General features: G+C 39.2%; 4 protein-coding genes across 9 annotated transcripts in view; 2 read left to right on the forward strand and 2 right to left on the reverse strand.

The window, feature by feature from the left end:
* Positions 1-1,531: 1,531 nt before the first annotated feature.
* On the reverse strand, positions 1,532-15,518 carry tbc1d8b (TBC1 domain family member 8B). Of its 2 annotated transcripts, XM_026328145.1 has the most exons (21): positions 15,392-15,518; positions 13,076-13,186; positions 12,836-12,954; positions 11,866-12,091; positions 11,169-11,409; positions 10,491-10,698; positions 10,203-10,370; positions 9,949-10,110; positions 9,542-9,692; positions 9,221-9,435; positions 8,620-8,737; positions 8,223-8,508; positions 7,999-8,128; positions 7,818-7,916; positions 7,666-7,734; positions 7,320-7,560; positions 7,166-7,231; positions 5,304-5,396; positions 5,093-5,140; positions 4,909-5,006; positions 1,532-4,765 (listed from the first exon to the last, which is right to left on the reverse strand). In XM_026328145.1, the coding sequence occupies exons 1-21, from the start codon at positions 15,516-15,518 to the stop codon at positions 4,337-4,339; spliced, it is 3,405 nt and encodes a 1,134-aa protein (XP_026183930.1). In that variant the 3' UTR covers positions 1,532-4,336. The 2 variants fall into 2 exon arrangements, with proteins under 2 accessions (XP_026183930.1, XP_026183931.1); XM_026328146.2 differs by lacking the exon at positions 5,304-5,396 and having other exon boundaries at positions 1,533-4,765.
* Positions 15,519-17,506: 1,988 nt separating this feature from the next.
* Positions 17,507-23,959, forward strand: radx (RPA1 related single stranded DNA binding protein). 2 transcript variants are annotated; one of them, XM_026328869.1, is made up of 15 exons: positions 17,507-18,628; positions 19,329-19,471; positions 19,566-19,758; positions 20,092-20,200; positions 20,391-20,491; positions 20,625-20,744; positions 20,835-20,930; positions 21,015-21,182; positions 21,473-21,630; positions 21,702-21,853; positions 22,010-22,051; positions 22,130-22,248; positions 22,336-22,569; positions 23,219-23,401; positions 23,508-23,959. In XM_026328869.1, exons 1-15 carry the CDS (start codon positions 18,040-18,042, stop codon positions 23,642-23,644), a joined length of 2,544 nt encoding a protein of 847 aa, XP_026184654.1. In that variant the 5' UTR covers positions 17,507-18,039; the 3' UTR covers positions 23,645-23,959. The 2 variants fall into 2 exon arrangements, with proteins under 2 accessions (XP_026184654.1, XP_033181442.1); XM_033325551.1 differs by having other exon boundaries at positions 22,339-22,569.
* A 3,171-nt stretch (positions 23,960-27,130) lies between these two features.
* On the reverse strand, positions 27,131-60,090 carry npas2 (neuronal PAS domain protein 2). Of its 4 annotated transcripts, none has more exons than XM_026329235.1 (22): positions 59,997-60,090; positions 41,863-42,061; positions 40,170-40,226; positions 39,098-39,252; positions 38,821-38,912; positions 38,363-38,452; positions 37,929-38,049; positions 36,759-36,872; positions 36,409-36,527; positions 35,120-35,202; positions 34,930-35,036; positions 34,654-34,801; positions 34,397-34,481; positions 34,180-34,306; positions 32,441-32,535; positions 32,222-32,308; positions 31,596-31,781; positions 30,730-30,927; positions 30,069-30,253; positions 29,424-29,516; positions 29,109-29,319; positions 27,131-28,363 (listed from the first exon to the last, which is right to left on the reverse strand). In XM_026329235.1, exons 2-22 carry the CDS (start codon positions 41,916-41,918, stop codon positions 28,142-28,144), a joined length of 2,631 nt encoding a protein of 876 aa, XP_026185020.1. In that variant the 5' UTR covers positions 41,919-42,061; positions 59,997-60,090; the 3' UTR covers positions 27,131-28,141. The 4 variants fall into 4 exon arrangements, with proteins under 4 accessions (XP_026185020.1, XP_026185022.1, XP_026185019.1 ...); XM_026329237.1 differs by lacking the exon at positions 59,997-60,090 and adding an exon at positions 47,362-47,767 and having other exon boundaries at positions 32,441-32,532; XM_026329234.1 differs by lacking the exon at positions 59,997-60,090 and adding an exon at positions 47,362-47,767.
* A 4,645-nt stretch (positions 60,091-64,735) lies between these two features.
* brwd3 (bromodomain and WD repeat domain containing 3) overlaps positions 64,736-70,764 on the forward strand; it is a 14,545-nt gene continuing 8,516 nt past the window's right edge. The window contains exons 1-20 of the mRNA XM_026328564.1: positions 64,736-64,888; positions 65,058-65,116; positions 65,219-65,248; positions 65,410-65,469; positions 66,635-66,785; positions 66,920-67,018; positions 67,135-67,295; positions 67,406-67,627; positions 67,707-67,807; positions 67,926-67,996; positions 68,371-68,471; positions 68,582-68,622; positions 68,714-68,818; positions 68,916-69,066; positions 69,174-69,308; positions 69,396-69,524; positions 69,710-69,935; positions 70,024-70,164; positions 70,339-70,519; positions 70,658-70,751. Of these exons, the coding sequence (XP_026184349.1) occupies positions 64,855-64,888; positions 65,058-65,116; positions 65,219-65,248; positions 65,410-65,469; positions 66,635-66,785; positions 66,920-67,018; positions 67,135-67,295; positions 67,406-67,627; positions 67,707-67,807; positions 67,926-67,996; positions 68,371-68,471; positions 68,582-68,622; positions 68,714-68,818; positions 68,916-69,066; positions 69,174-69,308; positions 69,396-69,524; positions 69,710-69,935; positions 70,024-70,164; positions 70,339-70,519; positions 70,658-70,751 (2,292 nt within the window). The 5' untranslated portion in view covers positions 64,736-64,854. The remainder of the gene's footprint in view (positions 64,889-65,057; positions 65,117-65,218; positions 65,249-65,409; positions 65,470-66,634; positions 66,786-66,919; positions 67,019-67,134; positions 67,296-67,405; positions 67,628-67,706; positions 67,808-67,925; positions 67,997-68,370; positions 68,472-68,581; positions 68,623-68,713; positions 68,819-68,915; positions 69,067-69,173; positions 69,309-69,395; positions 69,525-69,709; positions 69,936-70,023; positions 70,165-70,338; positions 70,520-70,657; positions 70,752-70,764) is intronic.

A 70,764-nucleotide genomic window follows, 5' to 3' on the forward strand; every position in this document is an offset into this window, starting at 1 on the left:
TCACATAAAGGGAGCAATGAAACAACACGTCAGATAATCGGTGTTATCTGTCCGCTCCCCTGTAACAACATTACCAATTGCAACATTTTCTTTAATTCAGTCACTTTAGTTTATCATCAATAATCATAGATAGTATAGCTGAAAAGTTTAAAATGTAAAAGCATAACATTTAAGTTTTTTTCACACTGATATTGGATTAAACCTGGGCAGTGGCATGTATGATTAAAGATCATCCTAAGGAATAATAATGGTAAAACGTATTGAAAGGTTTTATCTATGTTGACTTTCATTATTGCTATTAACTAAGATTTTTTTCCAGAGTACCCTGACGGGATGAGGCTGAGAACAGGTGACAAGGGTAAAGGTTATGAACCCTGGGTTCCAACTGTATGCAACCAAATATCTGAGCAAGAATAGTTTGACTGATATGCAGACACCATCCGTCACGGAATCCCATTGCTGCTTGTAAATCAGACAGGGTGCTTGCTTTAGGACAAGTCAACATAGGGACATTTTACTGTTAATGATAACGTACCGTAGGCCGATTAATCCTAAGTTATTTCTGTTGCTACTGTGTCACCAGTGAGTGGTAAGAGCCAAAATATAGCATGTAGGATAACAAAGATTTTAGCATTTAGCATATTTAGCATATAGCAACACCATTATCCATTTTGTTCAGCCTGAATGTCTTATAAGTCATTTGCATGCGGCAAAATCTTAAATTGAAGTGTTTGCATGTGATGGAAGAAGCCAGAACCTAATGAATAACATCACTGTAGTGTATAATGACCGTTTATTATAAACCACAGTAATGTTATTAAAGGTTTTTAAAAAGGTCTAATCTTCCTTTAATGAAACATTTTGATCACAACCACAACCCTAATGTATTTTCCATCATATCGTCACACTCACTGAGGCATCACATGAGGTGGAACCTTTCAAGGATTTTGTAGGCCCAGATCTGAACAGGGTACATTTACTGCCTTTTGTTTTAGGGTCAGCTGCTGTTACAAGGTGAACAGACCTGTGGGTAAAGTTTGGGTCCCAGCTCACGACAGACACAATACAATACAGTACATACTGAGCCATTTTTGCCTTGCCTACATTGTTGTCAAAGATATAAACACATACAGTTTTTAGATGGGAACGTCAGCCGGGCCACCATTTTGGTCCAAATATTTCAGCAGCTCTTAGATGGATTGCCGGTACATTTTGCATAAAGATTGATGGTTTCTTCATACCAACTTCATCTCAACCAGCAGGTCAGTTGTAGTCCAGTGGATGGATTTGCATGGAATTCTTCAAGTCAAATTTACATTTTGTCAAATAGTTCAGTTTATGAACACATTCTTGCACAATGTTGAGATGCTTTAAAAATGACATTTTTCAGGGAGACTTTCATAATTTGCTGTTATTATTTTTCATGACTTTCAATTTCCAACAAAAAAGTCAGAACATAGACGATTCAATCCAGCCATGACAGAGACTATTTTTTCATCATGCAGTAAAACCAAGGAAATATCCTCCAACAAGCAAGAACAAGGCTAGTTATTTACTGTATCCTCACTCTTTATTGTGGTGCATTTGTATGGAAAAAAAAAAAAACATAATCAAGCAAGTAAACAAATATTTGTGTCTTATCAATTCTGCAATACAAGCTTTCAATCAAAAGCTCGAGACTTCGAAAAGCAGCAGGCTACATTTGCACACATAAGAACATGCTAATACAGCAGCTAGAACATGATCCATATCTAGTGTATACACTGATGCTGGCAGTTCTGACCCCATATCAGGAGGCTGAAGATTTCCCACACGCTGGTTTTCCTTCTTCTGTTCCTACAAAGTCATTTCTATTATTTCCAAATTAAGATAAAACTATGAACTGCTACCCTGGGCTAAAAAATAAACCATCTTTATGGCATTTTCCCAAAACTACGCCTGAAGAAACAGTGTAAATACTGAGCATCAAAAGCTTCATCTTTACCACTGTTGGTATATTTTGAAAATAAAATTTTCTTTGTTGCATCATCTTTCATTTTTAATATATTATCAAATCACCACAAACAGACCAAGCATGCATTAACTAGCAGAAACGTTATAACACAGTGATTAAGAGGTTGTAATTTGCATTTGAAAATTATTTCTTGAAGTTTGGGGATGTTATGAATGCAGCATGAAACTGCGGGAGAGGACGTGTACTGAAAAAGCCTCAGACTCTCAGGGTCTGAGTAGATAGTTTTAAAGAAATTGGTTGAGCATCTCCTGTTGTTCATACTGACGTCACTGACTGAGCTATGGATTTAAGAAGTGACAGGAAAGGGGGATTTAGATTTTTCCTATTACATTGGTCATGTAAACAATGATGGTGATTTTCAGTTCAAATGAGAGCTGAAATAAGCATTAACAACTAACAATCTATGGCGATAAATCCTGCAGTTAGACAACATACACTACAGATTGGTCCTAAACTCTGAAGTGGAAAAATAATTACTTCATTAAGAAAATAATGCCAAAACATTCCTAGCAAACAAACAAAAATAAGTATAGGATAAAAAGAATTGCACTTACGAAGCTTCTAACACACTTTTCCCTACACAAGCATATATAAAGCTCTGTAAATTTGCAAATTTGGCCCCTGGAGATAAAAAGCTGCAGCTGAAGCCATCATAACATTTTACACTTTAACGCCTCCAAGATCTGGCCGAGATACAGTCATGTATCTACAGCTTGTGAATCTCAGTCAACTGTGTAAATCTTTGACTGAGACAAAAGCATAAACAAAAGAAGGAGAAGCAGAAAATACACAGATTAGAAAACAAGAACTGAAATACTGTAGGTCAAATCTGAGTTTCTGTAGCAAGCAATAGTAGTTGCAAACGTGGCACATTCTGTAGCCATGCTACACATGCTCTATATTACCCTATTGTTACAGACAAGATGTAGACTATATGTAACTCATTTATATACTTTATATATGTCCCAGGTCTAAAAAATATCCCTTATCTTCCTTTTCTTTTAAACAAATTGCACCCTGAGATTTGGTAAAACAAAGGTTTAAGTGTCTACAACAGTCCACTAGCTCATATCTTAAATTTTCAACAGACACCTCATAAATACAATAATCAAACAATAATTAAGCTGACGGTTGTGTAGAAAATGCTTCACTTATACTAGGACACAACATCCTAACTGTACAGTAAGACAGACAATAAGCAGACAGTACGTCACGTTATAGCACTGCGAAGATGACATACAGCACATTTCCTATAATATTTCAGAGGAGGCACGAGATTTACCTGCAGCAGCACAGTGGAATTTTCTTTTAGCCTTACAGATGGTAGTTTCCACTATGACATACTTTATGTCATGTTTTAGTATTGTGACTGCATGTGTTGCCTCTGGAGGAACAAGACAGATGAGTGTGCTGTGGCAGAACAGCATTCTCTCTTATGGTGTGTCTACCTCGTATATTATTGCAATCAAAATTGAATCTTGCTCTAAGACCTTTCTGACATCCTTGCTCAGAAAATCTCTGAAATTAGTTTATGGCTTCCAGAGACAACAATATTTGTACTGACTTACTGTACTATGGTTTATTCTGTGCCCGTATCAAGTGAAAAAGCTGGTGTTTCTCACAATAAACTGACGTTTACAGGATACACTCGCCAGGAGACACTGTAGTCACATAACACACTAACATTTACAGGATGTTTGACTTTACAGCACTGATTAGTAATCTGAAAGACAATTTCTACCGATATATTCAGAAGGAAAATCCTCTTAGACGGTCACCTTGTCTCAGTTGTTTGCTATGGAGGTGTTTTGCAGCATGATATCAGAGACAGAGGAAGGACAATCTGTAATGTTTCTAAATAGAGAGGACAGTGTTCCAGCAAAAAAAAAAAAAAAATTAAAGTACACTTCGAATCTGAAGAAAGTGAAGCTATGTGAGAATAATTTTCATCGTGAGGCTGAAAATGCATAATCAGGTTTGAGGAATGAGTCTGCAGTACGTCTGCAACGAGGGTTACAAAAATGCACTGAGGATCTTGTCAGTGGGCTGTTGTAACAATGTTTACATTGTCTTAAAGATGCCATGCCTCATTTGTTTCCAATCACCTGTGTGAACATCCAAGTCTCTCTCTCTCTCTCACACACACACGCACACAGCATCCCAGATTTGAAAATTTGACATCTCCTCCTTATTTATGATACAACTTCAACAGTACTCGTCCGTGCTGCCACGTCTAAACCCACTGCCCTTTCAACATGAAGAAAGAAATTCAAGGTGACTCCTAGGATTGAATCAGAAGTATCAATTCATTTATGAATCTCTTCACTTATTTGCTTTTAGCTTCAGTTGGGCAACCTTAGCGTGTCCAACTTTAGTCTGAATATCAACAGGCCTCTCAAAGAAGCTGACGATGGCTGGCTCGTTGAGCAGAGAAGCTAGGACCTGCTCAAACGAAAAGGACCACTCTGTCTCTGAGAGTTCAGCTGCTGCATCCTGACTGTTGTGGGAGCTGGAGGTGTCACAGCTCTCCGGGGTGGTAGAAGCTTCTTCAGTTGAAGACTCCTCCACAGCAGAGGTGTTGGCAGGCTTTGAGGACTCAGGTGGGCTGCTCGGCTCCTGCAGCCTCCGTCCCACTTCCTCCATCCTCAGGAGGAGGCTGGTCACGTGGGCCACGGCTCTGTAAAGGGACTCCTCCTCTGGATCGCCGTGAAAAATGTTGTACAGCGTCTTGGAGAAGTGGATGAACTGAGCCTGACATAAAAAAAAAAAACAAAAAAAACAAAAAACAGCTAGCAATTACCAGATAATAAGACACGTCACATTGGTTATTTTATCATGAAAATCTAAAAGCAGTTTGTCTCTTCAGTCAATAAACACAAAGTAGATTCAGTTACTTGATTAATACGGGGTAGGTCCTTGATGGTTTCCTCTTTCTTCAGTATTTCATTTTGCCATTGTTTCAGGTAGGCCTGCAGATCCACTTTTCCTTTACCTGTCCATTACACACAAACCAAACACATTTGCAGTTTTGTTGTAGCTTTGGAATAATAAACAAAATAAGCTGTGGTGTACTATTACCTCTTTCAGGGCTTTTCCTTATCACACCATCTTCTGGGAGATCAAATGCTAAAGCATACAGTATAAAAGACATGAAAACGAACTACATAGGAAAATGCTTCAAGAACAATACATGCATTAAAGCATCAAGACAGAATAACCACAGAGATTAGGTGTAAAGAGGGAAAAGCGAAATTTGAGTCTTAAGGGAAAAGAAAGTAAAGAGGCTGACCAGTGAGTCTACACAAGTGAGAAGAGTCCTCAGTCACAGGAATAAAGTGCTGGATTCTTTGCTCCTTTAAGTGCAAAGGACTACCTGTGAAAGCTAGAAGATACTGTCTGTGAGTGCACTGAGAGGAAAGATAAAGAGACAGGATTGATCACATATGATAAAAGTAGTGAAATAATTTGAAGAAAACATTGATGCACATATACTTAGAGCCATCAGTGTATTAGATATAGTCTAATGCCATCCCATCTAAACTGACTATGGTGAACTTTGCTCAACTGCAAGAAACAGACTCAAGCACATGAATATGAGGTTTAGCACTTTCATGTGCCCGAAAGGATTTCTGTCAAATTCAGTCCTTGCCTTTTACCAACAATACATCAAAATATGACCTTTCATCACATTACAGTCACACAATAACTAACGATCAGAAGAGAAAATAGATTTCAACTTACACACAAGATACAGTGAAATAAAACTGTTTATTTAGCGTGTACTGCCATGATCTAGACTTAGAAATGTTAATAGTACAATCTCTAATGTTAACAGTACTATCTGTAAACTTTTCAGTATCTGTAAAATACTCAGGATGTGATTTTCTGTTGCTGTGTGCAGTTTGCAAAACCCTGCAGGCTTTAGCAGACCTGTACCTTTAACTTATAACAAAATATACTGTTGTCTCTACAACCTGTCAGTATGTCATTGATTAGTCTCTCCTCTCTAAGTACAGCTGATAAGTGATTCCAGCTGCTCTATTGAGTTCTTTGACTGAAAAACCTGCAATCTCTCAGCTCTGAATAGCACATGATTTCAATTTCTTGATCAACGGAGTGTTTGGCCCAGTTCCAGTTCCTCCCTGCACCCGCTCACAGACACTGATGTGGGCTCCCACTAAGTCAATGAGGGTGCAGGACTGTTCAACTCTGATATCAGCAAAAGTCGTTTATTTTTTCAGGGGGGACACTGGAAGTTGGTCTCTATAGGTGCCTGGATGGGACCTGTCCTTGGTGCTGACGCAGTGGGCACTTTCTGTGAGACATTGAACTGCTTGACCTTCACTGGCCTGCCACATCACAAACGGTGACTCAGTACTCATCTACCTCTAAGCCATCAGCTGTAATTAGAGCAACTCTGCCTCATCATAGATTCTCTTTAAGGTCAAACTAGTCCAATGCAAAATGCCCTTAGAGCTCCATAGCCCCATTGTTGCCATGGCAAAGTCTTTTCACCCAGCTCAGACTATTCTTACCCCAGCCTTCACGCGGGCACTGCCACACCATGCAGACAAAAGTCACACATCCAATGACAGTTTCATTAATGAAACGACAAGTCATACATTTTCAAGCCCAGCGAACAACAGACCAATGTCACACTATCTGACTTGTTTCACACTTTAGGCTGCTGTCATGTGATGGTCTTAGGGAGAATGTGGAGACTGTAATTAATCCTGTATGAAAAGATGGTCTGCAGTTGAATGTTGAATCTGCAGGAGTCTAACATCACTGTAGAAGTGTTTCATTCAATTCAATTCCATTTGCTGTATTTGTTTAGCACCAAATCACAATAAAATCTATCTCAAGCCACTTCACACAGAAAACCAATACATCCCTTATGAGCAAGCACTTGGCAACTGTCAAGAGGAAAAACTCCTTTTAATGGAAGAGACCTCCAACAGAACTGGGCTGGTTGTCAAAGATATGTGTCAGCTGTGTCAGCTCTGTTTTGTAGTTTACAAACAACACAGCAGAGGTAGCAGTGGGTTAGGGGTTAGAGATGTCTTGAGAAATGTTAAGCAATTCGTTAGTTTATATATTAAATGTAAACTTGCTTGTGCTGGTTCTAGCTAGCTATTGTCAGTGGCTCACCTGGTGGCAGGTGCAGCTTGAAGAGGAATTTCAGCTTATTTGTAAATGATCCACCGTACAAAGTGTCTGCAGGAGAAGCAATATGAAGTTATAGCAGTGAGGATACAGAGATTAACAGCTGCTTTAGTGGAGACCAGAGAACAAGTGAACATACCAAGGGCATAACAGAACTCTTTAAAGTTGATGAGGCCGTCCTGGTTCTCATCTATTAGGCGGAAGACCCAGAGGGAAAGGGTGCTCTTGGGGGTGCAGAAAGCCCAGGGCTCCAGCAGAGAGAAGAGCACACTGAACTGCTGGAAACCTAACTGGTACTGCTCCAAATAGGCCAGACTCGGATCATGATGGAGCAGAGCTGGACTCTGCATTGTCCAGTAGCAGCTCAGGAAATGCTGTCTCTGAAAAAAAAAGTAATGACATGAAAATAATAGTCAAATGAAAAAATTATTTGACTATTATTTTCTGTTTGTATGAAGAAGATGCTTTTGTTGTTTTTGACTCACTTTGAACAAGTAGTAAAGCTCATCAAGCTGTAAAGCACTGAATCTGACTTCCTGGGACACCACCCGCATCTGAAAACAAACTTTAATTCAATCCTTAATGCCATAGTAACGGTGCAAATACACTTATTATTCTGAAGTTCATGGCCACTTACAACATTTTGCTTTGTTGTATCCTCCAGTGTCTGGATCACATACAGTTTGTTTCTTTTCCGTGACCTCTCAACATCTTCTGAGCGAATAGCTCCATATTTCTATTAAGAAACAAATGAGTAAATAAAGCTGTTAAGCAAACACATTACTGACTAACAATGACATCACAATGTCTTGCAATACCTCATAGGCCTCTCGGATCAGCTGACTTATGTCAACATTGAAGTCGGATGCTTTATCATTATTGCCCACTGAAGCCTGCTGCACCGTTGGAGGCAATGGGCTGTCTCTGTTTGTCACACTGTCAAAGAATCTGAAATGATACCATCAGGGAAAGGGAGACATAGATTTACATTGTAATAACATTTACAATACATCAATCCTGCTTTGTTTGTAATCATACACACTTGTTGAGTATGGTGACTGCCTCTGCATCGTCATGGCAGCCAATCAAAGCTTCCATGTTGTAGTCCAGCACAGCCAGGCCGAGCTGCAGGATGGCTTTAATGCCATCATAGAAGAAACAGTCCACCACATTCACTGCGCTTTCTATGGGCAGGACACTGATGAAGAGCGTGAGAAACCAGGACAAAGACACTGATGAGAAGAAACTCAAGTCGGTCATGTGCTCCACCAGCTGGGGGAGGTGCTCTCGGATCAGATCCTCAAATACTGCCTGGTCAACCAAAGCACCTGTAGAAACAGTTGAAGGAACAGGTTAATTTCTGAAATATTTCATAGTGTATTTCCCTCCATCCAGCAGAAACAGTATTAGAATGGCATCTTTTCTGCTTCACACCTCACCAATAATTCGACGGTTAAAGTAATCTGGCAACATCCGCTCACAGACGGCTACTAAGAGCCAGAAAGCCTCCTCTTCTTTTGCATAGAGCAGGAGAACTGAGGTGAGGATGTTCATGGCCTGGGCAAAAAAAACAAAACAAACAAACAAACATACTTTCAAAAATCAATTGTAAGCATAAGACTAACTGAATAGAAGAACCAGTATCACGATATAAGTGTCTATCAAGGACATTTTTCTTTTTTTTCTTCAAGGTATGTTCAGTGGTTTTACATTTATGAAATTGTCTGTATTCCAAAATTATTTTTTCAAGGTACTTGGCCTGTTTTTTTAAACAATGTCTACTTTTCAGGGCTCCTGCACTTCTCAGTGTCACAAACCAACAAACGATAATGTCACATAAGTTATCAATGGAAATGAAGGAGGACAGTAGGATTACATGTGCAAATATACTTTCTGGTAAATTTTTAAATTTTTTCATCATCCTCATTGGTTCTTTTATGATTAAGAAACCTCTGAAAGCAGTAACTGGCAAATCACTGCCTATGCATTTTAACCAGAGCCTCTAAAATTTGACATTCAGAACTAAAGAAATCAAAACACCTGGCAGTATCCGATTTTTGGGTTCCTGTACGCATAGGCGGTAAGTACTCTGCGTAGAGCTGAGATTCCTGTGTCACTCTGAAAGGCAGGGTGCTCTGGCAGAGAGCGGTGCAGGTCTCTTTCAATCTCATCTGTAGCCAGAGTGCTTGTGCCCAGAGACTGTTCGACCAGCTCAGTGTAATAGCCAGGGTGAGTTGCCATGTCATTCACAGCTCCTACAGCCAAAGCACAGTCAGTCCAAATACAAACGCTGCAATGATTCCACACTAAATGCGTTTTAGCAAAGATGTATGTTGAGCATTTAAATTGATGTATAAAAACCTGAAAAGAGCATCCACAGTTCTCCCCTCAAGGCCTCAGGGACGCCACGAACAATCAGGTCTCGTGTCTTCCTGGTAAAGAACATACTTGTGCCACGTCCATATTCAGAGAAATGGATGTTCCAAGACTGCTCCTTCATCTTTTCTTTAAGCTGTGAAACACACACTACAGTGTTATTCTTAATGCTCTGAAACACCGTCACATCTGCTCTATTTCTAAACACATGCACGCTTCTTTTTTATTTGCATCTACTACTGAATTAATTAGACACATGGACATACAACCTACAGAGCATAGGAGTGTATGGTACAATTACATTCATTTAATCCAGTCAAATTTTGTAAAACTATGTGGTGGTTTTCCAAAAAAAATGCTGGTATTTATTGGAGCAGATCTCTGATATTCACCATTTTGGGGTCAAGGTTTTCAACATCCTGGGGGTGGAAAACAGTCATTAGGGCCTCGGTGCTTACAGCCTTGCTGCTGTCTTTCTGTCCCACCATCAGTGTTACATCCTCTGGATTGTCCTCGAAATGGTTGATGAGTGACTGACATTCCCCTCGTATGGCCTTAGTAATGTAGACATACAATTGTTCACTGCCAGAAACCACTGAACTGCAGAATGTATGTAAGTGAAATGTCACAAGTTAAAACATACTACCTCTGATGAAGCAGAGTGCTGAGGGCTGGCACTAATCCCACACCTGCTCCGGATTGTGTTGGCAAGTCGCTGGTAGTCCCGCACCTCTGAGAAACGCAAAGCTCTCTTGCCACGTACGCACACTGTCAAAGCCCTGCTGCTGGAGTCTGGTTTCTCAACATTAACAACCTGGAAACAGGCAACATTGGTAGACCACAGTCAGTTCTCGAGTTTTCTGTGGTTCATCAGTATACAGGGGGACGCTGTGTTTTCTATTGATCCAGTCACACTGGCCTTGTTTGACTTTACCTCTCGCATTGGAATAATGATATGGCATTGGCTTCCATCCTGACTGGCAAAACACAGGTAGTTCTCAGACAGACAGATCTTGCCAAGTGTGTTAAAATGGCTGAAGGGAACCCAAAGGAAACACTCGTGCACTTCTAGCAGGTTTTCCTCTTTGGGAAGCCTGAAAAACGTCCGGAATTGCTCACTCTTTGCATGAGCTTCTAGACCCCTATGGAGGAAATAAAGCAAAACGTCACATAAGTTTGATGGAACACCATTTTGCAGTCTCACACTCACACGTGACACACAGAGTCTCATAATAATCTAATTTTTTTGTGCTCTTGATTGCCACCTTGTCAGTCATTTGGGTAATGGAATATTATATAATGTCAGTGCCTAACAGTGCATGTGTTTGATGTTTATTACAGGTAAATTTCCAAGATCAGTATCTAAATTGTCCTGTTGTATCATTATAGTATTAAATAATGCATTTATACATTTAACTTCTAAGCTAATTTTAAAATAGCGGACGCTTGTATTGTCTCGTATGAACTACCTGTCAGTCCAAAAAGGGTAAAAAAAAAAAAAAAAACACAAAACCTTCTGCAGTCAGACCTTATGTTTACTCTAGCCTTTCAAGTTGACAGCCAGCACTAACAGGATCAGGAAAACCTGTGCAGCATAGCAGACAGACAGTACCTCTTAGTAATTTGTAGGGGGTCAGAGAGTGCTGGCTCTCTCTGGAAGCCCTCTTTATCAAAAAGGCGCTTGATGGAGTAGTCAGCCAGCTGTTCCATGATGACAAAGGTTTCATTTAGGTGCAGCAGCATGGAGAAGTAATGATCCTCCCCATTAGCCAAGACATGGATGCTCTCAGTCAGAATAACATTAGAGGTTTTCTCCAACCTCCAGATCTCATCCCAGGAGATGACCAGTTTCACTGCAGATTCATCACAATAAAGGAATATGAAATCAGGGGTCACAGATCACTGTTCACAGACATTGTTGTGCAATTGTTTTCTTGTTATCCATTAAAGCCCAGTTTCTAATTCTTCTTTAATTAAAAGAAGAAATGCATTGCAGTAATACCACACTTGCCATTATAAAGAACTCCTAAAAACAAAACTATAATTTTTTATACTGTGAAATTCTAAAAGTGTCACTGGGCATCATGAGTTGTTCATTAGCCACACTGATTTTCAAGTTGGCTTCCACTGTGAGGTCTGCTATAATGGTTTTTTTCATAATTATGCTAGCTGTCACTACTGAGAGTTGTTTTAAAATGAAAAACTATTTTAAATGATATTCTTTTAAGGCCTTAAAAGCCCACTATGGTGGCTGCCAAACCACCAATCAACATTATAAAGAAAGATGAATGGCAGCAGAAATGGCTTACCCTCAGCTCCCAGCAGGTATGAATAGAAGCACAGAAAGTTTGTGCTAAGGTAGAGCCAGCCCTGGCAGGGCACTTTGCCTTTCCAGTAGCTGCATGAGTAATAGGTGACCAGCTTTTCCTCTGGTGGCAGATTAAACCACTTCTCGAACCTCAGAAGTGCTTCTCGGAACTTCTCAGGATCGTCCTCCAGCACCAGGGATGTCTTCCCTTCCTCGGCAATGAGACCCTAACATACATAGATGCTTAATGCAAAGGGTTACTGTCTGCCTTAAAGCTGTTCTAATCAACACTTTTATATCATCAATAAAAAAAATGACAGTGTGTAGTATTAGAGATGTTGCTCTTGGGGAGTATTAATGATCAACTGACTATATGGTACTCCTCAGTTATATGCAGCTTTCTGGCCTCTTTCAGCTCATTGTTTTGGTTTTATGGCTCCTGAATTACTGCTCTGGTTGACCCTCACACTCTCATCTGTTTTTTTTCTTTTTCCAGATGGTGCAATTCTTTTGTTTTTTTAGCCAAAAAGCAATGATCAACTCACTGCACACATCTTAGTCAGCACCCAGTGTTGGTGCATAGTGGAGCATTTAGCCACTAGAGAGCCATATAGACTCCTAAAGAGTAAAAGGAGCTAAGAGTGAATATTGGAAGTATTCACTGGTTGACCAGACACAAGGCTCCAAATAGTTCATAATGTCGCTCTGTGTCTACATCATATGTAAATAGGTAAGTGTTTGCAAACACACTGGCCATATCAATTTTATAAGGTCATAAAATGTCAATGCTGTGTTTAGAGTTTGTTATGCTGCCCACAAGTGGCCAAAAAAAGTAAATTAATTGCAGTAAAGGCCATTTCCATATATACTATATTAATTAAACTTCCGCTAAAGAATACATTTTCCCACATAGATAAATATTTATCATGTTAGAGTCCCAAGTTAAATATGGATGTTCATATTGGACTTACTCTAATCTTGCCCTGTACAAAGCTGGTGATGTCTTCGCTGGAGTCAAAAACAGAGAGCGTCCTCATGATGTTCTGCTGCAGCCATTCCCAGTGGTGCACAATCTCCTCTTTGGTGACGCCTGACGCAACATTAAAAGTGAGAAATATTACAAAAACCTGTGTCAGAATGCAATTTCTAAATTTGATTTAATATGCATTTAACAATTGACAGTACTAATAAAACATTTGCCAGTGACATACCACATGCTATTGACCAGTAAATTTGTGAGTCTGGTGTGTGGTGAAGAATGCGGTAGGGAGCAACTTTGGATGTTGAGTCCAACACAGTGTCAAGAGTTCCCACAAGGAGGCCTGTAACATACAGTGCATTGACAATTTTAACCAATACTGTAACACATGACCTTCAGACATGTGACACCTCTGAAAAATTAGACATATATCACATTTAACAACCTTCGATTAAAGGCCTAATTGTTTATCTTATAATAAATGTGTAGCTTTAACTGCTGTAAATGATCATTTACAACATCAGATAGTGTTAACTACTGTTGACATATCAGTCACCTCTTTGTAAGAGCCTCTAATCAGTCATTTGTTTAGACTTGGATGATGGACTGCCTCTTTTTACTGACAGTGTAAATGATCTCTCAGGTCCATGTTGGACCCGAAAAGCTAAAATAAGCTAAACCTGGTACCTTAACAACTTCCCTCTTACATGCCCTCCATGAATAATTAACAAGGTGGAGGGGAATCAACTTTCTCATGCACTGCATCACCATCACACTGGCCACCCAGATGAACATGGATCAGCTCCCCACATGTTCTGCTGGTGAGCTTCTGAACAGTAAAACCTTCAACAGGATCAGACATGGTTTTACACATTTATGTGTAAAACAACGTCATACCGCTGAAGACAGGCTTAAATAAATAAAAGACTCCTCAGATATATAAAGCACTTGCACAAGATGGGGCTTCAAGTGCCTGATGCAGTGTATCATCAGGTAGTATTTAACCTGCACTATCATTAAACCAGCCAGACAGGCCATGGGTCATTATGCCCTCTGCTAGAACACCATTAATTAGCATTAATTATCTATTAATTACCTTACAGCTGTCTCAGCGACATGTAGTTAGAAACTGTAGGATACAATCATTGGTGGTATTATAAGCACTACTTTAACACTGTCAGGTGACAATGTGTTTCAAATATCCGACTTAGTAAAAAATATCACGTCCTTAGGTTTACACAACAGGCTGTGTCGATCCTAAACTGACAGGGTTGCAGTTAGTAGTGAGGACCAGAGGGTATATATTTTTAAGGTGTTTCTTTTTCAGCACAAGCAATAAAAATAAGATCAGTGAAATTTAAACAGTTCATCATGCATCATAATAATACATAAAGAGTGGTGCACCACCAAAATAATATTATATATTATCGCTGGCGAGTGACACCATACATATTTTTTGTCATCTATCCTGCATACTCACATTTTCAGAGCTAGACATCAAAGCTGTTACACAAGATCTGAGGCAGGACTGATGATTAGCTGAGAAACCACTTGACATTTTTTTTGACAAATCTTTAAAATTATTTAACAAGGATAAATGGCTAGTCAAATATGAGTATATAGTGCCTATTTTCACTCTATTTTCAATGAAGTAGGATTTTAGACTGTTTGTTGGACAAACCAAGGATTTTAAAGGCATTATACTGGGTTCTGTTTTTCTATTTTCTCAAATATTTATGTTGACTAATCAATTTAAAATAATGATTAACCAAGTTCAAAAAACTGAGTTGCAGCCTGCAGAAACAATACAGTTTGTTTAATTTTAGCAAAGCTATTCGATATACTATATTGACAACCCAAGTAAAGCATCAAGGACCACTGAAAGTCACTGACAGATTTATTATCCAGGGAGCTGCACTTCCTGGCATTGAAGTGACATTACACATTCAAGGGTTTTATTTCCAGCCTCTGGGATAAAGTAGGAACTGACAGAACTGTCCTGGGGCACAACAACAAACAGTAAATATTTACAAAATCCTTTTTAAGATGGACTGATGAGCTCAGTATGGTCCTACAATAATACATGCACAACACATGGCATTGTCAGCTGGTGAACTGTGACTTAAGTGTGAAGGGATCCGAGTTTTCAGGCCTGTGCATACCCTGTACCCCAAGCACAGGAGGAAATGAGGTCAACTGTGCATTGGACAGACAGACCTCCTTGTCCGACTTGTAACAAACAGTAAACAGACCACAGGAGCCAACGTGTTGACTTTCAGTCTTACAGAAAGGCGAGTCAGCCCTAAAAACCAGCCGCTCAGTACCTGACTCCCATGTTGTACTGACACTGAGCTTAAAACCTGTTGCAAGGTATTTTACTGTAGTCCGGGTGGACTGTACAGCAGCACCCGCCCTGCACACGGCAAACAGCACGACAGCTAAGCAGCCGTATGGCGAGGGGACTCATTACCAGCATGTTTTGGTTTGTGTGTTTTGCAGCAACTGTCCCAAACACGCGAGGAGGTGAAAACACAACCGCTAACGTTACCTGTCAAACCGCCACCTCCTTCTCCGTACCCTCGCCTCCTCTGCAGGACGAAATACTCATTATCCTTCTCGGTGACCCACAATTTAAACGCGTTTTTCAGCAGAATCTCTTCGGGTTTGAGCCACATGATTCAAATGTCATGGAGCTATCTAACAAATCCACCTGACATGTCACGGTTTTCTGAACCGAACACCGACACCAAACCCGTGGACATTTGTTTGTGTCCGAAGCCCTCCCTTCCCACGTCGACAAGAAATGCTGCCAAGGTTGCAAGGCATTATGGGATTGTAGTTTCTGAATCTGCAATGCTTTTTAAATATTGACACGAGTACTTTTTGTGATCAGATTTAATTGCTACTATGTCCTTTGCACTTAGCCTACTGCATGTGCAGCAAGATTATATTACATAGCCACTTCTATAGTTTATATCAACATATTGTTTTCCATTTATTTATTTACCTTACCATAAGACAACAACAATAATAATCATCATAAAAAGGCAGCTCTAAACCATTTATTCCTATGCACATAAAGCTGACTCATTTGCCAGGAAGTTACAGCAGTGATTTTTGAAAGGGTCAGCGGTATGAATAACTATAAATCCCTGTTATCATCCATCCATTTTCTATACCCGCTTATTCCTTAACCAGGGTCACGGGATCTGCTGGAGCCTATCCCAGCTCTTTTTCAGGTGGGAGGCAGGGGTACACCCTGGACAGGTCCTTGTTATCATCTCATATTGATAGTCTGAGTGGCAAGAACTAACTTCAGGCAGAGGCAAAAATAAATGGTAAAATAAATGCAGGAAAAAATCTATTTGGCCACAGGAGCCAAATAATACTGACAAAGTGATAAAGCTCTCAAATGGTGTTTTATAGGGTTCATGTCTAAGGCGCTAGATGGGGCTGAGGTAAGAGTAGTAGGCCTGTGTAGGCCAATCAAGTTCTTATTTACAATCAAGTTCTTATTTACAAAACTCAGTTAATTTGTCATGACCTTGATTTGCAAAATAATAGCATGGTGAAACAGGAAAGAGTCTTCCCCAAACTAAGAAGTTGATTTTGTTTGAGCTCTTAGAGCCCTCACTGATTCTTTTGCAACAGAAAAAGGAAGTCAAATTGACACTCCCTGCTAGTATTTCAAACAACATAACATCGGACATATTGTGCCAGGAGATATAAGCTAAAAACAAAACTAGAAACCATTGTGGGCAGCTCAGTGAGTTGATGGTTGGCACTGTTGCCTTAAAGTAAGAATGGTCCTGGTTTGAAACCCAGCAGGGGCCTTTCTGTGTGGAGTTTGCATGTTCTCCCTGTGCTTGCGTGGGTTTTCTCCAGGTACTCTGGTTTCCTCCCACAGTCCAAAAACATGTATGTCAGGTTGATTGGTGACTCTAAATTGCCCATAGGAGTGAGTGTGAGTGAGTGAGGTTGTTTGTCTCTATGTGGCCCTGTGATGGACTGGTGACCTGTCCAGGGTGTACCCCTGTCTTTCACCCAAAAAGAGCTGGGATAGGCTCCAGCAGACCCCTGTGACTCTAATTAGGAATAAGTGGGTATAGATAATGGATGGATAGAAAACATTGTTTGCTTAAAAAAATCTGTTTTCAATCAAATGTTGTATTTAAAGTGAATAATATGTCCCATACTCCAATTTTCACACACTAATATATTAGTTTTCTGTTCAGAAATTAACTTATTAAACTTTGCTCTAACTGAAAGAAGTTGCTGTGCTTGTCATTATTGCTGCTGGTGTCAGTAAGTTTTTGTCATTTATGAAACTGAGCATTATTTCTTTTAATGTTTTTAGTACATATTGATGAATTGATGTGCTTTCAGACAAATATGAATGAATTAACTAAAATTTCTATTTAAGGTTACACTTGGTCAATACTGAAGTATAATCTGTTATTTTAATGTAAGAGCTGCTTAATAGAAACTTACATATAATACCTAAATTACATACAATGTTGGTAGGGGATGCAGATATTTTAAGTTACATTCATGATGAAATATTAACTTTTTTTTTAATTATTTTACCTTATTTAAATGCACGTACATATAGACAGTTCAGTGTATCGGTGGGTTGTGCAATTTTGAGCGCTCGTCGCGTTGATGACGTCAGTTAAAAACGACTCCCTTCAGCCCGGCGCGGAATTTACAAAGAGCACTTTCCTCAGCATATCAGCCGGTTAGTTTGGGGCTCACACTTAAGTGTCGGACATGGCAACGTTGTGCACATAATTTCTGCTGTAAATTAACGTGGATTTTTCAACCCTGCGCACGTTTTTGATGCTTAAGCGAACAGTGACGCAATCAAACAGCATCCGCGTAGTTTGTAACGTTAGCCAGCGTCAACTGTTGTAACGTTGTTGTTGAAGTAACCTCCCAAAAATATGGAAATAATTAGTCCGTAGCAGCAGAATGGATTGTTAAAAGTAACACACCTCTCAGACTTGATAACACGGGCTGGAAGGAGTTTTTAACCTAGTTAGTTAGCCAAAGAGCTAACATGAAGGAGCCTGGAGACAGCACACTAGCATCTAGCTAACGATTAACTAACATGTAACTAGTTCCAGCTCACAGTTAACTAGTACCAGATACCTAACAGGTAACTAGTCCCAGCTAACTAACAGTAACTAGTCCGTAATGGAGGATAACTCGTCCTGTTGTTCGACGGTAGCCGGCTCCTCCCAGTCGTCTTTCCTCCAGAGGACCCTGGAGCGGTTTTCTTTCACACAGACTCTGAGACTACGAGCCGAGGAGGTGGCACCAGTCGCCGTCATTGCGATTCAGAGGTATTTATCCGAGCAGACCGAGGGGCAGCAGCCGGACAGCTACAGCTACGACGTCACGGTCACAGACGGAGTGTGGCGAGCCAAGTGCTTTGTTAGCCCTCGTTTAAATCACCTGGTGCACACTAACACCCTGAGGACCGGGACTGACGTCAGCATCACGCAGTGCTCGTTTGTTTACAACGAGAGGAGGCTCGGACACGGGTACATTCGCATTGAGGAGCTCAGGTGCGGGGCACAGCCCTCCGCTGTGCTACCACACATACACGGTGTCAGTTCACTGCCTGTGCTGGTCAGGCATGGCATGGAGAGGAGTGTGCTGCTGAGAAGTGACGTGCCCCTTCAGGTGAGCCGCAAACACTATCTGTCTCTGTGGAACAACGACGACCCGGAGGGAGACGTCTGGACTTCAGGGTGTCCCTCATCTGACACGGTACTGGACGGTGAGATAATGCACTCTGATCCCGCTGGCACATACTGATAGTTAACAGGACTTTACATCACTCAGGAGGAACTTGTTGCTTGGCCTTAAGGCTATAATGCAAGACATTAACCAACTACTCCAGCTTATTAGTTTATTTGTAACAATACTTTTAGGATGATTGCAGTCACAATGTGTTTACACACAAGTCAGTCTGTAAACAACGTCCATAAACAACAACAAAATGCAGAGAAAACATGGATTCAAAACAGATACAAAGAGAAGTGGCACCACTGAAATCTGACACTAAAGAGTGTGAAACAACCCCCAAAATGCTGTGATGACCAAAATATGAAAAAACACAAAAATGCACACAAAACAACTACATATAGATGCAAAATGGGCGCAAAATTCCTAAAACAAGACACAACTACAGAGAGACAAATAACAACCACAAGAAGACACAAACTGGTGACAAATCACATGGTGGCTCATACAAATGTAGGAGATATAGGGGCCTTTTACATGTCTGTGCCCAAAGGTCCACCTTCCTGTAAGCTGTTATTTTTTATTTATATCCTAGGCAACAAAACTTAAAATAGTGAAAAATGACCATCACAGTTTTGTCTACAGACAGTTTGTTTTGTCCAGCCATCAGTGAAAGACAAATATGTAATATTTGTAGTGATATCACATAGTTTGCACTGTCTTCTTTTCAACAGTGTCCAGGATTGCTCTTCTTAGTAGTCTGGAGTCATCCTATAGAAACCCATGGAAACCTCTCCCTCTACTAGTGAAGATATTACACAAATCTAGATTACGGTACTATGGGAAGTTTGGACTTAAGATTGATTACCCCTACCAGGTAGGTTTTGAAGTTACAGAGAACAACTTGTTATATTTCACTTTTATGTTGTGACAAAATGTAAATTTTCACCTCCTGCCTTGTCATTATTCAGGCCTACTTTGAAGTTGCTGACCAGAGTGGCATCATGTCCCTCGTGCTTTGGAACGACCTGTGTCCAGAGTTTTATCAGAGACTCAACGTAGGAACAGTGTTGTACCTCCAAAATTACACCCTGAAACCGAGTTATGCAAAAAGGTCACGTCCACAAATGGACCATCACAGAATGAAGACCTTTAACTCTGTAGGTATGTACTCTACATGAATGATAGGTTTTGCATTTTGAAGTTGAGTACTATCTTTTTGTGTCCCTTTTTGTTTAAGTCATACAGTAATTCACACAACTATCTAGATCTTTGTTCAGTTGCAGGATTTTAGGGGCATCTGCAGTTTATACTTATAATTACAATCTGCTTTTACTTCAGATTGAGTCTGAGAATTTGTGTGGCTGTCCTCAGTAATTATAAAACGTTTTGTGTTCATTCACTCACTGATTTTTGGTGTTTCTCAAAAGGCTGGTGATCCATACTGACAGTTTACAGTCTGCCATGCTGTGTGCTTACTGAATGTATTTTCCCCAGAAATCTGCCTGAACCCTCGCAACCCAGGTTCAATCATCACTGTGGTCTCACCAAAGAGTGTCCTGCCTCAGTGGGGACTGCCCGAGGTTTCCTACCAGTTCAGCACCAGGTAAAGAATCCACCTGTTTTATTACTCATCTTACATTTGTCTGTCTTTTTTTCTAGTACTTGTGATATGTATGTAATGCTATTTTAAAGTAGAGGTTTATACAAATGTGAAAGAGTTTAATGTTATTCTGTTCATATAATATTTGCCTGATGCTCCATGATTTATTGTGATTTTACTATGTGTCTTGCAGGTCAGAGTTGGATCAATTAAACAACAATTCTGCATGTGATATCATTGGTTTGGTAACATTTGTTGGTCGTGTGGAAAGAGTCAAGAATAAAGGGAACAACGGTAAAAAAAAAAACAACATTTCATATTTCATTTTGTAACTGTAAATTATTAATGAAGGCTCAAGGAAAGTTGCAGAAATTGCCGTTTTGATTTTAATTTGTTATTTGGCTATTGGCCATGTTCACTTTTTTAGGTCCAGAAAAATACTGGACGTATCGCTGGGTCCACGCAGTGGATGGAACATCGAACCACCCTTTTATCTTGGAGGTCTTTTCTTCTTCTCAGCCAGAGGTTTTCAGGTGCATATGTCCAAGTAAGTCAGCTGTGGCAGCTTGTATATTAGTTCTGCTAAACATCTAGACCTTTTCACAGTTTGTTTAAAATATCACCCTCTGTTCCACAGTGACCTACCTGGTTTGCACTCAGATGAGGGTTTGTAAAGTGGAAGGTTCACTGCCCTACCTCACAAGCAGCTGTGAGACAGAGATGTTCATCACAGGTTAGTACCTGATCATCCACAGTATACCTCATGTGGTGACAGTGTTGGTCACTGTAGCTTAAAGTGTATCTTTGTCAACAACAGGTTACCACAAAGGTCACTCATATGTGAGTGACCCCAGAGTGAAGAGCTTCATCCAGTGGACAAAGACTCTAAAGGACAACATCATCCTCCAGAAGACAGCTGTTGGTGGCCATTACTGCTACCCTCACCCACCGCAGACATTTACACAGTCAATGACAGATGCATCAGGTGAGAAAGAAACACAAAATGGTTTTAGAAAAACGTCCTTCTCCTCCTCTTGTAATTAGAAGGCATGAAATGATGAACTCTGCTTCACTACTGAACCATAATGAAATGCACTTTTATGTTTGGCAGGAAACAAATAAAATCTGGGGCAGCATTCTCCTGCCATTCTGCCACAAGATACAGTGTCCTAATTATTCATTTGTAGTCTACTATCTAAATTTCTGCTTCCCAGAGTAAAAATGATTTGGTTTATTTGTCTTAGTTATCTTAAAGCCTTTATGCTCCCATTTCAGCACAAGTTCCTCTGGTTGCTGTGTCTGACTTGAAGACGGAGTTAGAGACCCTGCAGTATAGGGAACATAAAAAACTGGCAATTCAAGGACAGATTACAGCAGTGCGGTACATGCACATCCCAAAGACCACAGAATCACACGGGACAAAAACACAAGAGGTAAAAGATTTTTAACTGTCTAAGGGAAGTTACCATTAAAATTATACATATATACAACCGGTGTCCTTCAGGTTCCAGATGTTTCTGCTGATGTGTGTGAAGAAGCTGTACCTGACGCACACGGTCATTCCTCAGTGGCTGAGCAGGCTTTGGCGCAGAGTTTAACATCTCCCTCTGCTCAGAAAATCTCAGCAAGCAGCAGGAAAAGAAGGATTCAGTTAAGGTGTGATTTGACTAATACATTTGTGAGCTTGATTTTGAATCAATACTTTTACTCTTATGGAACAAGTGTAGGGACACATTTCACAAAGAGACTTCAAAGTCTGCATTTAATCAGTAAAATTAAATATAACATGTCATTGTGTCATGTATTTTCCAGAAAGGTCACTCAGTCCTCTTTAAATTGTACGCCAAGAAAAAGGTACAGAAAATTCATTTGGTAATGTTCATGAGTAAACTATTTCAGTCATTCTGAACTAATTTCTTCCTGCTCCTAAAGGAAAGCTGGACAAAAAAATACAGAAGGAGGACCAGGGCACGAAGAAAATGTGAACAACTCTGAATCAGTGGAGGTGCAGGATGTGGAACAAAACCTACAGCTGCCAAATCCAACTCAAGGTGAATCAGTGGAGCTATGCTTCTAATGTCTGTATCTTATGCGATATGTTGTCAAACTTTGATTTCACGTATGTGTTTGTTTTCCAGCGGATGCTTTATCCTGGCAAAGCAGCAGCTGGCTGAAGCAAAGACAAGAAGTGTCTGAACATTTGTGTCAAGGTGGCGTGTACCTGGACAGCGTCTCTCGGAGGTTCATGTTTGACGAGAAGAACGTCCTCTTGCAGTGGAGTAACCTTCAGCCAGGACACTGGACACCAGAGCAAACCACCGACACCCTCCCACCTGTGGTTTGTCCAGGATACTACCAAGTGACAATATTAGGTGAAGTGCTGGTTTACTGTATGAATTCCTCTGATCTGTGACACATAAGAAAAATCTGCTGTTAGTCATTTGTGTCTTTGTCTAAAATAACCCTTTTCCGTATGTTTGTATCCCATAACAACATGCAATGGAACATCTGATTTCTTCCTACAGAATATTCTTATGAAAATATTTCTCTCATGGACAAAAATTGCTGCCTTGTTCATTTAGTCCTGAATACATGTAACTGACCTTCTATTATATTCCTTTACGTCATCAGTGAGTCACTTTGAGGTTGAGACCTGATGTCAGTGGAAACCCAGTTTGCACAGTCAGAGGTCTGAGTCACATTTAGAAAATGCCAAAATTCATATAACTCTGTTGCAAGGTGGTTATTAAGGTGGACCTGTTGTATTAAGCACATTCATTTTATGGCTTCTAGGCGGCTTTCAGCACCTTGTGTATTTAGCTGCAGTTGAAAAAGCGGCTTTTAAAATTATAATTAGTTGACACACATTGTCATCTTAAAAAAATGGCCCTAGCAGCCAAACGGCCATAAGCATCTTTTAAAAAAGGACCATGTTCTTATGTTACACTGTGGGGGGGGGATTGTTATGATGACCATTGTAAGAAGTTTTCCAGTCTACTTTTTCTCTACTCTTCCCTATAGGCATAAACAAACAGATAGCTGTTGATGCTGCATATTTTCCTGTGGTGAGCTCTGTTGAGCCCAGAGCAGTAGGTCTTCCTCTGGATCCCCATGGCAACACAATGCTGTCCTGCCTTTCATCAGGTTTCGTCTGTCCTCTCAGTGACTCAGCCGAACACAACGATGCAACTCTTCCTGAGCCAGGTAGCCATGACCTTCTTTGGCTTTCAGCCATCCTTTGCCGCAAATACATTTATTTTTATACTGAGTGTGACAGGTGATGCCAGAATGTGAATTGTTTTTCCTGCAGAGGAGATCTTAGCGACTGCTGGAGAGCTGGAGGATACACATGTTGTGTGCATCTTGGACCTTTGTAGCCTGGGTGGAGATAACGTGGAAGTCCTGATCAACAAGGTGTACAGAGTGACAGAGGTTTCTCTTGACTAGGAGATCCATAAGAGCGAGTGTTCAATCTTTTGATAATACCTTGTAATTTCTATCAGCATACAGTAATCATGCAATTAAAAAACAAGATTTTGGATAGCAAAAAGAAGAAAAGCTAATCTATTTGTTGTAGAACAAACCTCTTTTTGATACATGTAATTTATTGTACAGTAAATGTTTTATCACTCTTTAAACTGTGCTTTAAGTAAAATGTTTTATATTCTGTTAAAGCAGAAAAATGCATATTTTATTACCATCAGATTCAGACCCCATGTATACCTACTAACTCATCCAAATAAAGTGTCAGTTTACTATAAACTGCAAGTTTTTACCTCTTTGACCGGGACATCTAACACTCCTTCACTGTACACTTGTAATTCTGAGAAGATTTTAGGTGGCTACTAATGAATCACTGTGAAAATCAGATCACAAATGACTTGGTAACCATTCATTAATGTATGTCATCTTAAAAAGGCTCCAATGAAACTTTATTCCTATGACATAAGTGAGAATATAGTTTTTGCATTAGGAACACACAGCTGAGAGGCAATCTTGTACATTAAGTACAAGAGTAGTAAGTAACAATTTGTTCAGAGTAACAATGTATATATCTATATATGTTTAGAAATATTTATTTTTTCATATTTCACAATATTCAGCTTGATTTATAAATAATCCAGTATAACATATCAAGATATTTTAGAATGTAAACTTAATTTGTTAATTTCTTTCAAAACAAATATTTTTAAAGCTTATTTTGATGGTAAATACATAAAGAAAAGCCATACAAGTGACTGTGCAACAACAGCTTGAACACAAAAAAGCCTCACCTCCTCTAATAAGACACTTCATTATCTGTTACAAAATTACTTTAATTTTAAAATCATGTAACATACATTTGTAATCTATGTATAAAATAAACAACTATTTAGTCTGAACCTTTTTTTTTTACATTATTTAATATATTCAATGTTTGTTTCTGCACTGAAACTGCAATGGCTGTGTACCAGGTTTGTTTTGTTCGCATCCTGGCAAATCTTCCACAGAAAGCATTGATCTGACAGACTGATGGGATCACACTTCACACTTCAGGTGGCAGTCATTGTTTTACAAACCAGAAAAAGGTACAGGTTAAACTTGATTAAAATCACATACTTTCAAGAACACTGACACTCAAAAAACCCCACAAAGAAGAAAAGCATTCTTAATGTTGTAGAGAAATAAAGGTGTGGCAACTACTCTTGGGCAGAGCAGCTGGATTATTTACAATAACTTATGTGAGGCAATGTGCACCTGAAAAGCTCTAAGCATCATCTCACATCCAAACATCTGGTGGAGAATGGGTGATTTGTCCAAAGCAAAATAATTTAACCCACAACTGCAGCACAATGCATGAAGGATCACAACATGATTCACTCACAGTGCAGTTTAATGAGCGGTATTTCCCTTAACCAGCTTTGCAAGGCAAATAATATAACAGTTATTTTGTACTGTATACATGAACACAGACTGAAATCTTTTCTAAATGATGATGAGAAAAAAACAATGAGAAGTTTTAACCACTGACTGACTTCCTTCCTGAAAAAAATGCCAAAAATGTTTTTAGATTTTTTTTTTTTTTTCAATAATTGTTACCTAATTGACTAATGAGGAAACTATGGCCACACCAAATTTCTGACTGAACTTAATTTCTGTGGGCAGAGATGCATAAAGAAAGAAAGCCTCCTCTCAACCATCAAAAAAATAACATTTTGATGAGGATGTACAATTGCACTTTTTTAAAAAGCTGAAACTCATGAAAGTGAAAAGATGAAAATGACGTCAGTGAGTTTTGGCTGAGTTATATTTTAAAGCCTCAGCTGTTACCATCACCAGCAAGTGGCCGCACAGCTGGACGGCCTTTGCGGCTGCTGGATTTGACTGCAGTAACATCTGAAATTCTGCTTGACAAGAACATAAGGATTCAAATCCTTCATTTAATCTTCTTTTTTCATGGTGAGCACACAACGCTTTGCTGCAGAGTTTCTGTGTTCTGTTATATGTTTTGTGTTTGGGAGAACATAACACTCTGCATCACATTCCCATGCAGACAAAATCCTGTGTCATCTTCAGTGGACAAACCTTGTACCTTTAAAAAAAGATACTACATATACCAACAGCTGAAGGAATGTTTGGATATTTTCATTAAAAAAATACTTCCATATAATTTAAATGGCTTATTATACACCTCTATATACATTGCACATCTGTACATCTGACACATTTAAAACAGTATAAATTAACATTCTTCTTTTTCAGATTGACATTGCACATAGGAAGTGTAAAACGGCACTGAACACACATGCTCAAAGTGTTGTGACAGCTGAGTCTTGCTGTCCAATATGACCAGCACCAGTCCTGACAGGGACCATTACACACTGTAGCTAACTTCAATGTGTACAGCTGAGCTTGCTGAGCAAGACTACATTGCCATTGAGCATTTTGGGCTGATTTTGATCAAGTGTAGCACAAGTTCTACAATGAGAATTTTGGAATACACAGAATTTTGACAAAACGTTGTTTTCCCGCTGAGCTCTCTGGGAACAGCTACGCATCCCACAAGCAACCAGAAAGGAGATTTTTAAATAGAAATATCAAATTGACTGAGAGAGGAGTGCAGTTATAGGTGCGGTAAACATTTGTTTTTGTTTTTTAATAATCCCATTCATACTAGGAAGTGGTGTAGTTGTTGTCTTGTAAATGAGCTCAGTTGGTCATAGTGGGAGCATAGAGTTTGTGACTTGTCAGATTTTCAAAAAAAAAAAACAGACCAGACTAGAACAGATGGTATCATCCATCCATCCATCCATTATCTATACCTGCTTATTCTATTTAAGGTCACAGGGATCTGCTGGAGCCTATCCCAGCTCTCTTTGGGTGAAAGGCAGGGGTACACCCTGGACAGGTCACCAGTCCATCATACAAATGGGATAATACTGATCAGACAGCAGGCAGAATCTCTCCAAATCATTTCCCACTGTTTCTAGACATTCAAAACACCACACACACACTTTTGCAGTGGCTTATTGTATGGTGGTGAAAATATCTTGTATTAAACCAGGATTGCGTATTATTAATAAGTGAGCACAGACAATTGATTATAATTTTGAGTGTATAAAACTAATTCCTGATTATCAAATATAAACTGTAGGTAATAATTACACATTGGGATTTTAACAGGATTACATGTGTCTTATTAGATGCTGTCATTACAGAATGTGCTCAGAAGAGTTTGGACTTACTCCATATACATTATATTTGTAATATATCCAATACAAATCTAGATGTCTTTTGTTTAAATCTGATGCAGAAAATAATAAATTAGGACCTATGAAAATATAACTTTGTATTCCAAATAGACCTGAGCTGGATTTTTAAAGCCATAATCAGACAAAACCATCAAGCTGCACCATGGACATACAGTACCATGGTTAAAGGCACAATTTTCCCCCCCTCTGGTAGCTTGTTTATCACCTTCAGACTCATGCTGCAGAGCTAAAGCTGCACCTTCAGAAGTTTGTTGTCATTCCCAGGGTGAAGTGGTGGGATAGTTGTAACAACCCCTCTTCAGTCCCAGATTGAGGCTTTAAAAATCTAGATAGACCTTTCTAATATATGGAGAACACTCTCCTTAGTTTCAGGTATAGCATTTTCCATCTGCATCCTACCAAAGCTTAGGTTAGATATGATAGTCATTGTTACTGCATGTTTTACAAGAATAAAGCCCCTTTCAAACACACCTGCACGTAAATTGTTGATTGGAGACAAAATGGGTGCACCATCTGGTGTCTGCCAACTCAAACACTCAGATGTGGCGTTCCCATGTACACACACCACTATATGAATCAAACCATGTTCAGTGGAAATGATCATCTGACTGGGGCGATGATGTTATGTGACGTGGGGTGGGGGCAGGAGGTCGAGCTGTAGGTTTGAAAAATAATCTCACTCTTAAACCATTGTTACTGATGAAAACAGAATATTGATTCATAGGGAAAAATAAATATTCTACTTCTGTTTTGGGGGCAGTACCCAAGTGCAAACAGACACTTAGAAGGAAAGTCTGTGTTACATGAAAACACTCGCATGTAAACGAGAACATGATGTCCTCTTGAGAACTGTCCTAATCCACTCGTTCCGGCAGTTTTAGTGACTGACAACTGAGTGTGATGTGGGCTGCTAATGAAAGCCCAGCACCTCATACTCTCCTCAGATCATGTACGAGACGTCAGGTCAGTGCAGCCTCTGCTTGTAATTCTCATTCTAGTGAAGTATAGACCGGGTTCTTCTGAACGGGCATCTTCATGTCAAAAATGAAGGTCACTACAAGCGCTTTTTTACTTTCAAGCATTTCCACTGCAGAAATGGTGTCAGGTTTGACTTCCAAATGCCACAATGTGCTGCCACCTCCACAGCAACAACACAGAAGGAGATCTCGGCACTCTAACAAGATCCATGGGGCTACCGAGTCAGCATATTTCTGAAATCTGAAACACTGCCAGTCTGATTTTGGGAATGTTGGTATTGCCTTTGTTGCTGTTGCGGCGGCTGTTGCTGTTGTGATTGCGGTAGCTGCTGTGTTGGCGGCTGCTGCTGGATATATCCCACAGTGCTTTGCTGTGGAACATTAGTGGTGTGTAAGAATGCTGGAGCAGATCCACCGTGTACGAGTCCTTGAGTCATCTGCAAACAAAAAAGAGAATCTGATCGTATGACAGCTTGTGGTGTCAGTAATTCTGCTGATTAGTCTACCACACATACAGGGAATGTTTTATGCCAACACATAATTACACTGTAAGCAGAAAGTTAGTATCACACATACCCAGATACATTTAATCAAAAGGTAAACAAGATGATATTTTATATTTTTGACAAATCCCATGAAAAGACTATGAATGACTCATCAAAATCATAGATTAAAACTTCTGGAGTATCTCCACAGTGATGCACTCAAAATAAAATGATCCCAAAATATTCTCTGGATGTTTTGCCATGCATAGGTATTTATGTAGTCTACTTGTGAACTGTGCTTTCTCACCAGACTAACACGATTTATCTATGCTAAGCTTTTTCTACAACTGAGGCCAAACACGATTTTAAAAAGTCCAGATAAATTAATTTAGTATAGTTAATGCATTTTAAATCACAGCTGTGCTGCAAAGAATGATTGAAAGTAACACTGTTCTCCTGGTTAACAGGCTGTGAGAATGGGCACACTAGCTTGTTGCTGTGGAAACTAAGGATTCAGATGCAATGTAATGCTTAAAACGATCATAAATCAGTAAATATAGAGCCTTGGGTCGTCATACTGAGCAGTGTTATGCAAGAATTCATCACAAAATACACAAGTTGAAGTACAATATATGCCTCTAGAAACTATTTACACACGGTGATGGATATTGCTGCATGACTGAAAGCAGCGTCATACCTGAAAGAACTGCTGGGGCTGCTGCAGCTGCAGGGAGTGCTGAGATGCCTGAGGCTGAGTGTGGTAGGTAGACTGGGACTGGTGTGTGATGAAGCTGTTGTGAGGGATCATTATGGGCGAGGTGAAGACCGGAGAGGGCACGAGGACGGCGTTGCAGTTGACCTGCTGCATGGAGAATGAAGGAGCGATGATCTGCTGCTCCAAGGTGTATCTGTATAGAGAGCACAGTCAAAAGCTCAGGCACAATGTGACATAAGAGCTTACAAAGAGACTGCTGCTACATGTGTGTGTGCAGTCTAAGGAAACAGCGCTCACATGGTTTGAGAGATGCCCATGTTGCACTGGGAAGGCTGCGAGGTGACACTGCTAGTAGGAACCAGCGTCTGCATTGGCTGGTTGAGGAGCATGCTGCAGGAATTAAACTCTGTTACTGGAAGAACTCAGTCTGTATAGTGAGAAAACACCTAAAAACATGATGTCAAAGAGCATGAGCACAAATGTTTTTTTTTAACCAAATAGCTAAATGGCCTATTTTGCTTTGGCATGTTATTTTGTTTCTGAAATGATTTAGTACCAGACCAGAAAATATTTAATATTTATATTGAAAGCCTCTGGAAAATAGCTTCAAATTGTATGTATCTCTCTGTGGTTTGCCGTTCTCTTATGTGTTGCATACCACAAATTGGCAGCATAAACAAACTCCACCAAAAGTGATTCTGATTGGTGCGTTAACCCTCGGGAGTCTACCATCGCGCCACATCACCTTTCACTAGGCCTAGACTTCTACGTGTTAAAACACATGACATCACTTACTCCAAACTATTGGAAAAAAAATCAAGGATGAAAGCACAAGGAGAAATCTGTGAAAAACACAAATTTGGTGCAACCCTTGGAAAATCTGTGTTTTTCTCACTGTGAAGCAATTAAACTGACTATGACATGTCTTTTCAGGGCTCTTACCGTAGTTGTCCATCTTGGTTAAACTCGTTGTCCGTGTGTCTTTGGTTTGCGTCCTGCAGAGGCCGTGTGTTGGTCTGTGAGAACATCATGGGGTTGCTGTAGAAGGGCATCGTCAGACTCGTGTTCGTTTGCACAGGCAAACTCACTGACTGCACCTGCCCGCTCCGTGCAATCCTCTGCTGGACCTACGATGAAACAAAAGAAACACTGCTTAGAGATACTGTGCATATACGATCTACAGAAATGGAATAAATATCTACTATGCAGATTCTTCCTTCCTACATGAAAATACAGTATAATGAAGCAGAATAAACCAAGACGATTATTATATGAAGTCCATTAATCGCCTCACAATGTAGGGTTTGTGTCTTTTCTGTTCCTTTTTGCTACAATGAAAACAAGAGCAAACTATAAGCATGTGGCAAAGAAACAAAATGCAAAGCTACAGTACCACCTATTACCAAGATGCTTATAATTTTCAACAGCAGACTGTTACTAAGGGCTGAATGAGCCGGCTGTTGTGCCGAAGTAGGTTATGAGTCATTACTTGCTAATGCCTGAAGGTAATTTGACTCAGTATCCTCCTTACCCTTTTCCTAACAGCTGTGCTTGGACAGATCTTTTGTTTCAGATTTGGATTTTCATTTGCACAGCTCTGTACCTGTGTTGAGGGTGAGCTGTCTCTCAAGAGTGAGTGAGGGGACGAACTGTGGGACCCGCAGGCCGGTGGTTTAGGGTGGCCCGAGAGCTGCCTGATCCCCCCAGAAAGGCTCTGCTGGGCTGGCCTGCCTGGGCCCTGCTGCTGAGGCTGCTGCTGGACCTGGCCAAAGTCATTGTGTATAGGCTGCTGTAACAACATCTAACACACACACACACACACACACACACACAGAAAACATTAATTTATCTTTCATTTACTAAAAAAAGAAAAATTACAAGAACTGTATACTGTAAACTATATGGTTCAAATATTGTACTTCAAATCTTGTAGGAGCATTTTAGTTAATCTCTTCAGCACCTACTCTGTGTCCAAATCACAGCAGCAGGTCTGTAATATCTCAGGTTCATTTAGAATTATGATGAAGTAACCTCACAAAAGAAATGGGAAGGGGTTCAGTTCAGGTTGAATATGTAGCTAAAAGTGCATTAGTGTCCCAAAGCGCAGCTCATCTTCACACACAGGAAGCAATAACAGCAAACAACTCGTCTATTAAACAAACATTACAACACCCCCAGGGTCTCCTGTCGGTTCATGTTATGTGGGTCATGCAGTGGTCAATGCACTTTTTGGCTGAACTGGTTAGGACCGGCCTCTTGGTGGGGCCATTCCACTGTTACTGTGTCGGGTTAGGAACTGTAATGTTAGACTGTTAACTTTCCATAGCAGCTAATATGTCCACGCTCAATCACTTTCACTCTAAAGTCTGTGGCTAGTGACGTTTTTTAAAAATGAAATAAATAAAGAAAACATTTCATATTTACTTTAGAAAATCTGTGTATCTGTATCTGTGTATTTCTTTGTGTTACCTGCAGATTAGCCAGATGAAGCTTCTCCTTAATGTCGTGCAGCTCCTGCTGTTGTGTCTTAATGTCAGCCTGCAGAATGCGCGTCCTCTCCTCCAGCTGCTCCTTCAGCTGGTTCATTACACCGAGCTGAGGCTGCTGCAGCTGATACATGGACGACGTCTGCTGCTGCTGCTGCGTTTGCTGTTGCTGCAAACACATGATCCACAAAAATCAGCTGGGAGCAGACTTGACAGTTTGCATTTCTACTACAGTTATGTTTTCTTTTTTTCCTCTTGTTTCAGACCAAGCTACTGTAAATGCATACTGTATTAGGATTTAATCAGCCAGCATGAGTCTCTGTTATGGTGAAAGCACATCAAACTTCCCACTTTTTCTGTGAAATTGGTCTTAAAATGATATAGATGAGTGATTTATATATATAATATACAAGCAATGTGTGGAAAGTTACAACAAAAATATTATAATAATATTTATTTGTTTCAGATGTCTCCTGCTTTTATGCCCTAACCCCATACACAAGGAACAGATCAAATAAGCACATACAGCAGCAACAGTCATAACACTCAGATATTGTACACAAACATGAAAGGAAGGCAACAGGCAGGAGAGGAAGTCTAAACACTAACCATTGCGGAGTGCTTGCTGCAGGTCGGAGAAACAGGGAGGCTCATTTGGGGAACAAGGTCAAAGGAATTTTGTCTTTGTGCCAAATTCTATGAAGCAAAAATCAAAGAGTTTTTCAATTTAGCACAATCTGATATTGTATCAACTCTGTGCCGCTGTTCCCCACCAACCATTTCATCTTTAAAGACACACAGATACACAGAAACATTAAGTAAACTGACCTTTGAATTAGGCTGGAGTCTGGCAGATGTCTTCTCTGTCCCAATGGAAGCAGACTGCCATGATGGTGTGCAGGCCTCCGTGTAGGAGTTAGCTGCTGCAGAAGAGACAGGTCACCACTAACCGCACTTTGGTAAAGCAGACTCAGGTTATGTTCTGTTAAATTATAGTTACTGTTTTTCTTGGTCAATCGATCGCTACACTATTGGCATGATACATTCAAAGTCTTGACGCTCTACCATTTGCATGAGCAGCTTCTGATACAAGCCTCTATCTGTCAATCATATACCAGAGAGTAAAAGTCATACACATAGATGCTGTTGTTACGATGGCATGACATGTCAGTTGATATCTTTATCTAGGTTTCTTCCAAATATTCCTGTGCTCACAGAAATTCTGCTTTACAAGCAGCAGCGACTGCATCTTGTCTCCTCTCAGGCTACAAAGGGGCTTCTGTCCTACCTGCTGACTGGTGGATGTTCATAGCTGCTGTCTGAGAAAAGGACTGCAGGAAAGACTCACATTCCTGATTCACTTATTGATTTTATATTTTTACTCAATCTCCTCCTTCATTCTAAGATCACTGAAGGACAGTACTGTATTTGTGCTCGTTGCCTCACAGCACTTACAATATTTACTATAGAGTTTCTCTTTTAATGAAAACCAAATAATCAAAATGATTTTAACTGGCAGTGGTGTATTAATAATTCATAATGAACATAGCTCTTCTTATTTTTTATTACTAAGAGTAAAATGACTTTGGAAACCACCTCCCAGGTTATGTTTATTGGCTAACTGATCTGAATGAAACTGCACAAAACGGCATGTAGATATTTTTAGTTTTCTATACTAATAAAACACACCTGATATTGTTCCACTGCAAATATAAAAATATGAAAAACATAACTAGTAATAATGTGAAACTCTATACAGTGTAATGCTTTTTGATATTTAATTCTACAACCTGGCCTCTTCAAACAGTGTATTGTCAACACTACGGTGTGTTTCTTCCTTTCCAAAGTAGGCACAGCCTTTTTGAGATAAACCCAGAACAACTTATGAAATCCATTTTTTTCTGGTTGTATAATAATAGTGCTGACTCACTAGTCCTTGACTGCCACATCGTCCTGCTTCTGACATAAACCCACAAACTGTGATGCATTCAGTGGATCTTTTTTCCATCACAGCGGACGCAAAATGAAAAACCATAGAAAAATCAAATAGGTTTCTGACAGATGCAGTTTTACGAACAGATCTTCATAATCACGTGGTGTGAGTTCGTGGGGAAGACAGCAGCAGCAGCTATGTTTGCTTTTTATCAATAGTAACTGAAATGAATCTGCCACTGTGTATTGTTCATGAATATGCAGATGGGAATGAAGCGTTTTAGTATATTAAATGGTGGGTGGAAGAGCAGCTGAAGTAAAACAGACTGGAGGCTCAAATAAACAGGACACGCTAAAGTAAATCTTGGAAACATTTCATCATAGATTCATCCATCACCCACATATATTAAGGTGGGTGTTTTAGTGACTTTTGGTCTACTTACTTACAGAAGTTTTACCTCTAATTAAAAAAAAAAAAAAAAACAAGACAAAGGCTCAGGTGTAGCTCATTTCCCCCATTTCTTCAGCTACATGTAAATAACACAGTAGTTCCTGCAGCCATACTGAAGTAATTTCAGTACATATTGACCTGCTGTTGAGTGAGTTAGCACTTTAGGGAGCAGGGGATGACTCACATGCAGAGTCTGACAGGGCTGTGTGGGAGGACTTCCGGGAGCTGTGGGAGGATACCGAATGTGCCCCGCTGTTTCGGTCCTGTGTAGGGTCCAGTGTGGAGCAGATGTCCAAGTACAGCTCCTGAGCCTGGAACACAGAAGGTTGGATCTGAATCTGATAGAAAGAATGGCCTCGCCTACATCACAAACTGTTATTCTAAGGGCTCTTGAGCTGTACCTTCACAGAGGAGGGAGCAATCTCAGGTGGAGACAGCTCTTCAAGGCCTAATGTTCTCCTCCTTTCAGCTCGCACTTCAGCATAACTGAATAAAAGCAGACAGAAAGAGTATGTGTGACACGTGGATGTAACATAGTCTAAAACTTCTTTGCCAATACACTCTATGGCCCATACACGTCGGGCAGACATTGAAATAATGTACACTTTGCTCCCTCAGCAGCCAATAGAACACCCCAAGGCAAAACGATTAAGCTTACCTGACAACAGTGTGAGTACAGACAATAAACTCAGGTTTGGAGTTCCACTGGTGGTATGTGATGTAGTAGTGAGTCTGCAACCAAATCCATTGCTGACCTTTGGTCAGGAAGCGATAATAGCAGGATTTACCCTTTCCAAACTGCATTACTGAGAAGAGAAAAGCACAAGATGGACATTAGTGTTACTATGAAGTATTTTGTCAAAGACAGATATCTGGGCCTGGTGGTGATTAAGGTTGGTGCGAAAGAAGAAATGGAAATGGCAGAATTACTTACGCTGCTTATGACACTGAGCTATAAGATCCAAGTCATCCACGTGATAGTAATCATAGCCAGAGGTCCCAAGAACTTCAAAGGGTAAGTACCCTATGATTGGTGAAGCCCTGAAACAAAAAGAAGGTAATAATAGAGAATAAACAAACAGAAGCTCTACATGGCTGATTGACCGGATCATACAAAAGTTTACCTGTGGTCTAAAAACAGGAACTTCCATTCAAGGCTGTGTCTGGATGTGAATTCATCACAAGGATCTTCCACATTACACAGATCCTAAACAAAACCAAAGTCACTGAGTGAGGAAGTCAGTAGCAGGATTTCACAGCAAAGCCAGACCTATTATATTTCACTTTGCCTACATAGCTGAGAGATTTGAAACACTAAAACCAGCTACTCTAACGTTAAGCAGCCAGAAATTATAACTCATTTCTTGTTTTAATCAGCTGTGTTCATAGATAACAGCCACACAGATACAGTTTTTGTACAGTTGTACACACTTTAAATATAATATTCCTAAACATTTGTGGAGATTTAGTCATTTCCGCAGGAAAAATTCAATCCTCATCAGGAAAGGTGCTGTAACGCATTGAAACATATAACAAAATATGCAGTATGTTAAGTTTTGCTGCTCTAACAGGAAATATTTATCAGTGGCTAAAAAAAATCTTTTTGCATCTAATCGGCTTGTGATCATATACATGCGTGTCAATGCCATAACCTTTAACATTCAAAAATTTTATGGGGAAAAAAACTGAAACTGAAACTATTCTGTGGGAGAAACTGAAAAGTGTTTGGAGAGTTCAGAACTGCAGAAACTGTAAAACTGTATTTGTATGGTGTCTGAGAATCTGAGGGAAAAAAAAGTCATTCCATCTGGCAAAATAGAGTAATCAGTGTCTTTTACATATTGGAATAAGTATCAGGGAGAAGTGAAACCTGCATAATAGATCTGCTTCTTCAGGGACTTTTGCTCTCTGAGTTCCAGCACATTTTAAGGCAGACAAAAAAAAAAAAAAAGAAAATACATGTTCTCCTCTCTTTGTTTTTTAACTGTCTTTGTAGATTAAGGTCACTTATCTACCCTGGCAGGATTTCACAGTAATGGCACTTATCCATATCCACAACATGCAATTTGAAGTTATTACCACACTGAAGGTTTGTGCCATTTTATAACTTTCCTTATATTTAGGAAGGGCACAAGTAGCTGTTACACTGTGACTTTAATTGACTTCAAGATCTGTGGGATTAGATCTAATGATGTACTGTAATCAGTTGGAAAGTACACAGTGTGCCACACCGAACCAGCACGTAACAAAAAATCTCCAGAGCGCTTCGCACCGCAGAATGAACCAAAACATTTCATACCTCTGACAAAATCCCCTACACCTCTACCACTTGTTTTATTCCTTTTAAAGAAATGGTGCAACAAACATGCGACATAAACCATGAAACTTTCTAACAGGTCCCATCTGATCTTACCTTGAGAAACTGTGGAGTGACTAATCGTACAGTAGCAATGAGGCAGACCTGTTCCTCCAACGTTGACTGTAGGCTTCTTGGTAACGTCAATTCCAGCCCGTTACAAGAAGATGTAGGCACTGTGGGAAACAAGACGAGATAAAAGGGGGCATGCAGCTGGCTGTGACATCCATCTTCATTTGATCCTATAAAGAAGAACTACTTTCTTTTACAGCTTTTATATTCATTCAGTTTGAGAAATTGCTAAATGCTAATGTTAAATTCATGATTCATGTATCACTGTTAAATACTGCATTAAAGTTGGACATTTACAGAAAACTTTAAAACAAGTAGAAGACAGAAATTCTTACCATTGTTATGAAACTTGAAATCTCCAACGAACCTGACGTACTCATACACAGGCGGCTCTTTTGGGTTAATGTTACCTCTGGCTAGATGACAGCAAAATTCAATATGTGCTTCACCTGAAAAGCAGTACAATGTATTTTCAACCCCGCTCATAACACAATAACATGTACATCTTTAAAGCAAAGGTGTCTCAATGTCATGTTTCTTAATCACGTCTGCTTTGGTTGAAAGATTAATTGCAGACCTGCAGTGAGCAAATGAAAATAAAACGCAACTTAAGCACTACAGAAAGTAGTATAACTTAGATAACATATTCATCACACTTCAGCTTAAAATAGGTAAGTCGCTATTAAGTATTAAAACATGCGAAGAATGGTTCCTATCAACAAAAGGTTATAGCATAATGCTTATGTAATATGTTAATACAGTTATTAGTACAGTTTTTACAGTGATCGGGAAAATCAAATGTGAGCATAAAAAGTTTAGTTTAACCTTTAGTTGTGTTCATATGTGAGTACTCTGAAAGAGAAATTTACTAATGGTGCCCTCAACATGACCTCTGCATTTCCTGCCTACTTACTACTGAGTTTGAAAATCCACATTTTATATAATATGTGTAAATATGTCATTTTCACACTGAGTCAGTAATTTTGCTTAGAAGAATCTTTTTATGCAAGAAGGACCAGAGACGTTCTCTTCTGAAATGTGTCCAAATGACGATAACCACTCCAGAAATGGCTTTGTAGTTTACTTTGCTGATCAGGCTTCTGAGGATAAAGATAGACCGAGACGCCAGCAACTCACCATCGCTCTTCCTTAGAAAAGCCCAGTAGTAACACAGGATTAAGGTCAGTGTCTTGAGCCCCAGATACTACATTGCTTTGGATTACTGTGCTAACATAACAGTGATTTAAGGTCTTAACTATGATACTAAAATAGCTCCTATTATTAGCTAAAGGGCTAATCATAGACACGCACTAATTAGCAATCTAGTAAAACACAAACTCCAATTCAATGTTGTCTATATAAAGAATTTCAAGCAGCGTTATCAGTGTGAGAAGTTTGAGCTACAAGTGAAAAATGACAACACTGAACGTATTCATGTTGTGCTTCGACACAATGACCCAGACAGTGACCAGACATGCAGAGAGCCCGCCCAGTAGGATACTCACTCTCAAGAAAGTCAGGAGCAATGGGGTCAGTCATCAGCATGTGGGATGATAGCAGCTTATACACCTCCCCGTGTTCTCGCTCCGGGAGGAAATTCAAGATATTTTGGTCCACCATATCTGACTGGTGCAAAAGGATAGATGGATGATAGGGTCAGTCTTTGGGGGAGTACGAGATATGCAGCAAACACTGCCATAGAAATACTATTAGTGAGGACATAACCATTACACATTAGGAAAATATCTACATTTCTGAGTTTTAAACATTTTAATGTAGTTTCAAATACACTCAGTAAGGAAGCATGAATTTGTAATTTGTAAAGTGCCTGGAGATGATTGTATTGTGATTTGGTGCTATACAAATAAACTGAATTTAATGGAAACAACAAAACACTGTCAGCACAAGGGTAAAAACAACATCACTGGTTTTCACTTACCGGTAAATGGCCAATAAGTGAAGACACACTGTCAGATACATATATGATATTTCCATCTGTAGTTAATGCTACCAAGAAACCGTCTAGGGCCTGGAAGAAGAGGGAGAAAGTGGACACTTTGACAATGAGGCTGTAAGTTTGTTGAACAGCACTGCTTAAATAAAACTTGTCAGATATCACCATCAACTGTGACGGTAAAATTAATTTCAAAATTACAGTTTAAGTGTTTTTCATGTGCATTTTTGTCCCCTATTCGCCTCTGCTGTTCCTATAGTACTTTGAGAGTTCTTTCATTTAAAACAATGATAACTCAAACTTGGAAATATAAATAAGCTGAACATTTTAATCCAACCACATGTCAGCTCTGCATTTTAGGCAGAATGTGTCTCTGTTATTTTACTTTCAAGAATAGTCAATGTCAAAGCTTAATCAGTCACTGTTCTACTAACTAGCTTTACCTCAAGCATTAGCTGAGTGAACTCCTCATTACTGAGAAATGAAGGTTTCCAGTCCTGTCTCACATCACATGTTTCATTCTGTGCAGTGATGTCTGAAAAAGTTAAAAGGTTGAGAAAAAGACAAGGATTGAGTCTAATAAATCAGAGAAACTAAAGATTCTACCTGAGAATAAGTGTATTATTAGTTAATAACTTAAATAACAGGAGAACATTTGTAAAGTTACAATTTTAATACAGTCAATACATGCTGTATATAGACCACAATTCTTTTTCCTACCTTTCTGTTTTTGCAAGAAGTCAATAGTTCTCTGCAATATGGTGGACTTGTCCATTTTTCTCGGATGGCCTTGGCCCTGCAGCATGGTGCATAGCTCCTTGATGAGCACATTGAATTGGTCTCGTCTTTTCTTCTCCGATTTGTTACGAGATGCCCTTAAGTCAAGAGGCCAAAACAAATTTAAACCAGTGAAATTTTAAGTGAGGTTTAATAATAATTTATCCTGTTCAGACTCTAGCTCTGTAGATCGAAGCATTATAGTGTTTCCAGCAGACAATCTAACAGAAAGCAAGAAACACAATTTGGGTCTTTAAACAGACAATTACAAATTAGGTGAGATAGATATTTTAATTAGGAGTTGGTGGAGAGAAAAATGAAATGTAAATAAACCTTCAACTGGTAAAAACCTGGCTCCATGCTAATGCCAGTGTTACTGGTGGATATGTAAATAACTCCTGCACTTCTTTGTGATAAACATTAGCTCTAACTGCAGCGTGTTGGTCAACCTTTTGGATTTTGGATCATGAGTAATGCAGCTTTAATAAGACAAAAAGCATTTAGTTCATGACTTCAGATGCTCTTCGACTATCTACTAATCTGGCATTATTGAATGTTAAAATAATTAATAATCTTCAAGTTTAGATTTTGTTCTACTAATTACACATTGTGTAAATGATAAAGCAAGGATATTGGAGAAACAGAACAGATTACATTTCTAAATCTAAAACAAGAAAAAAAAAACACATTTTTTCATATATTATGAAAGTAATTTATCCATATTCAGACAAGTGCCAGACAAGTCAAGTGCTCTTCCATTAAGATATAATACACTAATACATTGTACAGTATAACAGTGTTGAAACCAATTAAACTGCAACATTCATCAGAATGTGTGCAATATTTTACTGTAATAGAGAGGAAGACGTGACAAAAATAATCACTTGTGAATGCATTTGTACCTGTTCTATATTAAACTTCATGCTACCACATATACACATATGATTTACAGTATATACGATTAACAACAAACTGACATAGATATTAGCATAAACATAATCATAAGACTGTCTACCTTTTTGCCCTGTCTTTCTCATCTTCATCCATTAAATCTTCGACACAGCTGTTGGCACTATAAACAGAGACATACAAGTTAAAATGTTGTTTCCTTTATAATCAGAAAGTGCCGTCGCCACCAGACATGGCTGACAACAGCATGGGATGTTTTAATTTTGGCATGCCACATTGTTGACCCTATTTTGACTTATCATGCTATCAAGAAAAGCACAGGTGGTAGTAATAACATTAACAATGGCTCTGCTCTGTTCAAGTGTCCCAGTAAGAACTGGCACTGTAACAATGAGTCAGCATGCACAATACCGGCACCACAAAAATGAAGCAGCTAAATCAAATGCAGCCATGGTTTATTTTATTACTAACACATATGCTTTTTCTAACATCACATGTCAAAATGTCCTCTATGAAAAAAAGGCCTATGAGCATTGACCTGCATCCTGACATTCAAGACATATACAGAGAGAAAAAAAAAAAGCTCATTCAGTACTTTCCAGTATTAATGCATGATTCTGCTAGGACAACCCGCTAATCCGGTGTCTGGTTTTCTCCTATATTCAACAGGTTAGTGTGACATGTAAACAGTGACTACTTCATATACATATTTTTTTGGTTTAAGCTGTGGGGTTAAGGGGCAGGAGATAAGGTACATCACAGAAGCTAAAGGAAAAACCCACGCACAAGCAGTGTAAGTCCGAGTCAGAAAGATTATGCATGCTTCTTATCAAATACTGTGTGTGAGCCTGAAAGTTAAAGTGCACTCCAACTCACACTGAGGAATATACACTATGCATGACACAGATTTGTTCAGTTGCTCAGAAACAAAATGTATTACATGATTTCTTGGAATAAGTTCGGCTTGTTCTATTGTCGTTAAGCAGATACTCACATTTAAAGACTACAGTGATGTTCACTGAGAGCCAAACTATTGTAAAAATATGGCTCTTATTAAAAATCACATTCACATATACGTATACACACACTCCTATCATCTTTTTCCTTAATCAATAGTCAGCCCACATTCTCATCCATTTCTCTTTAAGTGAAAAACATCTTTTCAGACGTTCTGACTAGCAGCTCATTTCCATTCACTTTACAGAAAAGAATAATAGATTTGTGCATTTGTGGACTATTGTTCAGGAGCGGTGAAAAGAACAGTAGGAGCGAACATTTTTTAGATGGTGCTCGACTGATGAATAAAAAAACCCATATACTATTCAGTGAAATATTAAATAATAGCAAAGGGAGAGAGATAATTCTATGGAGAAATTCGCCAAAAATGCAAGTTTGTTTTTAAATGACTTGTCTGCTTTATGAGCAGGCCAAAGGAGGCCAGTGGCACCATTCAGGATGACAGATGTTCTATTAAATATAAGATGTAAGAGATGAGTCTTCTTTGGAATACATTTTATGCGAAGCAGCCAAATTTAATTTATTAATTGTTAATGATAAACCACTTAGCCATTTAAACATTAGTATGGCTGATACATTAGTATCCATTAAAGAAGTGAATACAATTTATCTTAGCCATAAATATCTTAAAGCCAAACTACATAACCACCCACTCTGACACCTCTGTGAATATTTCAGATATTGAAGAAGTACTTCCAAAATATAAATTGTGTAGATTTAAAATCGTGCATATGGAGCAGAAAGTCTCATAAAGAAGAAAGATGACTTCATTTGATACTCACTCCCATTCTCTATGGGTGGAAGGACAGGGGCCACCAAAATCAGAAAGGTTGTCCATTCTCACTCCCTTTCCCAACCAGGTCCTTTCTGAAGTCGTATAAATCCCATCCGCGCTAACCTCCTCAGAGCACTCTTTTGGAAAATCCTACCATGGACCAGCTGGCTGCCACGTCCTTCAGCCCGCCAAAGAAACGCCAAATCCTGTGAAAATGGACAAAACTTTTTGTTGAGGATGAAAACTAATGTAAGCTGGTATTTTCTTTGGGAGCTGCATTAAAAAAAACTATGCAAGATGTTCCATTTATCTGTAAACAATATTTGTCCCCTTTAAACGCAAAGGACTTAAGGTGCTAAATGTCTATTAATATAATGTAAAGTGCATTAATCTTCACTTCATCACTAAAGAAGTGTTTTTACAAAGGAGCTCTCCTCACCTGGAAAAATGTCTGAAGCTGATGCGGAACATAAATCATCTTAGTCAAACAGTTCATGGCTTTGTGGTCTGGAAATATTTAACTGTACATTATTTCTAAATTATAATTAAATTTGGGGGGTAATGAGAATTCAGGCAGTCGTGAGTGTTTGTCATCCAATAAGTGATGTACACAAGTGCATTTTTCATCATTCTCAATTCAACAGAGATCCATTCCAGAAGAAGTACAGTACATGGAAATAATGAAAGTGGCACAGCGATGCGGTGCCACCCTGAATAATTAACTATTCAAAAGATTATTAGACTAGGTCTACATCCTGTCTCATGAGTTTTATGATCTTATGCCCTTTTTGTAATGGAATGCGAGTAAGTCCTCATAATGCAATAGAGTTATTTTATTATAAGAATATATATTTTAATGTTGGGTTTTATTACTTCCTCCTAACTCCCCTCTTTCCCCACTACAAGGCACAGGCCACTCGCTCACTGTGTGATTTATCAAAATGTAAAGATATGCAGACTATTATTGGAGAAAGATGCATCTGAAGCGACAAAGCAGGGAATCTACCAGACATATGAGATTTCTTTAATTTATCTAATGACTAAGCAGCTACGTCCTGTTGCAATACATCTTTCGATTTTCCCCATGTAACTGCTGATAATGTCTATGGCTCAGTCTATACAGTCTATACACTTTATTCTAAAGAAAAAGCATATATTTTTGTCAGTACATTGTCTTAACGGCAAAAACTTGTTTTCATAGCAGAGTTAACCACAGATTTCATCTTTAGTTAGTCTCAATCAATGTTTTTATTATATCATCTATGAAATCTGTGATGGACTGGTGACTTGTCTAGGGTGTACCCCTGCCCTGTGACTCTAAATAGAAATAAGCAGGTATAGATAATGGATGGATGGATGGATCTATGAAATTCTGAAATTCATACTCTAGCATTTTTTCTTTAAACCAGCAGGCATAATCAATCAGCCATAATTTGTAGCATGCATATCGATTCACATTTTCTCTGTCACACACAAAAATCAAGAGGGTTGCTAAAGAAATCAAACAACAGCAGGGCTTTGTGGTTATTTTTGCTAATGGTATCAGGGGTTGACATATTGCTCAACAATATCATCAACATATTATTACAAATAATTTGCAAAATAATGTAGTTTTGCACATGCAGGAAGTAGTGTGGATGGGCAAACAATGTGTTTAATTCAAAAACAGGATGTCTAGTTTCATATCCCTAAAGCAGTAGTTCATCTGAAGCATGAACACAGTCTTTACCTAGTTTTCATTCATTCACTCATTCATACATTTTCTATACCTGCTTATTCCTATTTAAGGTCACAGGGACCTGCTGGAGCCTATCCCAGCTCTCTTTGGGTGAAAGGCAGGGGTACACCCTGGACAGGTCACCAGTCCATCACAGGGCCACATAGAGACACACAACCTCACACACTCACACTCACTCCTATGGGCAATTTAGAGTCACCAATCAACCTGACATACATGTTTTTGGACTGTGGGAGGAAACCAGAGTACCTGGAGAAAACCCACACAAGCACAGGGAGAACATGCAAACTCCACACAGAAAGGCCGGGTTGTGAACCCAGGACCTTCTCACTGAGGCATCCACCGTGCTGCCCTACCTAGTTTTCAACACGTGTTTTATACTGACTCCCCTTAACCATCCTTACCTAACTTTTACTTTAATTTCCCAAACACATAATTTTTAACAGGCTGACATTTTGTTTTTGGTTAGCAGTTCAGTGTAAATTTTACGATTGAGCTGTCCAAGTCCTAGAGAGATCCCTCTCTCTGTGACACACAGCTATCACCCCATGAAGGTATGAAAAACCTGGTTGTCCAGTGTGATTGGATAGTGCACCACACAAACCTACTCAAGTAAAACACACCCTTCTATTTGCCTCTTAATTAATGCAAACAGTCCAATATCTCCTCCTTTCCTCCCCTGTTCACACAAACACACGAGAAAAAAAGGCTGCAAACAGCTGGGAGGAGCTGCAATCCAAGCACAGGAAGCTCACAGACAAACAACTTAAGACTAAGACTCTACAATAACACAAAAAACATGAGCGATTATTTACCTGCAGTAACAAAATGATGACATTTTGTTCATGTTTCAGAAGACAAACAGGCAACAGTAATGCTTAATCAGAAAAATAACTTCTGCATTTACTGCAGTATTATCCAGACTACTGTGTACTGAGAAACTAAAATGCTGATAGTGACAAAAATAAAACTTAAAAAAATATGAGAAGCCAAAATGTCTTTATAAACAACAAAAACCAAATGAATTAAATATTGATCATTTAATATTATCTACCATAAAAATGTCTTCCTGGATATTTACAAAATATGTATCAAGAATAAAAATGTATATTGGATAGAGACTATTACACAAATTACTTTCTTATTGCTCAATGCCTGGATGAAGGACTATTGATGTCTTGAAAGAACGTGGGGTTTATTTTTAAAGTTTAATGAAGAAAAACACCTGCTCCCACACCTGAACCTCACACTTGGCCTTACAGCATATTATAGGATATTATGCTGTCCATTTATATATTTAATTTAAAGCTTACTCATGGGGCTCTAACGTAATGATTTGATAAACCCACCTCTGATGTTTTTGATAACTTCATACTAATGCCGGTTGAGGACATGGGTAAAGACCATCGCTGCTCACAGCCGATATTTCACAATAAAATACCTGGGACATCAGTGACTAGGGTGTGGCTGGTATGCCTGACAGCTTCAATACAAAAGGATTGCAGCTGCAATATCTTTCTGCCACATGTGAAAGATTTAGTAGTTTAGGGCTTAACACTTTTCATTCTTGTCCCATATTGATGACACGCTGTGGGCATGCATTTCATTTTATGTCCATACTGAGCACTGCATTTGGCTCAGACACACACTATGGTCAGACAAATAATATTGTCCTTCGTACATTAAGACTTTTAATAGGGTGGAGCTACCTGAATTTGTCGGGCGTTACAGAATTTACCATGACATGTATAATAAGTACTTATCCCTTTAGTATCTCAGCCAGGGTATATTAGTCCATTATCTGTAATAATGCCAATCAAGGAGCAGAACTGGTTTTATGACAACCTGTGTTTAATTTGCTGGATCAGCCATACACAGCTTCTCAAAGGATTTTCTAGAAAGCATCACAGTATATATCAATATAAACCATATTCTTATCACCTACTGCTGTTTTTTCACATTATTACCTAAAGGTTCAAATCCAGCCAATATCACCTGACCAGATGCAATCAAACTTGTTTCAACGCAGACAACTTCAAATATGAGATACTCCACCATGTGTGGCTATCAAAACCATAAAAACATGCAACAGCACTCTTCTATCTATAAAGATACACTTTAAAGCCGTCAAGTAGTAAATAATGGCTTCATTAATTGTTTATACATTATTTAACAATGCAGTAATGAGCAATAACAAACACACGCTGTGAGCACAACACAAACATGGTTCTGTATAAACAAAAAACAAACTAGTCACGCGTGAGTCCAGGTCACAATATAATAAAGGTTAATCATCACCATGGTGTCGTTGTTTTTTGACCATGTGGCACCATGACTGCTAAAGAGCAATGATTAATGATAAAGCCATTATATACAAATTGTAAATCTTTGAAATGATATTCAAGAAAAAAATCTCTTCCACCTATTAACTGCAGTTGACCCTTACTGACCACTGACCCTTTTTCATAGGGTTTATGATGCTCATGCTAATGTTTCACCTGCTCTCGCACACACACACACACACACACACACACACACACACACATACGTAAGGCAATGAATCAGCTAATAGACTATTAGTGATAAAAGCTCTCTGCAGGCTTTCTGAAAGCCAACAATATTCTATATGTTTTATTGCAGCCACAGAGCTCCCAGTGTCTCTGCTGTTCTCGTGCTGATAGATGAGTTTAGGCTGCTTGCTGATCCAACCTTGGCATCCTGGGTACTACTCTCTGCTTGTATAAAAGTTTACGTTGCATGACCACCCAACACCTGCATCGGCCCAAGCTTTCAGGTAAACACCAACTGGGCCTGGGCAAACGTAGTTTCAGTCAATCTGGAAATGTTTGCTTTAAAACTTTAGCTTGGGCTGTATGTACTCTGAAATCAAACTAACTCATTTGCCTCATTTCCACATATGATGGTTAAATAATAAAATACAACTTATTTAAAAACTGACAACCTCGACAATATCTAATAGCACAAAATGATCTCCACATATATATAGTATATAGAGATATGTATGTGCATGCAAATATAAACTTCAATTGTAAAATCAATGCTTCTGGTTTCTGATGTGGGTTAAACTCCCCTTAGGGGAGAAAACAGGAAGCACTTGTATTTGTTACACACCTACAAATGAAAACCTGGCAAAGACAATAAGTCACTCATTGCCAATTTAACTTCCTGTTGACATGATTTGTTTTAACTATAACAACAAATCAGCTGCAAACGAGAAGTCAAAAAAAAAAAGCCTTGAGGGGTAGAAAACAGTGGGTTAGTCAGAGAACTGTGAACTCCAGCAGACTTAAAGCTGCCAGGTTGGGTAACATCACCCTGACCTAAGCCCGCTGAGAAATTATTTAAGGATTTCTTTCCCTCTGACATTTAACATTGTTGCTATTTGGCTTCTTTGAGGGGCCCGTGACGAAAATCCCTGAGGGTCTTACCCAGACTCCGATCAGCACAGCTACAACAGGGGGAAAATAGGTTAGTCCAACCTTGTAACCAGGGCACTTGGTGACTGCGAGCTGAAAACATGTAAGCAGCGTTCAAGAGCGCAGAGTAACATGCAGGCGCTGTTGATGTATTTGACTGCGCTGTGCAGGGCTGAGAAAATATTAACCAGGGGCTTATCGTGCGGCCCGACCACCTTTACTTTGATTTGCAGAGATGAACTTTGATGTTATGAACAGCAACATGACAACATTTTGCCGCTCGTCTGTCAGGGTGACGCGAAACTCAAAGCTGAAATTAAATCTCACGTACCTTGAAAACAGGTCTCCAGCAGGAATAAAAGATCCACACTTAGCTTTAAACACTGTTGTCATTTTATATAGAGATTAAAAAAAAAAAAAAAAAAAAAACTACAGCGCAACTAGCAGCTCCTGACTGACCAGGCGAGAGCACCGAAAGCGTTAAATGGCACAACAACGCCTAAGTTAATAACGCGCTGTTATTAATCGCCGGTGAACTGTCTGCGGCTTTGGCAGTCCCCATTTAACCAACAACACACGACTCTAATGTGTCATTCGTGGTCTTTGCTAGTCTCGGGCAGTGTCCGTCTATTTTCCAGGCACTGTACTCCACATCCTCCGCTGGCAGTGGCTTGTAAACAGCACCGAGTGGCTGAGAACAGAGAAAGTAGGTCAGCTGGTAGCTCAATACTAACGACGGCAGCGGCACAAGCAGTCGGCTGTGCAACACAACCGAAAGAAACCTGTAGTGGCCGGGAGGAGGAGGAGCAGGGGGCACACTGTAATCTTTAACCCGTGCTTAACGCTAAATGTCACTGAGAGTGTGCCGTGAGGCAGGGATGTGAATATGCGCAACGCAGTTTTACTGGGGATGTGAGATTGGGAATGATATGGTGTTAATCTGTTTAGGGTCCAAAGAACAGCCTGGTGCAGAATCACAGAAGTAAGTGGCCTGACGTGAGGAGAAATCTGGACCTTACAGGTAGTGTCGGTCTACAGAATATAGGCACTGCTCATGCAGAGGAGGTGATGCTAAATGCTGGGTCCTCCCTGCCAGCAACACAGAGTAGATTAGCCAGTCTGACTCTGTTTGTAATAAATCAGTTATTTAAATCTGGGTGAAAAACAACAACAACAACAACAACAACAACCAAAAAAACACTCCAATTCACAAAGCCGTAGACTTGTTTTTCCACTTCAAGTACTTCCCCATGCACTTCCTATGTTTTTTTAACAACTTCCTGGTTGCCTTCTCCCTCTCAGCTGAAATCCCAAATGTGGGTCAGCAGTCTGCATGACTAATTTCAAGGGCTCATAATGGACCAGCTCCAAATGATTTTTTTTTCTTTCTGTGTAATGATCACACAAATGGCTACAGATGCAGGCGTATAGCTACAAGCTGAAAGACAGCATTTAACAGTCTGTTTACATGAAGACACTGTGAGGCGACGAGAAGGGGGTGACTCTAAAACAACCATAGTAATCAGCGTGACTGTGTTCATTATTAGTAAGCATTTCGTAGATAATCCGATCGTGCAGTCTTCACATGAATCTATCCTCTATTTTGCTGAACAAAATCTGAACAGAAGGAACTGTAAGCTTGGAAAGTTAATTATTTAAAACCTAATTTGTCTCTACAGTCTACTCTGATTCTTAACAAAATAGAAGGGCATTTTCACACTTATTGACACTGTTGGCAGTAAAGCTGTGTAATATCTCCAAGGTGTTCATAAAAACCAAGCAAACAACATTTAGAATTATATTAGAAGTTTTCTAATATTAGGTAATGCAATGAAAAAAAACTTTATAGTATTTACAGAACAGGAAATGACCTAATTTGTATCAGCTGTTCTAAGTACTTTTCTCTGTTTGTAAATACCAGCAAATAATTTACTGTGAAACAAAACTTAGAGTCTGCAGCCAAAATAAGTCACAGGAGCCACTAGAGGATTTTCCCCTCTGGTCTCTATTGACTTAGTATGACAGACGTGTAGTTGTGTTAGTCAAAAAAACCTTAATACTGTGATGAGTGTTGGAGCTGTTGCTCTGACGTTTCTTCTTCAGCTTCTTTTCTTTCTTTTCTGGATGTTGCGACCCAGAGTTTCCCTAATGATCTTGTTATAACAGGGCACTTGTCATGTGAGTATCGGTTATAGAGCACACAAGACTGCTTTGACAGATCACGCTATGATATCAGAAAACCTTAAGTGCATGTTCCCAATTAGACAAATGTCTCACATAATAAAAAAAGGGAGAAAAACTACCTGGCTCTTTAAAAGATTATTAGCAAAATATTTTTTTTTCAAGTTGATACAATGAAATAGCCAAATATATAATGAAATGTTAAATACTGCGCACAATACAAACAATTTTTGTATTTTCTATATTTTTGGGTCCCTGTGGGTATGTTTTAACAGCTTGCTCCAACATTACTTACATAAACTACCAGAACCCAGACAGAAGACAATCTGTGGACATGTGATTTCAATGTCCAAGCCAACCAAAAAAGAAGTGCGTCTTCATTATTCAAAATTGTTTGATTAGAATTTCTCTCCAGATGTGCATGGGCCTAAGGCTCACAGCTGGATTAATGCTAGATGTGCTGACTTCTTATCCCAGTGACCATCTTCAAGTAATGACTCACACGTTCCCACAGCCGATTCAGATGGCAGCATTTGTAGTAGTCCAGATCACGATGACTGATCCACCTGTTAATATGGTTACTAGAGTGATGCAATTTTAACCAACGTCTGAGACACCATCAAGTAAATGTGCTCAGTGGAATCTTGAATCTTTGGCATTTGTGCCCTTCGTACTGAGGTGATGACACTCGGCTGCAGGTGGAGTATGAAGCATCTCTTTAACACTCTGTAACAGTGATGACTAATCAAACAAGATGTCGGCTGGATGTCTAACAAAGCAGCCAAAATATGATTCTTACATGGAGGTAGAAGCAGACTAGTCACTGTGCGAACAAAACACTATATCATGTAGGAGAGAAAATCTTTGTTCTACTGCTCTGCATCAGTTCAAACCATTCAAGCACGTTAGAGTTCAGCCAGACCAAACACAGCAAGGCCACCAGGCACCACTGAAGCCCCCCGCTACACTGGCAAAATTCAATTCCTAATATTGGTCCTTTCATGTGTGGAGTCCCCACTGTGTGATCACACTGCTTGTTCCAGTTTCTCTTATGTCCAAAACACATGAAAGTCAGGCGGATGACAGACACTGAGTCAGTAGGAAGAGATGGACAGATCCAAATTGCAATCATTTTTTTCCCGGTAACAATTCTAACTCATGAAATTCAATTATATGACAGTTGTGAATCAGCTCAGACACAGACAGTATGCAAAACATCCTAACAGCCAAACTGCACCTACACCGGAAACAGAACTGCTCTATTCAGTCACCTGGAACAGTGATGCTGTCCTAGTGAACACACAGAGTCGGAAATTACTGCTCATATGTCAGTAGCCTTTCACCAGCCTGTCAGCTTTAACTTTTTTTTTTTACAACCCTGGGGCTTGACTCAAGCAACAATGATTTCTATCCTTGTTCATGCCCCTACTTGAAAGCCATGCCTGTTTATGAGCAACAGTAATGATTTATTATATTTTTCAGTCAGGTGTGATTTTTTTTAATCAGGTGATGTATCGTAAACTCCCATTACCGACACTGTTTAAATATTTTCTGGCTACCTTGATGAGGAAATTAGATTGGAACGCAATCACTGATTTTTTTTTTTTCTTTCTTTACACTGAATCTTAGAATGAGATCTGTAGTTTTTGTAACGTAAATGTACAATTAACTATTTTAATTGAGCTACAATTAATTATTTAAAACAATATAAATTTGGAGAGGTGGTTCTTCCCTGTGTTTTTGTAGGTTTCCTCCTGGTACTATGGATTCCTTTCATAGCCCCAAAAACAGGATGAGTCGGTTATTTGATTGCTCTAATTAGCTCATAGGTGTGAATGAAAGCATGACTGGTTGTCTGTTGCTGTGTATGTGTCAGCTCTGTGAGTGGACTATTTTTTATCTTGTACTATTATTATCATATACATGCATTCAGTAAGATTTAGTCTATATTGCTATCAAGTCGTGAAAACCAAAAGCCAACATGAACAAGAGCTAGAAATGTAATAAAAATCCAACATGGTGCAAAAGAATGTGTTTGACTAAAATTTAAAAAAAGACCAAAGATACAGAAAATGAATAAGTGATGCTAGAGAGCACAAAACAACAACCTATAATGAGACCACAGACAGACATGTTTGCTCCACAGGCGATGAGAGTTAAGAGGACTAAAATCTCTGATCTGGTCGACGCACAGAAATGCAACATGACTGCTAACAGCACGCCTGCATTCATCAACATGTCTAGTCTCTAATTACTTTACACCAAAGAATACTAGAGGGACATCAGAGACAGAAGACACAAAGTGAGTGTGGATTTTCTTCTAAGCAAGGTGCTACATTTTAGAGATTTGTTCTCAACAGTTTCTGAAAATAAATTATATATTTTCTTTTACCCTTTTTTTTTGTTCAGCCCAGTGACACTCACTATACTGCAGCCCCATATAGTGATTTATGACTGGTGTATTTTAGCCAATGTCATTTGGTTGGTTGGTTGATCCATCAATTTGGTTCAAACAGAAATGTCTCAAGAACTATTGGATAGATTGGTATGAAACGTTGTACAGATATTCATAGTGACCCTGCTGTATATTGCAGTCATTATACTAAAATCTGCACACAGCCTAACATGCATGACTATAGACTTATAGCTATTACACAAATAACTTAAACACTTGACATTTTTTATACAGGGAAAGCTGCCAAAATAACACAATAATACACAGTAACACACACAATATGGATTGCAAAGTGATGTAGTGATATAGAATAGTTCAGAACTAAAGCGACCAACAAGTGTGAGACATCTAAGATTCATAAAGACGTCCCACATTTTACTGCATTATTCACCATCCGCCTACATAGAGATTAGTTCCGCTCTTTTATGTAGGTCATGCTATTGGATAATGAGATGACATTTAGTGCTCATAAGCAGGCCTCACTACATAATAAATGGTCAGTGTCAGGTTCTTTACATCCTGGACATTTGTCAAGACTTCTTGCCTTTACATCGTGGAAAAAACTGGATTATTTGGATAATCACCGAGACATTAAGCCACATCGCCCCTAGCTACATTTGTGATACTGGTATTGACGATGTGATCGTGGCCCTCTGCTGAGGCACTGACTGTCATTAATTAGACAGTGGCACTGCTGTTCGCTCTGTGTTCCCATGGTAACAATGTGTGGTGTCTACTTTCCCCCAACCAAGGCAGCTATGTCCATCAAGTCACTGGTTTCCATTTTCTTCAGGTCCATGAGATTTTTATTTTTTTTATACACACCTCAGAAATCCATTCATTAGTTTGATGAAAATTAATAAAGTGGCAGATAGCTTTTCTGGCTGTATGCTTTTCTCATTATAACAACCTTAAATCACTCTTAACACAGTGTAACAGTGGCAATACATTAAAACTGGGCTAAAAGATAAAGAGATGATTAACTGTTTCAGCTTTCAATCAATAATCACTGAGATTTATAGCGTGGATCATGTTTAATGCAAAGATTTTCTCAAATGACACTAATAAATGAAGAAATCCTGAAGACAAGAATGTGGCAGTGAGGGAGTATGGATATATAAGAAGAAAAAGAACTGTAACTCACAGTTTTATCTCAAAGGCCATGTGCAGGTGAGGTGGGATAGCTAAAGCCTTATTTTAGATAACTGGCAATAATAAAGACATGACAAAAATGTAATATTTTCCGACTTATGGAAAGGCTGTTGTTGAATGCATCACACTCCTGACATTTGTCGTCTTGCAGAAAGATAAGAATGTCACATCAGCAGCAGATTTTTTTCAGCTGAAGAAGAAAATCAGATTTTCTTCAGCTGAAGAAAATCTCAGGAAATGTCTCATTTCTATACCACTTTTTTAGTCCTTTCTCACTGATGAGTGTTTTGAAGTCTCACAGTGGTCAGGTCAAGGACATTTAGTATAGATAGTATATTATAGTTCCCCTGGTTACAACTTCAAACCGTACACAACAGCAGGCCAAAGAAATTGGGGGAAAAATAAAATAATAAAAGCCACAGAATGGACTATTTGGTCTATTACGTCAGGGTTTGAGGCAAAAAGCGTTTTCTTCCGCTGAACAGTGAGTGGTGAATAAAGGATCCATCAGTTGTAACTAAAGAAACAAATCATCATGCACCTCCTCAGCAGTGCTTTCCCACGAGTGTTGTCCGTCTCATCCAAACAGCAGCTTCACACTAATCCTCCCCTGGGCAACAGCTGAACCCTTGCACTCACTGAGCTCTGCTCACTGGACAATCCCGTCACAACGCGGGTTAACACATCCTCACCTGCTGTGCACTAGGGAAAAACATATGGCCTTTCCCCCTGCTCTTCATAATGCACCTGTGTAAACAACCTGAATACTGTACTCCAATTATGTCTGTTTTTGTCCTGGAATAATCAGCTAGTCGATCAAAAGATACTATTCAAAGTATCTGTTAATTTTAGTAAATTATCACAAAATCACTGACTGACATTAGATTTTCTGGTTATAATTATTTTTCCATGTCATCTTTAAAAACTGGTTTAAAAAACGGCTGAACTGTAAAAAACAAAGCACTGTCGGGACATAAATCATTTGGGGTGGGAATTTATAGACATCAGAAATAGTTTATAGACTGTACTAATACTAGTTAATAACAAACTGCTTTATTGGCTCTATTATTTCAGTGGGCAGTGAGCTCAGTCTTGTTTCAGTCCGAGTATACATTTTGTGTAGGTTTCTTTGACTTATTCTATATTTGCTTTTTTTCTGCATTTTCAAGAACATTTGTAAGTGATTTTGGTGAGACTTTAAGTGCCTTGTAATTGCACATTCACCGCATAAGCACAGCCTCGCTGTGGGTGGCTACATTATTTCAATGACAAAGCAGACGTATAAAACAAACATCCTTTCACCAGGTAGATCTACTTTCAAATTTCCTCATAATTATATTCTTTCAACGATTCCAAATGAATCACCAAATTATTTCAGGCCTATTATTGTCTGCTGCTGCTCAGGAAAAGATGCAATTACCTAAGGCAGTGTGTGAGCAAATATGTGGGTCACAATTCTAGGGCATGGGTGGAAAGGGCAATGTAGCTCTTTCTTTGTACCGCTGTGTCAAGCTCAGATTCGTCTGTTACACCTTTGATTAAATTCCTGACTGACTCTTTTACAAAACTGCAAAAGAAACATCTTGAGCAGATAATATGAATAATATAATGAGTGAAGTGTTTGTAAAACCACAACCAAGCACTCTCTTATGCACAGGCTCTGAACTCAAATAGTCTTTCACAAGTAGTCCATGGAAAAAATGACCGTATGTCTCCATTCCTATCTACTGCTAGTTCATTTTCCTTGTTATGAAATACTACCATCCATATTTCCAGTGCTTCCCTCTGAAAGAACACAAATCTTTCCTGTCAGAGTTAGGTTTGTCTTAATAGACAAAAGCAGCGGGTAATGAAAAGCATTTATCTTTTTGAGGAAACAGACAAATAGCTGAATGCTGAATTGCACTATGACCAAATATCCATTCTGTCTAATTTTTAATCCACAGACAGCACAGGACTGTAGACATTTTCCATTTTCAGACTGAAACAGCATTTGCCATATAAAATGACATCATTAACAACTACACATTAAACTTTTATATATTTTTAAGGCAATTAACATTTCAGTTAAACTGCAGGTCACAAAATCACCCATGGATGGCATTGTTTTTTTGGGGGGGGGGGGGGTTCACCAGAAAAAAAACTATTGTACACATAGTCAGACTACAGACTTGGGGTAATGACATCTGCATTTTTAATGATAGAAGGCTGGATCATTAGTAAAAAAATGAATCACACTGACTAATTTTCACATTCACTGACCCACTCCTGTGTGATTAAAGCACAATACAATACAGCTAACATGCATGCTTAAGACCACAATCAATGAGTGGAAGCCTGTGCACACATTATGGAGGAAAACAGCTTATACTAAAAGGGAATCAGACTGGTGTATTGAGTATAGAAATCATGTTTCACTGAGATAACGATTCACAATTCATTCACCCCACTCAGGTGTCCTTCAGCAAGACTTTAAATCACTTCCAGTTGGGTTCAAGACCCTGTCCTCTGACCTCCATTAGGATGGAGGAACAGAATTTCTCCACAGAAATGTACTAAACATCCTTGTGCGCTTAATAGGTGGATATTAACACTATATTAAAAACACAACAATAGATGATACATTTAAATAACAGAAATCCCCCAGGACAGGATGGAGGTCGTAGTTTTGTGTGAACTCTCCATTGTAAGTGTCACTGTAACAGTCAGATTTTGCTTCTTGACATGACAGACTGCAGATGACTTGCTGAACAATAAAAGGACTGAAGAATGAGTTTGGGGAATTCTCTGCTCATTTCAGCATCAAACCTGTTTGGCTTGTTTATAGTCTTCTGCTACGCTGTGTATTTTACTCCACAAACACAAGCCTCGCTGTAATGCTCATGCAGCCAACACCCTGAGTTAAAAATCTGAATCACATCTAGGTCACACACAGGGACTGGTCCCTTACACATTGTGAAACCACTTGTGTGTTTTGTTTTGTTTTTTCTTCATCTGAAACACAAAGTGTAGCCACACCCAATTCTTGACAGTGACCTACAGTCAGACATAAAGGCTGTACCTGTAGTGCTGTGATTTAGGAATGTGGAACAGACATGGTCTCCAGATATGATTCAGCAAACAGCTACTAAATAATAGTAGAATAAATTTCATGTAACACTTAATGTTCAAATATTTATCTCAGGTTATGCCAGGCCAGTCTTTGCGCTGGAAGAAGGGAACTTTTTTCAAGCAGCTAAAAGTCTTTATCATGCCCCAGTGGATCTGAGCCTGAAGCTACTGAGGACAATGACTGTGTGCTTTGGAGCAAGAGATCAGTGACAGCAGCAAGGGTGATGACGTCTTTAAAGGCAGTTATATAACTGGAGCTGAACATTTTATCTGTCATAGTTACAAGGTTAAAGAAGGTGATATGAATACCACTCATAGTCTCAAGAGTCATGTGCGACATAGTTCCACTGGCCAAATGAAGCCAAGTTCACCAAGTCATGGATCTGTACAGTCCAGTATGGAACAAAAAGCAAAGGCCATGTTTGATATCTGTCCATTCAGATGCCTGTCTATAAAGTATTAACAGAAAACTTCATCTACACTCAATTTTTATAACAATTTTACAGGATGTATTTATATCCCAGAGCATCTATAAACAAAAATACAGTTTTTGATATAAAACAGACATATGCTCATATACATAACAGGACGGCTGTGCACTATAAAGCATTTATTGATTATATAGTTTCCCCAGTCCCTCCCACATAAAACCCACCACCCAGCTGAGCAGCCCTCCCCTAAGATCCTCAGTGAGTCCATTAAAGGGAGACGTTGCAACTAAATAATGACAAAATGTAATAACAGTAAAAACAGAAAAACAACACAGATGGACCTAAATGTCATTAATGGATAAGCAGATAAGTTCAGATAAGGGAAGCATGTGGGCACTCATCATATTCCAATTCATGAATTATTGTGTTGTCCTTTTCTGTATTTAATTTATTGCTCGTTTCAAGAGGTACAGTATCTTTTATTCATCCTATTAGGCTGAGTGGAGACTGTTACTTTCATCAGAAGAGAATAAAATCTCTGCTCCACCACTTGTGCATCCTTTAGTAATAAATCCCAATAGAGCGCCCTAGACCACCCCAAATGATCTATTTAGAACAAGTATTGGGAAAGATTGTTCTTTGAATTTTGTATATTTTTGGCAAAGCTTATTTTTTTAAATCTCAATTCAAGTGATTTTGAAGGACTAAGAGTATGTGCCATTGAAACACCAAGTTAAACCTTATACCAGCCTCTATATGAGACTGATCTTATTTAAACTCAAAGACGGTACTGATAATATGCACAGCAGGTTACTTAAACATATTTTTCCGCAAAATTGATTTGCATAACTCTATAATATTCTGATCCTAACAATGTTTGGTTAATTCTTGTTACTTGTCCCTGAAGTGATGGGTATGGTAAAACCTTGATCAATTTGTCCTCACCAGAAACTAACAGTCTTACACTTTACACTTTTATAGTTCACTTGTACTTAAATTGTTCAAACTGCAGATACACAAACACTGTATATTTATAATATAAGTGATATATGTTAGTAAGTAATAATGAGCATCGAGTAACTATTCTCTACAAAAACTGGAATAAAATAATTATTGAGAATTGTCCTTTACAAAAGCAAAAGGAGACATGGTTTGAATTAATGACGTTATTAACTCTAGTCAGTCTAAATAACATGAACGTAATAACCAATATGGCCAGCTGAATATTTGCTCCAAAAAGATACATGTCTAACTAATCATGCCATATCTAGGTCAGGTATTTCTTGTATATAAGATGAGTGATCTAGAAAAACCTGAACAGCAAGTCTCTGATGGCAATGTAAGTAAGCAACATGTGAATAATAATTCTAATATTAACAATATACAATGTGAATACAAACAATGTGCTACTCGTGGACAAAGGGATGAGACCACTGATGTTTAAGGTAAGTGAGGCTTAATAGTTTGCAACCTGTGATGTTAGTCAAGTTGCTGTCAGATTTCACTCCATTTCATGTGTGTTTGAGATGAATCAACATGGGCTGAACATTCAACATTCACTCTATGTAGAGCGCTGCTCTGCTTTCTTAAAGAGACAGAGGACAGAAACGATGCCCTTGCAGTTGCGCAGCCCGACACCATTTGTGCATGCCGAGTCACACTAAGCAGCTCTAGCAATATTCAGACTAGCGTTCAGTTTAAGCTTGCAGGACATGGCCCAGTAACCTACTTTCCCAAGATTCATGTCTCTGATGTTACATGCTTTGTAACAGAGACAGGCCTGTATGTCATCAGTTAACTAACCTTTACCACAGTATCGTTTCAGCAAAAACCTGGACACAATCAATATCAACAATCACATTTATGTCTTAGATTAAATCTCTATGAGACCTATTGTCTAGTTTACTCTTAAAGATTAAAGACAATGTTGTGAACTAATATTCTCTAAATATATGGCCTAATAACACGGCAGAAATCATATTTGTAACGCACTTTCTTCAACCCATAAAGAAGAGTTCCTTTAATGACTTGCAGTGTTTTACTGTGATTTTCCACTGAAACATCTATTCTTTATATTTATGGTAACTAAGTGCCATGATGCCTAAGAGGCACCGTAAGACTTTAAGTCCCCCACTTACTCTGTTCACATCCCAGCCAGGTATCTGGTGAACTGCACTACAACCTGTTAAATCCACTGACCTGATACCCAAAAAACACGAAGACGGTGTTCCGCCGACATGCTTGGTGCTTGCTCCCGCTACTCAACAAAATTGCTGATTATGATGCTGTGACAAAGACTGGACTGTGAGCAGGTTGAATTTCTGGCCCTATGTCACTGGATGTTGTAGCTATTACCAACTTATCTGTTACAACGCCTTACATACTGAAAGTTACAATTTGGATTGGTAAAAGATTGATGTCAACACTTATAAAACATTTTGTTTCTTGACAACACCTGGTTTATACCCCACAATTTTGAGACATATCATTTTTACAAGTGTCTGAAATGGGCTTCCATACAGATAGTCAGATAGCTGTCAGCAGGGAGCAGCCAGAAAGGATAAAGATTATGATTAGCTCCTGAACTCAGTTTCCATAGGGGCAAACCTTATACCAAAAATGGACTACACCAACTTATTTAGCCAAACACAATCATTTGGATTGTCAGATGTATTGTAGAAACTACAGAAACAATGAACTGTAAGGGAGGTGAAGATAGCATGAGTCATGAGGGTGGTCCAAATGTTGAGCAGCACGGTATAAAAAAAGGAGCATATGGCAGTGTGAACACCCCAGTTCAGTCAGTCATGGACCAGCCCTTCCTGTCCAACTCAGCTGTCAGCACACATCCTCATCACTATTCATGTCAGCACTGATGCAGCAAGCTGGCAAAATGGCTCAAGTCTCAACATGAGAACACCTACATAGAGATGTAGGATAATCTTTAGGACAATAACATTACCTTAAACCCTGGCTCCTTTAAACTACAACTTTTTTTTTTTTGAACAAAGTGACACAGTCACCATCCACTCAACATGGGTCGAGCATACATTAATTATGGGTATAAAAGCTGATTTCAGCCATGTCAGACTCCTGTGGGTTACTGCTCAGTCACATAATCCAGCATCTCTCACTAATTTGGAAAAGTAGCTTTTTTTGTTTCCATACATGAGAAAAACCCTTGCACAGTGCTTTGCCAGGCATATTTCATTCTCCTCCAGGAACACGGTATATGCTCAGATTTCAGATCTAATAATTTGTCTGTATATAGCCCAAAGCAGCAGCTGGTTTTCAGGCAGCTACGCCAACAAACGCAGCACTAAGCTTCATTATAGCCCCGCGCACTTCATTCACAGGGTCCAGCTTCAGTTTGCCACAGAGGAAATGTCAGCTTCTTAAAATACACCCAGTGGCACACACAGGCCAAGTTACAGTGCTGCTTGTAACCAGAATTGACTAAATGCTATGCACATGTAGTTAACAATCATTGAAGACACTTATTTAAGACAGACACTGATTATTTTTCAACTTAAAAAGCCAAGAATATAAAGAGTTTGGTGTTAGATAACCTCAAGCCAAATCTGGACCGTATTGTGACCGGATCTTCTGTTAGGATATAAAAAGGTGGAAACTTACCTTTTTCCTGAGGAGTATGGTCAGACAAATCCACACAGACACACAGAGCCGTGTGAAAAACAACGGGCTTTAACGGAGAAAAGCCCGATCCTACACTCCTAAGAAAAAAAGAAGAAGAAAAAAAAGTTCCCCAGACCTCACTGCGGCGTCGGGCAGATAATTACTGGTATGTTTAAGAAATAGTCTGTTGGAAGCAAATCCTAATTCAGGCCAAACCGACCCAGCCCGCACACCTCACACTTTGCATCTTCGTTTCACTGAGCGTCGATCAAAACGTGCCCTGTCCACTCACTCACACACACACACACACAGCTGAGGGCTGCAAGAGGAGTTTCCTGCAGCCTGTGTGCGACCACACTCCGAGTCCCGCCCACTGGACTGTACACTAGATAAAGTTATGTGAGCGTCTGGTTAAATGGCGGTTTAAATAATCGTTTAAAAATAACCTTTGAATAAGTAGTAAACTAAAATATCGCACTATATCTATTTCTATTATATCTGATATCTATTTAAAAAGCCTGTATTCCCTTGATCTGATCATGTAAAGAGCAACAGGTTATAAAAGCAGTGAATATGAAGCTGATGAGCTGATCGTTGGTCTGAGTCTAAGTTACTTTCCAACCCTGTGATATACATGTCCGTCATATGTTGGCTTGGGCTGAGCAGTCAACATTGAAAATGTAAAGAAAAACGCAGTGATGAGATTTGATCTAATGCAACAAACCCAAAGATGCTGTGTAGCGCCACCCTTAGCTCAATCAGTGCAACCCAGTGGTGGAAAGTGTTCAGATTTAATACTACAACAATAAAACAGGTCTATCACAAACAAAGGTCCAGGATTAAAGTCGTATAAAATGTTAGATTATTTATTTATTATTGGAGAGTTAATGCATTCTTCTGCAATGTTTGCTGAGGCTCCTTGTAGGGGCAGTAGTTTATGCAGTTAGTTACAAAAAATAAATTATATCATATTCATTCCTCAGAAATTCTGTGCAACATTTTAATCTGCAATAACTAGTACTAGAGATAACTAGTAGGCCTAACTAAGGCTGTGAAGTAAATGTAGTCGTAGTAGTAAATATACAATGACACAAAAAATGATCACTTAGACAATAAATCAAACCCACATAATAAATACTTCTTTTTAACATGCATCAGTCTGCTATTGCCTAAGTTAAATCTTACTCTTTTATAATAGCATGAGATGAACATGGTTATATAACATGGTAATCATTTTTGAAATCCTAAACATACTTAAATGTGCTGAATAAACAGAGGGGCTTCTGATTATTTTTGTTTGGTTTCCTTATACAAATGTTTGTACAGTCAAATTGTCCTTATAAATTTCAAGCTGTCAACTGTCTGCTCACTGGTCTAGTTTACGTTTTTGTCTCAGAATAGAGATAAATGTAAGTGGACTCCACTATGCTGCATTAAAGCAATTGTTCATTGGAAATTTCTATTTTATAATATTGCTGAGGTCCAGAATAATATGATAATAGCACCACACTTCCAAAATGAACTTGTGGGTGGTGTAGGACATATTAAGAAAAAAAAAAAAGGTCATACTTGATGCAGCAGAGGCCAAGAGAGTATGAATCAATCTCCAAAAACATCAGATCCTACACTTCCCAAAATAAGTTAATGCTCATGTCTTCACACCTCCATTGCAGGCAAATAGTTCACAAAGACAATCTGAGATTACTCATGTGGCATCACTTTCAGTTATCAGATTGCACAGACATCCTCCACAGTCACAGAGGACATTACATAACTGTTCACAAACAGCACTAAGCAGTGACAACTAAACTGACCGCGACAGGTGGCATCAGTGATATGCTGCTCTAACTTCAAAGCTAAATCCATCTATCATCGTACAAAGAAACAATTACTGTCTTTTTAATTGAAAGTGCTTTTTTAAAAGCTGCATTGATAGTTAACTGAAAACACTTTTTCAATATAAAATGATTTAGCCCCAAATGGTTCTAGACAGGTGTTTACCTTCAGAGAACACGTAGTTATTCAAGCCTAAAAAGGTGAAAAAACTTTTTCCAAAGGTAACTCAACTAGCTGCATAATTTTCATTTAAAAGGAAAATTTGGCAGCTCAGACACAAGATGCTATGTATTAGAACATCATACATAAGTTAAACATAAGCTAGAAAATCAAATTAATAAACAGACCACTGTGCTGACTATTCAAATTTCCTTTTTATGTCCACTGAAGTGAGTGAGTGAACCTTGCCAGGAATGGATATATGTGAATGTGTGTGAACACATTGACAAGAACATATGTCAGATGTCTCAACCGAAACTTTTCCACATATTAATGTTGCCACATGTTTAGTTTTTACATGTATTGTCTTAATGTATGTGTGAAATTGCAAAACCACTAACAATCAATCTACAGTACAGCTGTAGTACCAGGCCCCGATGGATGTTACGTCAGCCACGTACTTTCTTTCTAGACCACAGTGGTTCGGGTTTAGAATTATTTTGCTCACATTATTTGTTAAAAGATTATGCAGCCTCTCTAAATTCTTTACAGCATTATAAGTGAAAAAGCATGGACATTTTTCAAATAACTAGAGACATCACCTTGGTTATTAGTTGAGACAAGTTTTTATTTCATCATCACCATTATATCACTGTTTGTACTTAGGAAAATTAATAAATATAGAAGAAATGGTAAATATAGATTGTTTGAGGTTCCAGTTTTTAAGGAACTGATGGGTTTTGCATTATTGCAGGATTCAATGCAAAGCTGTATCATTCAGGCACTTTATGACTGGAAATATACATGTGAATAAATTTTCAATCGCATTATCATGACTAATTTGTGTGCAATTTCTAGCAAATAATATTGTTTAGCATACATTATTTAGCATCATAGAAAATCTGCTAAAACAGTGAAAAAAAATTTGTGGACTTCTTGGAATTAGAGGGTTTGAGCAACTCTGGCTTATTAAAACCAGTCAAACACTGAGTTCACTACTCAAACATTATTGGCTGATGTGAACTATGCCTCAGGAAAAAAAAAAAAATTAGAAGACTTACAGTATAATCTGGAATGAGTTACAAAGCATCTCAAAGAGTTCAACTATTTAGCTGTTCACACAAACTGTCTATATATGGAGCTGATTTAGTGCTGTGGCTACTCTCCCTGTAAGTGGGCAGACTCCAAAGGCACAAAACAGAACAGTGAATAAGGTAAGCAAGAAGCCCAGAGTAACAGGGATCGACCTTAAGGAATCATTGGAGTTGGTTAACGTCTATATCATACATAAAATAATGGTACACAGAGTAAGCCCCTGCTCTGTAAAAAATAAACAAGACAAGACAAAAAGTTTGTCAAAGAGCACCTTGCGTCTTCACAATGTTACTGGCAAATAGTTTTGGTGGACAGATGAAACTAAAGTGAAATTCTTGGAATAAACATGCTGCAAGACATACTGACATGAAAACATCTCAGAGATGCAGAGTGGTGGAGAGAGCATCATGGTTTGGAGTTGCTTTGTTGCCTCTGGACCTGGACAGCTGCCATCATCATTGTGGACATGAATTCCCAAGTTCATCGAGATATCTTACAGGGTGGCTATCAACCAGTTGCGACTCAGGATGATGGGCAGGACATTTGCTGTAACGAGCAGCCATCTGGAGCAGCCCAGTCAGAGCCCGGAACTAGACCAAAAAATAGATAGTGTGTTAATACAGTACTGAAAGAGAGCCATTCATATCAAACATCCTAATAACATTTAAGAGCTGTAGCAGAGCTGTAAGGAAAGACGGTCCTGAATTCCTCCTGAACATTATGCAGGTCTGATCCACAGCTACAGAAAGTGCTTATTTCAGGTTATTGCTGCCAAAGGAGATTTGACCAGTTATTAAATCCAGGGGTTACTTAGTTTTTCCACCAGCACAGTCATTGGTTAATGGATGTGTTAATTAAAGACAAGGGAGATTATGATTGTTTTGTGTAGCTTAAGCACATACAGTACTGTCTATATAATGTAGATGAAGCTTATTAAACATTTTATGGTGCATTAAAGCAGTAAACCAACCCTTACTATACACTATATGGCAGAAACATGTTATAAATATTGCTGTTTTTTTTCATCCACAAGATGACACCGGCCACCTACAAATATATTCAAAATGTTTTCCTATAGGGGCAGCACACAGCGAGGTTCCTGCATCAAAACCCATCAGGGGCCTTTCTGTGTGGAGTGTGCATGTTCTCCTTATGCTTGTGTGGGTTTTCTCCAGGTACTCTGGTTTCCTCCCACAGTCCAAAAACATGTATGTCAGGTTGATTGGTGACTCTAAATTGCCCATAGGAGTGAGTGTGAGTGTGTGAGGTTGTTTGTCTCTATGTGGCCCTGTGATGGACTGGGGACCTGTCCAGGGTGGACCCCTGCCTTTCACCCAAAGAGAGCTGGGATAGGCTCCAGCAGGTCCCTGTTACCTTAAATATTAATAAGCAGGTATAGATGATGGATGGATGTTTTGTATAAATACAGAAACGTGTATTATTTATTGAATTTTTCCAAAATAAAAGCTGTGAATTTAAAAGCGTATCTGAATGATGCTAGACATTTTTCGCGAATTCTGACTTAAACTGTTGGACTTAAAGTTATACATTTCAACGTAAAAATATTTATTAATTTTCAGCAAAGAAAACAAGCAGTCCAACGTCGCAGTGTTTCGCTGGGGGGCGCTAACACAAAGCACCAGGTTGACTGGGACCAACTTGAGAAAGGAGGAGGCCATTCACTAGCCTGTTTTAGCTACTGTTAGCTAGCGGCTAACGAGCAAGCTAAAACACCAGTGTGTCTTAATGTCGCCTGTCTTACCAAGTGATGGCAAGAGAACAGTGTTCACAGACCGAAGCTGGTGAGTGCCGAGCTCCTGTTTGATTTGCGACGAAACATTTTGCATTTACACAATTGGTAAATTGTGTGTGAGCTAGCGAGCAGAGCAGCCTAAAGCTAGCTACTGTTAGCTCCTCTCAACAGCGGCATTAGTTGGTACCAAAGCTAATAAACAACCAATTTCTTTTCAGAGCTGTATTACCTCATTGCCAGGTTTCTGCAGTCTGGACCTTGTAAGAAATCAGCACAGGTAACACCAGACAATAAACAAGATGTTAGCTCCATGATAAAATGGTCTGAACAGGTAGCTGGTGCTAGCATCTAGCTAACGCTGACGGTGTGTATGTTGTAGGTGCTGGTGGAGGAGCTGGAGGAGTATGAGGTGGGTGCTCTCTTTATTCTCACGTCTGGTCTTTCCCTAATGCCGACTGTCTGCCCGCTTTTTGGGCAGCTCTTAGAGACTCTCGGCCGGTGTCAGAGAAAGCCGTGTGTTACCGAGCAGCACCTCGGTGTCGTCTCTAACAGGCTGTGTTTTAACTTTAGCTCGTCCCGCAGCGGTGGAGCTGGGACGGAGAGCAAAACAAACGGACTTTCCAAGACTGGGTGAGACTCAATTGACTTTTTTTATCAATTCAAATGTATAATTAACTTCTGTTTTTATCGACCATGGCCTCGGAGCGAATGTCTATTTCTAAAAAAAAAAAAAGAAAAAAAGAAAAATACAGAATAGACGCATTGTAATGTGTTTCGGCTTATTAGAAACATTTAAACATTTATAATAACATAGGCCTGTTGATAAATTACTGTATATAGGCTTTGCTATTGTGTGGGTTGGTAGGAGGAGAAAAGAGCCAGGGGCGGGTGGTGATAGGCTGAACCACATTCAGAGAGCTGTCAGTCTTCTGTTGGAGCCAATTAAATCGCAGTTGTGTTTTTGAGCGAACCGGATGAATAGTATTCCACGTTTTTGATTGGCTGTAAGCTTCTTTGTCCCTCCTATTTTTCTTTTTCTCCGTCTCACTTGTTTTCAGCTGCTCTATTACAAAAGCATGAGAGGAAAAACAAGTAAAGTATGAAGTATATATAGTTATTTGTGTATATATATATATATATATATATATATATATATGTATGTATGTATGTATGTATGTGCATACATACATACATACAGTGTTACTATGCAGTTGTTTACAGCTGAAAATGTAATATTAATATAAAGCAGTCAAAAGCATAATATTATGCAATCGTATTAAAACATTTTTGCAGTTAGCCAAAGTAATATTTTGCTGTCACTGATGAAGTGTTTATTAAATAAATATATACTAATGTATAACTTGAACCGTATTGGTCTATTGCTGATGTTGATTTCAGTGTATATGTTTTTTTAGCAGATAAAAATTGCATTACAGAAATATCTAATATTTTTGTTGTAATTTTTTCCCATTACTTTTTCCCCATTGCCTAGTTGTTCCCCTTGATACTCAGTGGCCATAATTCTTATTTAAAAAAAAAAAAAATTTAATGGGTTATTAAAAATATGTATGTATTTGAATAACTAAATTATATACTGTAAAATTGGCAACTAAAATATTTTCAGTCAGGTTTAGTGATGTTATAATAATCTTTAAACAATGCTTGAGTTTTTTAATGTTAAAGTTTTTAGTTTTTTGTTCCAGCATTTTTTAAGAACGTATCTGAACTGCTAACATTACGACAATTGTTATCCAGAGAATTCTTGCTTTGTAATTGCTGTCTGTGACTCCTGCAGGTGATTTTGAACCAACACATTCCTGCAGACTATCTGCTCCGCATTTGTCAGCGGATAGGCCCGCTTATAGAGAAGGAGATCCCACCCAGTGTTCCTGGAGTCCAAACACTTTTGGGCCTGGGAAGACAGTCCTTGCTTCGAACAACCAAAAGTGAGCATTTTCCTTTCATCCACTCTAGTGCATTTATCTCTGTATTCATGTAGAGTCCTTATGCCAATACTTTTCTATCGTGTATAGTGGATATATTTTCAGGTCATTTTTAACCTAGTACCTTTGTAACTTAGGTTGTAGTCACAAAGTTTACAATGGCTCAGCTGTTGCTGCACTGCACCGAGGACGTCCACCAGAACCTCCTGTCAGCAATGGAAATGCTCCCAGTGTTGGTATGTGAAATATTTTAATATACAAGAGCTCCCGGAAACCTAGATTAATTCAGTTCAGTCTGCTTCAACAACAGCCGATGTTTCTTCTCATCTTTCTAATCTGTCTTCATATCAAGTGTCCATCATGGGTTCTCGCCAGGCCACAGGTACGGCTCGTTTCAGCCAAGCCTTGCCATCTTCCACATACCAACACATGAAGATACACAAGCGTATCCTTGGCCACCTTTCGTCAGTCTACTGTGTAGCCTTTGACCGCACTGGTCGTCGGATATTTACGGTGAGTACTGATATTTGGGTCTGATGATCAACTCAACACAAGTATACCTGATGTGTCTCACTAGATATGTTTCCACATATTGAGTCACATTGCAGCATCTGATATTTTAGGGTTCGGATGACTGTCTGGTGAAAATCTGGGCTACGGATGATGGCCGGCTTCTGGCAACACTCCGTGGTCACTCAGCAGAGATTTGTGACATGGCCATCAACTACGAGAACACTCTCATTGCATCAGCAAGCTGTGACAAAATCATCAGAGTGTGGTGCCTACGTACCTGCGCGCCCATCACTGTTCTTCAGGCCCATGCTGCCTCCATCACATCCATCCAGGTCAGCATTCATGTCCATGCTTAAATTTTATGTTAGTCCTTACCTCTGACTGACAATGACTTTCTCCCGTTCCCTTTAGTTTTGTCCCGCTGTCAAAGGGACAGCACGGTACTTGGCTTCCACAGGTGCAGACGGCATGGTGTGTTTCTGGAAGTGGCACTCACTCAGTATGAAATTCAAGTAAGTGTTCGAAATATTTACTTTTGTTGTTTTTTTTTAAGCTCTATTGGTTGTTCCACTAAGGTTGCTCTTTTATATGAATGTAAGAAGAACATTTGTGTTTCTCCCTTTTCCCCAGTGATCAACCAGTCAAGTTTGTTGAGCGATCACGTCCAGGAGTTCAGGTCTCCACTTCTTCCTTCAGCAGTGGTAAGTTCTAAGTAACAAATCATTGTTCAGATGTACTTTTCCTAAAGTACAGTACTGTCAGAAGCAGTTTTATGCATCAGAATTAGTTTACTATAATAATTGAACAGGAATTCACAGCATGAAAATGTTATTTGAGTGGCAGAGTGACTGCTGACAAATAGTTAGAAAGTTTGCATTATATATTAGGCAAAGGAAGTTGTCATGGTCAGCCATCCGAACTGAAGTATTGGGAACAATGTCATTTTATAATCATTGTCATTGTATTATCTCTGGATAGATAAAGTGTGACAGACCAAGAGGTCCTGGACATTTGGGTATTGTTGTGTGAATGGGTTCTTGTTCTGCACATTTCATTCTATATTGACTGTTAATAGGTGGTATGTTCATGGCTACTGGTAGCACTGATCATATGATCAGAGTCTACTACCTTGGAGCTGAAACGCCAATGAAGGTCTCTGAGATGGATGCTCACACTGTAAGAAACAAAACACAGCAGCTGCATCATTTTTGTTCCACTGCGTTACTGTGTAAACCTCATGTGAACAAGTTCTCTTCAGCTTATATACCGCTTTTTCGCTGCTTTAGGATAAAGTTGTCGCCGTCCAGTTTAGCAATAACAGTGACAGGTGAGTGTGCTTGGTGAGATCTACATAGACTTCAAACAATTTTTTGTGTGGTTTTTGAGCATCTGACAATTGATTGTGCATATATTTTCAGCCTAAGGTTTGTGAGTGGCAGCCGTGATGGCACTGCCAGAATATGGCATTACCAGCAACAAGAGTGGAAGAACATCACTTTAGACATGACTACCAGGCTGCCTGGGTAAGTAAACAGCAATATGTGGATTCATTATGCCATTTCTGGCTCTAGAAAGTGCTCAGTGTATTATCTCTGTGTCATGTCTGAAATTTTCCTCCAGGAGTGCTGCTGCCAATGCGGATGATAAAACCAAGCTGGTGGTGACCATGGTGGCCTGGGACCGTTCAGATACCACAGTAATCACAGCAGTGTCAAACTACCTGCTCAAAGTGTGGAGCACTGCCACTGGACAGCTGCTGCATGTTTTGTCTGTGGGTGGCCAAAGCTTGTATTTTGAGGAAATGAGGAAAAATCCAGAATAAAGCAACAGTTTTTGACAAACTGACAACCCTGTATGTTTTTGCTCTTTCTATACAAGGGTCATGATGATGAGGTGTTTGTGCTGGAGGCTCACCCATTCGACTCCCGCATCATGCTATCTGCTGGCCATGATGGCAACATTTACATCTGGGACCTGAGCAAAGGAGCCAAGATTCGAAACTTTTTCAACATGGTAACTGATCAACCGCAAGAATCGCCCACCAGCAGTATCTGTTTTTTAACATGATCATTGAGTTCATATTTAAATATTTGTTTGCAGATTGAAGGGCAAGGCCATGGTGCTATATTTGACTGCAAGTTCTCAACTGATGGGCAGCATTTTGCCTGCACTGACTCACATGGCCATCTGCTCATATTTGGCTTTGGCTGCAGCACACCATATGAGAAGGTGACAGATCATCACTGTGTGTAGCTGTGTATTGACCTCAAAATGAACTTTATTGTGTCTTATGTTTTAAAGGATTGATTTTCAAGTTAGGGCATAAAGGGGATTTGTAGTAGCACCACAATGTCTATTTGTAACTTACTCTTTTAACCTCATTGTCAATGCACATTTACACTCGACCTCTCTAGATTCCTGACCAAATGTTCTTCCACACGGACTACCGACCTCTTATTCGTGACTCTAATAACTACGTCCTAGACGAGCAGACACAGCAGGCCCCACACCTCATGCCTCCACCTTTCCTGGTGGATGTGGATGGGAATCCTCACCCCCCTCACTACCAGCGCCTGGTGCCAGGAAGAGAGAACTGCAAGGAGGATCAGCTAATACCTCAGCTAGGATACATGGCTAATAGTAAAAGTCTCTCCCTTATTGCATATGCATGGTTTTATCTATGAAATATGACAGAGTTTGACCCATGCTTTGCCTCCTCGTTGTTAAGGTGATGGAGAGTTGGTTGAGCAGGTACTTGGCCAGCAAACAGCAGAAAATGGTGAAAGCCTGTTGGACAATCTCATCCGACAGTTGCAGAATGAGCAGGATCAGCGTCAGAATGCAGAACAGCAGGCTGAAGAGTCAGGGGGTATGTTTTACATCCCATTATGTAAACATTATGATTTTAGTGAGCCTGACCATTGTATGGATGCTAGATTTCAGAATTGTCATTCCTGTACTCCTATTACCAAAAAGTATGTGCTGTTTTTATAAGTAATATATAGTCATGGACATAATAAAAAAAATATTTTCTTTATTTTAGTTGGTGACGCACCAGAGGAGATGCCCTCATCTCCATCTATTGGGTCTCGCAGAAGTGGGCAGGTAGATGGGGTGTGGCAGATGCAGCACAATGCACTGCGCAGTCAGGTGGCCACAGAGAGAGACCTGCTGGCCTGGAGCCGCAGAGTGGTGGTCACTGAAGTCCCGCCAGGGATATTCAGGTGAGGCAGATGGAGGGAACTTCACTAGAGTTAAGGACACTACAGAAAGCAGAGTAGATGTTCAAATCTCTTGTTATACATGTACATTTTTTATAATTGTATACATTTCATTATAGAAATAATACTTTTTTTCATCAGAGTTCTGGAGGAGTGCAGACAAGCCAAAGGCAACATGGAATGTTCTTTATACAATGCAGAGAGGAGGAAGAAACCAGTAATCTGTGTACCCAAGGTGTGCTATTCTT

The sequence above is a fragment of the Mastacembelus armatus genome, chromosome 14 (assembly GCF_900324485.2).
Source record: "Mastacembelus armatus chromosome 14, fMasArm1.2, whole genome shotgun sequence".
NCBI classification, from domain to species: Eukaryota; Metazoa; Chordata; class Actinopteri; order Synbranchiformes; family Mastacembelidae; genus Mastacembelus; species Mastacembelus armatus.

Bases quoted from the DNA above. Each gene is read 5' to 3' on its own strand.
- npas2 (XM_026329235.1), bottom strand. From the start codon at position 41,918: ATGGACAACCTTTCTGATTTTGGTGGCCCCTGTCCTTCCACCCATAGA. The intron at 38,913-39,097 runs GTAGGAAAAAGA...TAACTTTTTCAG, and splicing joins CTTCTTGCAAAAACAGAAAG to ACATCACTGCACAGAATGAA. The intron at 38,050-38,362 runs GTAAGTGAAAAC...CTTTTGCACCAG, and splicing joins CACTTATTGGCCATTTACCG to TCAGATATGGTGGACCAAAA.
- tbc1d8b (XM_026328145.1), bottom strand. From the start codon at position 15,518: ATGTGGCTCAAACCCGAAGAGATTCTGCTGAAAAACGCGTTTAAATTG. The intron at 10,699-11,168 runs GTACTGTCTGTC...TTTCCTCCATAG, and splicing joins CCCCTACAAATTACTAAGAG to GGGTCTAGAAGCTCATGCAA. The intron at 7,232-7,319 runs GTATGTTCACTT...CTTCTCCTGCAG, and splicing joins AGAGTTCTGTTATGCCCTTG to ACACTTTGTACGGTGGATCA.
- radx (XM_026328869.1), top strand. From the start codon at position 18,040: ATGGAGGATAACTCGTCCTGTTGTTCGACGGTAGCCGGCTCCTCCCAG. The intron at 21,631-21,701 runs GTAAAAGATTTT...GGTGTCCTTCAG, and splicing joins ACGGGACAAAAACACAAGAG to GTTCCAGATGTTTCTGCTGA. The intron at 22,249-22,335 runs GTGAATCAGTGG...TTTGTTTTCCAG, and splicing joins GCTGCCAAATCCAACTCAAG to CGGATGCTTTATCCTGGCAA.